At 44.2% G+C, this 61,476-nt stretch overlaps 2 protein-coding genes and 2 long non-coding RNA genes across 29 annotated transcripts; 3 read left to right on the top strand and 1 right to left on the bottom strand.

The window, feature by feature from the left end:
- Window positions 1–4,130: 4,130 nt before the first annotated feature.
- Window positions 4,131–47,318, bottom strand: LOC126992111 (uncharacterized). Of its 24 annotated transcripts, none has more exons than XM_050850829.1 (6): window positions 30,765–31,762; window positions 29,612–30,627; window positions 28,794–28,865; window positions 27,690–28,694; window positions 20,596–20,804; window positions 17,448–19,600 (listed from the first exon to the last, which is right to left on the bottom strand). In XM_050850829.1, the coding sequence occupies exons 5-6, from the start codon at window positions 20,769–20,771 to the stop codon at window positions 18,736–18,738; spliced, it is 1,041 nt and encodes a 346-aa protein (XP_050706786.1). In that variant the 5' UTR covers window positions 20,772–20,804; window positions 27,690–28,694; window positions 28,794–28,865; window positions 29,612–30,627; window positions 30,765–31,762; the 3' UTR covers window positions 17,448–18,735. The 24 variants fall into 24 exon arrangements, with proteins under 24 accessions (XP_050706837.1, XP_050706836.1, XP_050706786.1 ...); XM_050850842.1 differs by having other exon boundaries at window positions 27,690–28,484; XM_050850848.1 differs by having other exon boundaries at window positions 27,690–28,062.
- On the top strand, window positions 8,494–17,170 carry LOC126992233 (uncharacterized). 3 transcript variants are annotated; one of them, XM_050850912.1, is made up of 4 exons: window positions 8,494–10,006; window positions 14,378–14,731; window positions 14,893–15,014; window positions 15,491–17,170. In XM_050850912.1, coding segments are annotated over exons 1-4 (555 nt in total). In that variant the 5' UTR covers window positions 8,494–9,928; the 3' UTR covers window positions 15,492–17,170. The 3 variants fall into 3 exon arrangements, with proteins under 3 accessions (XP_050706869.1, XP_050706853.1, XP_050706858.1); XM_050850896.1 differs by having other exon boundaries at window positions 14,893–17,170; XM_050850901.1 differs by having other exon boundaries at window positions 14,378–17,170.
- A 4,194-nt stretch (window positions 47,319–51,512) lies between the features above and the next one.
- On the top strand, window positions 51,513–52,714 carry LOC126991413 (uncharacterized). Its single transcript, XR_007745508.1, has 3 exons — window positions 51,513–51,682; window positions 52,235–52,360; window positions 52,403–52,714. It is a non-coding gene; the product is annotated as an uncharacterized LOC126991413 (long non-coding RNA).
- A 4,019-nt stretch (window positions 52,715–56,733) lies between these two features.
- Window positions 56,734–57,629, top strand: LOC126991406 (uncharacterized). The gene is made up of 3 exons (XR_007745503.1): window positions 56,734–56,960; window positions 57,184–57,234; window positions 57,598–57,629. It is a non-coding gene; the product is annotated as an uncharacterized LOC126991406 (long non-coding RNA).
- The last annotated feature ends 3,847 nt before the right edge of the window (window positions 57,630–61,476 follow it).

Raw genomic sequence — 61,476 nt, 5'->3', positions numbered from 1 at the left:
CCTTGTCCTCCTCTTCCTCCCCACCTCAAAGGTTTGTTACTACTTATTTTTGTTGTCTTTCTGTTTGCTGTTTCTCCTCTCCTCCTCCTCCTCCTCCTCCTCCATTCTCTGCTAAGAAGGCTTCATTCATATTACTTTTGTTGTTTTTTATCTCAGTGTTAGCCCACTTCTCCTCCTCTTTCCACTCTGCTTTCTTCCACTCCCTCCTCCTCCCTCTCTTTCCTCTTGTGAATGTAACTCATTATATTTTTCCTTCTCTTCCTGTTGTGACATTTTAAAGCCTGTTATTCCTGATCTACCTCCTCCTGCTTTCCTTAACTACTCCTTCCTTTCCCACTTGACACCCACACTAACTCCAGTCTCCTCCTCCTTCCCCACTCATCTTACCTCACACACCATCTCTTCCCCATAATCTCATTCTCCTCCTCCTTCCTCCCACTCACCACAATGACACCACAGCCTTTCTCCTCCCCACTAACTCGCCAACCCGCCACCTGTGGTGCCTCCCGATTTGCAGCAATAAGGTGCTCACTCTGTGTGGCCCATTAAGGGCAGCTGGGCGCTTGAACGCCGCCTCCCTCAGGTGTCCGAATGTATGAGATTGGACATGTTGAAGGAACTTCAATGCAGAAGGGCAGAAGGTGGTGGGGCAAGGGTGTGGTGGTGACTGAACTGGAGAGAGAGAGAGATGGATGGTTAGGTGGTGGTGGCGGGATGACCTGCACTGGGAGAGAGAGAGAGAGAGAGATTTACATAGATTTACATAGAAAAATCAGACCACAGACCCCATGGTCCAGACTAGGTGGCCTGGGTCCTAAACCTAGATTTTACATCAATCAGATGACTCCAAACGTTGCTTTTCTACTCTAGTTAATATTAAGTTCAAGGAAGTGGCGGTCGAGCTTGTTTTAAAGAGTCAATCGTGTTACACTGGACCCACTGATGGTGGGGCTTATTCCATTCTCACACTACAACGTTGGTGAAGAAAAATTTGGTGGTCTGAATTTCACTTGGTTCTACATTTGAGTTTTGTGCCATTGTTCCTCGTTCGCAAAGTGTCATCGATCATAAACAAATTTTGATCTGTCTACATTCGTGAAACCAAATAAAGTATTCCAAAACATTCGATCAGTTTTCCTCGGAGGCGACGTTTCTCAAGAGAACACGTTAAGGTGGAAAGCCTTTCTTCGTAGGATTTGTTGCGCAAAGGAAGGATCATTTTGTTGTTGCTCGACGCTGAACACCTTCTAGTTTAGTATGTCCTTGCATGCAGTGGGAGACCAAACTGTACCGCATATTCCAAGTGGGGTCTGACTAAACTATTGCAGAGTGAAATGTACATCTTTATTTTTGAATAAAAAGTTTCTTTTAATGAAGCCCAACATTCTGTTCGCTTTATTTGCTGCATCGATGCATTGATGTGATAATTTGAGGTTTGATGCGATTTTAATCCCCAGATCCTTAACGCATTGAACACTTGTGAGTTTAACGCCACGTATTTCGTAATCGAACTTCTTATTTTTTGTTCCAACTTGAAGGACCTGGCACTTGTCTACGTTAAAGGGCATCTCCCATTTATCCGACCAAGCTGAAATTTTGTGCAAATCCTCTTGGAGGCTTTGCCTGTCTTCGTCAGTGAGAACCGAGTTACCAATCTTTGTGTCGTCTGCAAATTTACTAATGCGATTATTGAGTCCAACATCCACGTCGTTGATGTAAATTATGAAGAGCACTGGGCCAAGAACCGAGCCCTGAGGGACGCCACTAGTGACCGGCGCCCACTCTGAGTTAAATACGTCAATCACTACTCTTTGTTGTCTGTTGCTCAACCAATCGCGATCCATTGGTTTACTTGACCGTCAATGCCTATTTGATTTAATTTATAAAGTAATTTATGAGGTGGGGCTTTATCAAACGCTTTCTGGAAATCAAGATAGACTACGTCCACTGATTTGGTTACGTCATAAATTGAGAAGAGATCGTTATAAAAGGTCAGTAGGTTTGACAGGCAGGATCTTTAGTTACGGAAGCCATGTTGTGAATCCCCAATTAATGAGTGGCTTTCGAGGTAACTCTAATTTTGTCTTAATTATGCTCTCGAGTAGCTTACCAACAATTGAAGTTAGACTAATGGGTGTGTAGTTACCTGGTATTTTTTTGTCTCCTTTCTTAAAAATCGGTGTCACGTTAGCCTTTTTCCAATCCGAAGGGACGATGCCTTGTCGCAAGGACATATTGAATACGGTAGTGAGGGTGGAGAGTATTTCGCTCTTTTTTCCTTTAAGCAGTATAGGATATACTTTGTCGGGTCCAGGACTTTTATTTGTTTTAAGTGAATGGAGAGCTTTAAGGACTTCATCGGTTGTTATTTCAAAATTAGGCAATGCATATCGAGATTTACAATAGTACTGGTGTTGTTGGTAGCGAGAGGAAGACTGTTGATATTAAACACCGAGGAAAAAGTAATTGTTTAAGAGTTTGCAATGTGTTGGCTAGCTGTCAGCCACTAGTGCACTGTCGCTGTTTGTTAAAGGTCCAATACCACTTTTGATCGCCTTTCTGTTGTTTATAACTGAAGAAAGATTTCGTTATTTTTACAGTTGGCTGCAATATTTTCTTCATATCTACGCTTTGCCTGACCTACTAGTCTTTTTACTCGTCGCCTGGCATCATTATAAAGTCTAATGTTCTCAGGCGTGCTTTTGTTCTTTCCTTAACCTGTAAAACAATATTCTCTTATTGACTGATTGTTTAATTTCGCTATTAAACCACGGTGGGCTTTTATTAGTGTTAATTGCTTCTCACTTTTCAAAGGGGACGAATGTGTTCTGCTGAGTGAGTAAAGTGATTTTAAGGCAACCAGGCTTCCTCTACGTTGCCGTCATCTCTGATAGTTGTTATTTCTGTTAGTTTTGTCGGTGGATTTCTCAAGAAGGCTCTTTTGAAATTGGGCACCTTTACTTTTTTTTCAGTCACTGATGATTGAGCTTTAATGTCGACACGCACTAATTTATGGCGAGATCGCAAGAACCGAGGTGTTTCTCCTACCGTGACACTACTGACAGGTTATCTTCAGTCGTTATAACAAGGTCGAGTATATTCATTTGTCGAGTTGGCTCAGAAACCATTTGGCTTAGATAATTTCTTCTAGAAATCGCTGATCATTCTATGTGACTCGCCTTCTGTACCTGACAGTGTCGCCCAGTCGATATGGGGAGGTTAAAGTCTCTAATATCAGTGAGTCGCTGTTATTAGCAGTGACTGCCTTAAGACGCTGTACATTTCAAGGTCGTCATCGAGTGATTGCCCGGGAGGAGGTCTGTAGGTGACAGATATATTTAAATTGACTTTTGCAATGTTTACTCGCACGCACGCAAGGAGAGAGAGAGAGAGAGAGAGAGAGAGAGAGAGAGAGAGAGAGAGAGAGAGAGAGAGAGAGAGATGGGTGTTGAAACAAAGAGGCCCGTTGTGTCCCATATCTCCCCTACAATCTGTAATGTCAACAAAATTTCAAAGTTGTCAGGGGTCAAACCAGGGGTATCGTTGCCGAAAGTGATCAATCTGCTTTCTTTCAATTGTTGCGGAGAACGTTAGTTATCTGTAATTGAAATAAAATACCAGTGACTTTATATTGATATTGGAGGTCTACCCAGGAAATCTCAGGTCTCAAGCAGACCTAACTTACGAATACTTTTGTCACTCTGTGACGTCACACCAAAGCATTTTGGGATCGAGACACACTGTTCTCCCTCGCCCTAGGCTGTGGGAGCGAGCTCATTCTCACGCGAGTCATCGCCCGTTTCAGGTGAGGAAAGAGCAGTTCACGCTGTCCAACACACTGGCTATAACACTATAACTGAGACGGATTCTCACGCGAGTCATCGCCCGTTTCAGGTGCGCCAAGGGCAAGCCTGACTGATGTGAGGCTGGGCGTCCCCAAGACCAAGTCAAGCATGCAGCCGTAAACATTTTTTGAAGCTGCGTTGTGGGGATTGCTTGTGGCAGGGTGTGTGAAGAGATGAAGGAAGGAGAGGAGAATGTGTGTCATTCTCAGGGGTAACAATGGATAAGCGCAAACACTCACTAGTTTTGGTTAGGGCTTAATTAAGGTGTGGTATGGTGGAGTCTGTTTCCCCGTGTGGGTGGAAACAATTATGATGTCAGTGCTACTTATTCCCATGTGTGCATGTTAGTTTAAGGTGTTAATGGTAACCTGTGTTCATGGTATTTACAAGTGTCATTAGTGATGTAAGATACGTAAGCTAACCTCTAATAAGTGGACCCTGTCCCATGACCCTTAAAATTAGTTCACCATCAGAATCTCTTAACAATATATTTACCTCAAGTAACATTCGTAAAGTCACGCTTCCTGTATTATTTGGCAGGTGATGATCCTGTGTGTGATAATGGTGCCTCATAAGACTGGGTGAATGAACTACTAATTTTGCTCTGTGGTGTGAGACTCTGGAACATTCCACGCGGTAACGGATTCTGGCGGCACTTATATTTCCTTACAATACTTAACCTACTTTTTCCTCCTTAATTTCAATTTTTCAGTCCTTAATTAAATACTGGCATTGCAACCTCTCTTCTGGCCACTCATCTATGCTCTCTTTTATAGGAGCAGTGATTAGCGGGCTATTTTTGGGAGTCTTTGTTATTGGTTTGGAGGCTTACTAACCCATCATGGCGAACTGTGAAAGTGACCCCAACACTGTAACACTAACACCACACACCAATAACACTACTAACACTAACACTGATGCGGTGGCTGCGTGGTTAGCGTGCGGGTCTCGCGTTCGCCGCGTTCTGGACGATCCGGGTTCAAATCCGCCGCTACCACCTGGGATTTTCCATCACCGCCGAGTGGTCTAAGACTATCCACATGCTGTCCTGAAGACCACCCATCAACCCGGACTCTAGAGGAACTGTCCAAGTGAATCAAGAATGAGCTCCGGGGGGCAGCATGAGCCACAAAGAGGTGGCGTCACTATAAACACTTGCCTGCGCATGGGGGGGCTTGGGCCGACCACCATCTAGGCCCATGGAGAAAGCCTACCGCCGCTATAGGCCAGAAGGTAAAAAGAAAACTTGCTATTTCATCACCAACGCCTTATCAACATCACCCTGTAAGTGTCCGTCACCCCAAAACCTTGCACATCATGAACTCCCCGCCACTCAGTCTTGGAAGGCGCCGCCCCTGTCCCGCCCCCTGTCTCCAGCCACTTACCCTTCGTGAAGATGTCGAAATACGTGGGCCTGTTGATCATGACGCCCTCAGGCTCCAGGTTGGGCCCCGAGGCGGTCACCTTGGACGGGTCGCCGGCGTAGCCCGACACGTTGACGCGGAATGGTGACTTGGGGATCTCGCGGCCGCTGAACCTGTGATGGAGGAAGGTGGGGATGAGGTGAGGAGAGAGGCAGGAGGACGGCGCTGTGGCAGGCCATGGTCTTAACACTCCGGGCCTAAAGACACTCACATCTGACACGGTTTTCGTAGGAGTTCTGGGCGTTTCCAGGGGTAGTTTAATGACCCTGGTGGTAGTTTGACCGTTCTTCTGTACCATGAACCTAAAAGATAAAAAAAAAAAAAAACTCATTAGGCCGTGATTGATCTCCTTCTTGGCCTTTGGAAATAGTTGATGTGAGAGGCAGATGTGTTTGAGAAGACCAACCTTTGGTAGATGCGCCCTTGCAACGGGAGCGCAATGATCACGGGTAAGAAAAAGGAAGAGAGGAGGAGGAGGAGGAGGAGGAGGAGGAGGAGGAGGAGGAATAATTGAGGTAGAGGATGTAAACTATCCCAAGCTTGTCAAGTGGACGGCGTATCACAAAGAGAGCGGCGACATTTTTTTTTTTTTTTTTTTTTGCCGCCGCGCAGATTAGAAAAAATATCTGACTATAAATACGTAACGCCAATCCGCGCGTGGCCTCGGTACTCACCTCCATCCCGTTGGCCCTTCCGATAGGTAAGAGCCCATCACCCCGGCACACAGGGCCAGGGGGACACATGGTTTGCCAGTGTGCCTTCCCCAGGTGTCCCCAGGTACACACACATTTATCCCCCAGCCCGAAAGGGAGGATGAACAGCTGGGTGGCCTGCACGCCGACTGCCCGGGCAGAGATTCAATCCCAGGGCCCACGGATTCGAAGCTAAGCACGCTAACCACTGCACCGTGGAGAAGGATGACGAAAATATGATCTCAATATGGCAACGATTACGGCCGCGTCGCTCTTTTGGGCTATGTTGTAATGGCGCGCGCACACACACACACACAGGCCCTAGCTGTAGGTACCCAGAGATCGACTATAATGAGATTGCTAGCGACGAGAAGTCCAGCACGTGATCAGGCCGTGGTGAATCTCACACACACACACACACACACACACACACACACACAGGAACAAGGAAAGAGAGGGCATGTAAGGGCTGTCGTATGAGGAAGGTTGGGCCAAAAAAACATCTATGGGCCAATGAATATAATTACGGGTTTGTTTTACTGAAGGAAATCTTGGCCGATTAATACAGTTGGTGCCATAACGCTGACGGTGGTGGCGGCGTGCACTCATTTTCGTGTGTGTGTGTGTGTGTGTGTGTTCGTGTGTGTGTGTAATTCACCACGGCCTGATCACGAGTTGAACTCGCTTTCGCCAGCAGATACCATCACGATGTGAGTAAGTGCTCATTATTGTCGATCTCTGGGTACTGCCAGGACCTCACACACCACACACCCCATCCCCCTTGCTCATGGCGGAACAGTTACCTTTTCTAGTCAACGGAAAGAGTCCGGCTTGAGCGGGGCTCGAACCGCCACCTGTTTGGCCGTGCAGCCTTGCAGCGCGGCGCTCTAACCGATTGAGCTACCGGAGCGGTTGTGTGTGTATTTACCTAGTTGTGACATGCGGGAAGAGAGCTATGCTCGCGCTGTCCTATCTCCATATCCGCTCTTATCCAACTTTTCCTTCAAATCATGAATGTTTCTTGCACAAACCACCTCCTCCTCCAGTCTATTCCACAGCTCAGTGCTTCTGTTTGGGAAGCTAAACTTTTTCATATCTCTTATACATGTGGTCGGCCTCAACTTCTCTCCATGTCCTCTCATTTCTCCCACGTTCCACACACACAGGTCCTCTCTGTCCAAATACTCCACTCCGTTCGCCACCTTGTAGGCTACACCGCTATCAGGTCTCGTTCTCTTCTCTCCAGGGTTGTGACTTGTGAGCCCCATGCTATTGAGTCTCTCCTCACAAATCCGATCTCGAAGTTCCGGTACCATCTTAGTTGCCACTCTCTGGACTCTTTCCAGCTTCCTTATGTTCTTCTTTTCGTGAGGAGACCAGACCACTGTTGCATACTCCAACCTTGGCCTTATCATTGTAACTAATATTTTCTTTATCATCTCATCCAAGTACACAAATGCCGTCCTTATGTTCCTCAGCAAATTCAGAGTTTGTCCCGTTACCCTGTTGATGCGTTTGTCCGGTGACATGTTCTCTGAGACAGTCACTCCCAAATCTTTTTCCTCCACTCCTCTGCATATTATCTCACTTCCCATCTTATAATCATATTCACATCTTCTACCACTCCTACCAAACTCCATTTTTTTACATTTCCTAAGGTTGAACTCCATCTGCCATGTACCACTCCACTCCCAAATTCTATCCAGGTCCCCTTGCAATGCCTCACAGTCCTTCACATTATTCACTCGTCTCAATAGCTTTGCATCATCTGCAAACAAACTCACATAGCTGGACACACCGTCCACCATTTCATTTATATAAACAGCAAACATTATTGGTGCCAGCACTGAACCTTGCGGGACCCCACTCATCACTGGGCACCAGTTGGAAACCCTGTCCCTGATTATCGTCCTCATATCCCTGTTAGTTAGGAAGTCATCCGGCCACTTAATCAGTCCATCACCCACTCCACCCCTATTTTTAATTTTCCAAATTACTCTTCTGTGCGGTACTTTGTCAAATGCCTTTTTCAAATCCAGGTACACTCCATCCCCCCAGCCTTCTCTCTCCTGTATTAACTCTGTTACCCTTGAGTAGTAACACAACAAGTTGGTGACGCAAGATCTCCTTCTCCTGACTCCAAACTGGCAATCCAAGATAATTTTCTCACTTTCTTAGAAGTCCGACCACCTGTTTATAACCAATCTCTCACATATCTTCACAACCACACTAGTGAGTGATACCGGTCTGTAATTTAATGGGTCCTCTTTCTTGCCAACCTTAAAAATCGGTACTATGTTCGCTCTCTTCCAATCTTGTGGTACCTTTCCTTCACTCGGAGGCGCTCATTATGGAGTGCAGTTTCTCTGCAAGTTGCTCACTACATTCTTTCAGGATCCACCCTGATACTCCATCCGGCCCCGTCGCCTTTCTTACATCCTTCTTGTTCAAGCTTTCCTTGACCTCCTGCACTGTTAACTGTATCTCCTGCATAACCCTTCCTTTTTCCTGGCCCCGTGGTTGTATAAATTCGTCTTCTTTTGTAAAAACTCTTTGGAAGCTGTTATTTATCACCTCTGCCACCTCTGCTGGGTCCTCATATGTAGTTTCATCCATTTTCAGTTTATTGATTGTTTCTCTATTCTTTAATTTGCCGTTCACATGTCTATAGAATAGTTTGGGTTGGTCTTTGTATTTGTCAATTATATCTTTTTTTCATATATCCTTTTTTCTTCTCTTCTAATTTTTGTATATTCATTCCTTGCTTGTTTGAAATTGTTCCACGCGTTGATTCTTCTTCGTCTCCTCCATCCCTTCCAAGCTTCCTCCTTTCTCTTTCTAACTGCCTCGCATCTCTTGTTAAACCACTCCTTTTCATCAACATCCCTTTTGGTTACCTTAGGGACATATCTGTTTTCGGCTTCCTTGTATAGCTTTAAAAACTCCTCCCACTTATCCTGTGTACTCTCGGCCTTGTACAGCCCACTCAAATTAGCATTTTCAAAAAAAATTCTCATGCTAACAAAGTCTGCCTTACAGTAATTGCTTCTCCCAATTTTGTGATCCTCTTTTCAGTCAATCGTTCTCTTTTTTATACTTCAAATTCCACAACCGCATGGTCACTCTTCGCTATTGGACAATCTATTTTAAGATTTTCTATTATTTCCGACTCCTTAATAAATACCAGGTCTAGTCTTGATGCCTCGCCTTCATTCCCGAATCTGATATGTTCCTTAATCCACTGAGTCAGCACATGTGTGTGCGTGTGTGTGTGTGTGTGTGTGTGTGTAATTCACCTCTTGCTGTGCTGCGGGTCTTTCTCGAGACAGCCAGCCGTTCCCCTACGGAAGGAGCTCGGAGCTCAGTGACCGATCTTTGGGGAGGACTGAGACCACTCACACACAACACACCGCGACAACGAGGTCACAACTCCTCACCTTACGTCGCGTACCTACTCACTGCTAGGTGAACAGGAGCTACACGTAAAAGAAGATAAACCCAACTTATCTTCACCCTGTCGGGGAATCGAACCCCGGTCCTTCTGGTTGTGAGGAAGACGCTCTAACCACTGAGCTACCGTGTGTGTGTGTGTGTGTGTGTGTGTGTGTGTGTGTGTGTATTTCTCTGTAGCCTACGTCTCTGTATTATTCTCTATCCTTACAGCTCTCTGTGCATCTATCTCTTTGTCTGTGTACGCCTCACTGTATTTCCGTAAGTCTTTATCTGCGTCATATTCTTAAACATTTAATCGCCCAGACACACATTTGACAAGGCTTTCGTAGGAGTTTCGGGCATTTCCCGGGGTACTTTCATGACACTGCCATGGTGGTAGTCCGACCCTTCTTTTGTACCATGAACCTAGAAAGATATTCCTAAGAGCCCGATTGATCTCCTTTTCAGCCTTTCGGAATAGTTGATGTGAGAGGCGGAAGCGTCTGAGAACACCGGCCTAGGAGCTCCCGTGGCCATGAGGGGCAGAGGGCTGTTCCTTAGCGGCATCGTTGCAGCTGTGCTTCTGCTGATACTCGCACTCCTACACGGCGGGGTGAGTGGTGGTGTGTTAGGGGTCACAGTATGAAACATTTCGGTGCCCGAGCAAATATTTGACAAGGGTTTCGTTGGCGTTTTGGGCATTTCCATGGGAAGTTTTATGACGCTTGTGGGTGTTTGTCAAGGCCTCTGTACCATGGTATAAAAAAAAACTCATGAAAACGCGTTACACCTCGGTTTTTGGTCCTTAGAAATAACTGATGTGGGAGTCGGTAGCATTCCTGGCTGCGACCCTAAATATATACAGTCTTTCCCTGGCCTGGCGACCCTAGACCCATGAACATGTAGTATTTATCAGCAATCGTTTTTATATGTTATACTTTCAGATATTTATGATAGTATGCCAGGCCACACAGCCGGGCCGCACAGCCAGTCCACAAATCCAGGCTACACAGCCAGGCCAGACAGCCAGGCCAGACAGCCAGGCTACTCAGCCAGGCTACTCAGCCAGGCCACACAGCCAGGAACAGGCTGCTCAGAATATATATATATATATATATATATATATATATATATATATATATATATATATATATATATATATGTGTATATATATATATATATATATATATATATATATATATATATATATATATATATGATATATATATATATATATATATATATATATATATATATTTATATATATATATATATATATATATATATATATATATATATATATATATATATATATATATATATATATATATATATATATATATATATATATATATATATATATATATATATATATATATATATATATATATATATATATATATATATATATATATATATATATATATATATATATATATATATATATATATATATATATATATATATATATATATATATATATATATATATATATATATATATATATATATATATATATATATATTATATATGTGTATATATATATATATATATATATATATATATATATATATATATATATATATATATATATATATATATATATATATATATATTTTTTTTTTTTTACAACAAAGGAGGCAGATCAAGGGCACAGAAAAAAAAAACAATAATAAAAAAAGCCCGCTAATCGCTGCTCCCATGAAAGAACCAGAAGAGGTGGCCAAAAGCAAGGTCAAATTCAGGTGGAGAGGTGTCCTGATACCCTCCTCTTGAAAGAGTTCAAGTCGTAGGCAGGAGGAAATACAGATGAAGGAAGATTGTTCCAGAGTTTACCAGTGTGAGGGATGAAAGAGTGAAGATGCTGGTTAACTCTTGCATAAGGGGTTTGGACAGTATAGGGATGAGCATGAGTAGAAAGTCGTGTGCACCGGGGCCGTGAGAGGGGGGGGGAGGCATGCAGTTAACAAGTTCAGAAGAGCAGTTAGCGTGGAAATATCGATAGAAGATAGAAAGAGAGGCAACATCGCGGCGGAATTTAAGAGGTAGAAGACTATCAGTAGGAGGAGGAGAGCTGATGAGACGAAGAGCCTTAGCCTCCACTCTGTCCAGAAGAGCTGTGTGGGTGGAGCCCCCCCACACGTGAGATGCATACTCCATACGAGGGCGGACAAGGCCCCTGTATATGGATAGCAACTGCGTGGGGGAGAAGAACTGGTGGAGACGATACAGAACGCCCAACCTTGAGGAAGCTGATTTAGTGAGAGAGGAGATGTGAAGTTTCCAGTTGAGATTTTGAGTTAAGGATAGACCGAGTATGTTTAGTGTTGAAGAAGGTGACAGCTGAGTGTTGTCGAAGAATAGGGGATAGGTGTTTGGAAGATTGTGTCGAGTTGATAGGTGGAGAAATTGAGTTTTTGAGGCATTGAAGGACATAAGGTTCCTTCTGTCCCAATCGGAAATGATAGCAAGGTCTGAGGTTAAGCGTTCTGCAGCCTCCAGTGTGGAGTCATGTACTTCCTGTTTTGATGGTCTTCTATTGAAAGAAGTTTAATAATGCAGAGTGGAGTCATCGGCGCATGAGTGGACAGGACAGTTTGTTATGGAAAGATCATTGATGAATAACAGGAAGAGAGTGGGTGATAGGACAGAGCCCTGTGGAACGCCACTGTTGATAGGTTTAGGGGAAGAGCAGTGACCGTCTACCACCGCAGAGATAGAACGGCCAGAAAGGAAACTGGAGATAAAGGAACAGAGAGAGGGATAGAATCCGAAAGAGGGCAGTTTAGAAAGCAAAGACTGGTGCCAGACTCTATCGAAGGCTTTCGATATGTCTAGCGCAACAGAGAAAGTTTCACCAAAACTGCTAAGAGAGGATGACCAAGAGTCAGTTAAGAGAGCAAGAAGATCGCCAGTAGAACGCCCCTTACGGAATCCATACTGGCGATCAGATAGAAGATTAGAAGTGGAAAGGTGCTTTTGAATCTTCCGGTTAAGGATTGATTCAAAAGCTTTAGATAGACATGAAAGTAAAGCTATTGGGCGGTAGTTTGAGGGATTGGAGCGGTCACCCTTCTTGGGCACAGGCTGTACAAAGGCATACTTCCAGCAGGAAGGAAAGGTAGATGTTGATAGGCAGAGACGAAAGAGTTTGACCAGGCAGGGTGTCAGCACAGAAGCACAGTTTTTAAGGACAATAGGAGGCACTCCATCAGGTCCATAAGCCTTCTGAGAGTTGAGGCCAGAGAGGGCATAGAAAACATCATTAGGAAGAATCTTAATAACAGGCATAAAGGAGTCAGAGGGGGGATGAGTAGGAGGAATATGCCCAGAATCGTCCAAAGTGGAGTTCTTACAGAAATATATATATATATATATATATATATATATATATATATATATATATATATATATATATATATATATATATATATATATATATATTCCAAAATAGATAACGTACAGACTAACAGTGAGACAGATCGTCGCCACAGGTCATCGGTAGATCTGTAAACAATGGAGGTTTCCCCAGGCCAAGCCACCGGGCTCAAGTTAGAGTGGATGGACTACAGCAGCCTGAATGCTGGCTGGCCTCACTGATTTTGTTGGCGTGACCAGCCTTGCCACTCCTTGGCTTTTTTTTACTAGATCTTGGCTTTTGGGCTGAGACTTTGGCACCTTGTCTTTTTTTTCCCTTGAAAACAGGCTAATCTAGGTTTTTCTTTTAATTCTCTCCTGCTTGGCTGTTCCCTTCGCTCATGTCCCTGCCCTCTCACCCCCTCATTCCCCACTCAACCTCTCATTCAGTCTTGGTCTCTGGCTCCCTACCCCTCTCCTACCCAACAACTCCCCTCCGGGCCTTCCCCACCATTGCCCATCCACTCCTAGCCCTCTCCCCTTACCCATCGTCTTCCACGCCACCTCCCCTGGACCCCAACCCAATAGAGTTCCCCCACCCTCCCGGCACACCGCAGCCACTCCATGTTTCCCCTCTCCCTGCCCAACAGCGAAATGGTGTCGCTCGTATGTGGGTCTTCACTTTATTGTAGCTTGTAATTGCTAATTACCCAATGACCTGCAATTTATGTAAGAAGTGTTTTGATTACAACTCTATCCGGAAGGTTACAGTATATACACAACATAATCAGTGTTATCAGTGTGTAGAATATATTAATTACTATGCGTATTCACATTGCAGGCAATACGAGGCCCTCATCACACATTGCCCATGTAATGTGGCCCTGCCAGCCAAAAAGGTTGAGCACCACTGCTCTGCATAGAAGGCTGTACATGCTTCTACATTAAAAGTGAGGCCATGGTCAATATATAATGAACACACATTAAACAGAGGAAGTGTGAGGGATCAAGGCGAGTGTGGAACATTTCTTCTCAGCTTCTACGGAATAAAGACAAGGAAATGCTGGTGTTTTTCTATGAAAACCTGTACATACATTCTTAGTGCATATACTGAAGCAGTTGAATTACTAAAAACATGAAATGTGGAAGAAATAAGGCAGACAAGTTCATTTACTCCGACGAGCAGGGAGCGAGAAACGCAATGTTTTGGGTGGAATTGCTGACTCCGGCCACCGGCTAAGCTCCGCCCACCCCTACCCCCCATGCTTCACCTCAGTGTGAAGAGCGGCCCGCTGAGGGCCACTCCATGTATTATTTCTCCAAGGTTTTGCTGCGTGTGTGTGTGTGGGGGGGGGGGGAGGGGGGGGCGGGCTGTCGCTGCACATCAGTGTGTTGGTTTGCGACGCACGGAGGACAATGAGCTGAATATCTTATTTTTAGGTAGTTAAAGCGAAGCTACATTACTACATTATCGATAAGTGTGGGGCTGATTTCACTATTCATGAATACCGTAAGGCTTTGGTGGTGTGGCCTCTAAACACTTTATGCTTTACTTTTTTACTCGTACTGTGTCGCCTGCTATGGATCTTCTCCACGGCAATGGCAAAAGCAAATGTAATATTTTCAGACTCTGCCAAGCGCGTGGCGGCCCGGGAGCAGCCGGACGAGGTCGCCGGTGCCGCCTCAGGCTCGGCGGGGCCGAGTCGAGGTCGCGCCGCTACGTCCTGGCATGGCCCTAGTTGCCGCAGGGAGGTCCACTAAGGCCGGTGCCGCGCCACACGGTAATTGTTCCGCCAGCGCCGCAGGGTGGCACACGGCTCAGACTCACCGCGGGCTGGAGGAAGAGTTTGAGCGTCGGCGCCGCGCCTTGTTGCGTGCGTGTGCCCTGCACGACGCACGGGCCGCCTACCCGGACATGGCCTGGCGGCAGAATTACAGACACATGTTGGCGGGGACGTTGACGCTCTTCAAGGTGCCCAAGGTAGGTCGCTTGTGTCTTGTAAGAATGCATTCAAGGAACTAAGTCTCTTCACTTTGGGAGTATATATTCCTGATACAAAACTAGATTTTTTTTTGTGATTTAGCATTTTTCTATTTATCGTCTGTGTCAAAGGTTTGAGGCCTAAAACATGGTTCCTGCAGGCCGGGTCCTCGGCAGTGAAGGGCTTCGTGTCTCGGATGGCGCAGCAGACTTGGGCGACGCCGCGGCCGCTGAGCGCAGTGGTGGTGCGGCACCCGCTGGCCAGGCTGGCCTCCGCTTACTGGTTACCTTGACAGCCCTTCTGTTCCCTCAGGGCATGACCAACGCTTGTGACATACAAGGCTGCGGGCGACACCCACTTGCGTGTTCAGAAAGCCTGGCATCTTGATGGTGGTTTAGATCTTAACTCAAAATGGATGCGTCCAGGATGCAATGAGCCACTTCATGCCTCCAAGGAATGACACACCTGAAAACTTTGTATTTTCTAAATTCATTAAAATCTGGTCGAGCTAAGGACCTAAGGAGAATGTGACCTATGAAATTATTTAATTACAGATTATCTCTTAGTTTTGAAGTAATCTCAGTCTAGCGGAGGCACCCGCTCTTTTTCCAATTTTGACACAACACGTAAGGCTTCGTGTCTGATTCTCATTAACGACGAAAAGTGGGGAAAAGATACTGACGGGAATGGTGAATGTTTTCCTCGTGTCTTGATAATTTCCGATCTCAAGCCTTGCACGTGTCCTTCCTTCCCTGCAGAGACAAGTACCTGGGCGGCGCGCCGCTCTTCCAGTACGACACTGCGTGGCGCAAGGCGACGCAAGGCATCGAGACGTGGGACTGGCGGTTCGCCAAGTACTGGCTGCCGGCGCTCGTGTCCACCGGGGCTCTGAAGCCAACTCGTGAGTTTAATGAAACATTGGACAGGATTAGAAGAGCGTACAAGATTTACGTGAACCATTACGCCAGTCAGACAGGAGCTCTCTTGGCCAAGCCATCACGAACGGAAAAACTATTTTATGGTGTGACAGAAATGAACACCGTCCACCAGATGTTGTCGTCTGGCACTTCTGAGGCCTTCGTCACGACGTTCGGGAGGGGCTATGACCTGCGGGACCTGGTGATGCGGTTCCGGAACACGTTCTTCACCTTCAACCAGTTCCTGTGGCACGTGGTCTGGACGCACGATGCGGGCGTGGCAGACGAGCACTGGATGACCTACACCGAGGCGTGCGATCCGTGCCGGGTGAAGTTCGACTACATCCTGAAGCTGGAGACGATCCAGGAGGAGATCCAGTACCTGTTCTGCGGGGTGCTAGGCTTCCAGGGCGAGGCCACTTTCCCGGTGAGGCATCGCAGCCACGGCCACGCCCTCGCCCGCTCAGACCGGGAGTACTACGCCAACTTGAGCACGGAGCTGATGCGCCGACTGCTGGGCATCTACAGGCACGACTTCGCCATCTTTGACTACAGCCAAGGCCAGTAGTGCGTGAGGCTGAAAGCGAATGGACTGGGACTCGCTTTGTCAAATGTTTGGGGCTCTTGTTGGGAACGTTTGGGAGGCCACAGAGGAGACACGGTTGTCACGAGTGTTCTTCCCGTTCACGGCGCAGAAGCCTTCCCAAATAACCACCAGGCTCAAGAAATCACCCATGGAAACCCTGACAACTTGTGGGAGGGTCTTTTGAAGTAGGTGTACCAAGGCTTCGAAGAGTTTGAGAAAATGGGACTGGGGCTCTCACAAGTTACTGGCAGGGAGGGAGGGAAAGCGGCACCTAGGGGGGGGAGGGTTGGCAGACTTGGCGTGATACGAAGTGAATGTAACACAAGGACACACAGCTATATAAGGAGACCCCAAGAGGCCCAGAAAGACAGACGGCCTACACATGGCAGCTCCTGAAGATGGGCTGTTCATAACGTCCCATCCATAAATACGTACCTGCAACCTTCATTTAAAGCTTTCAATTGTGTTTACCTCAACTACACGCCTGGTCAGTTTGTTCCACTCACCCACCAGCCTGTTCGTGAGCCGGTTCTTGCCTATTTCCTTCCTGAACCTGAATTTGTCTCACTCATACCCGTTGCTGCGTGTCCAATCATCTGTTTTTAATGTACGTACTTCATCTACATCGCTTTTGTTAATCCCTTTCAACCATTTCAAACCTCACCTAACTCACAATACAATACAATACAATACAATACGTGTGTGTGTGTGTGTGTGTGTGTGTGTTTTATAACGACTCTTCAAGGCGTACGCTCGAGGGTTGTTTCGGGGTGCTTGTCCCACTTCACAACCACCATCTCCATCCTAATAACGAGCCCCAACCATCAGCACTAATACACCAACACTTCAAGACCTCAACACCTCAATTCCAGCTGCTGTGTCGACAATGACGCTTCAACACCTCAACACCTTGACTGAAACAAGCCGGGCTTCATCGGAGGATATATATATATGTATATGTATATATATATATATATATATATATATATATATATATATATATATATATATATATATATTTATATATATATATATATATATATATATATATATATATATATATATATATATATATATATATATATATATATGTATATATATATATATATATATATATACATATATATATATATATATATATATATATACATATATATATATATATATATATATATATATATATATATATATACATACACATATATATTACATAACAAAGGATACAGCTCAAGGGTACAAAAAAGAAAACAATAATAAAATATAAAAAGGCTGCTACTCGCTGCTCCCATAAAGAATCTAAAGAGGTGGCCGAAAGAGAGGTCAATTTCGGGAGGAGAGGTGTCCTGATACCCTTCTCTTGAAAGAGTTCAAGTCGTAGGCAGGAGGAAATACAGAAGAAGGAAGATTGTTCCGGAGTTTACCAGCGTGAGGGATGAAAGAGTGAAGATGCTGGTTAACTCTTGCATAAGGGGTTTGGACAGTATAGGGATGAGCATGAGTAGAAAGTCGCATGCAGCGGGGCCGAGGGAGGGGGGGAGGCATTGTTGTTGTTGTTGTTTGATAAATTTATTGCGCAATAGCGTCAGACAAGACAATTTTTAGCAAATGCATCGGGTTTAACTATAGACAATGGACACACACACACACACACACACACACACACGCTAAAACAGAAAGCAAGTTGATGTAATATACAGATAAGTCAGAAAAATTTAGAGGGACTAGTGCCACGTAGGGCACATAACATTAGGAGAATCCACCAAAACGAGGGTGGCGCACCAGGATTGCGTCGAGGAAGTCGTGGTTCAGGAGGTGGCGGCAGACAGCATCCAACGGCTGTCCCTGGGGTAGCAAACCATGAACAGTGGGACAGGCCAGGCAGTAATGTTCAATGGTGTTCAACATCGGTGAGCGGCACAGGTGACATACCACAAATACAGGCTCCCCCTCCACCCCGGCGACCTGCCACGGTGGACGGTAGCCCAGCTGCAGACGTGCGGAGACAACATTATATCTCCGGACCATGAGGCCCCGGCGTCGGTAGGAGTATTTGTGGCGGCAGACAGAGTCGTAGTGGTTGATGGTGACACTGTGAGGCCTCTCTGCATCCCTACGATGCCGTGCAGGAAGGAAGGCGGCGGAGCAGACTCTGGAGAGAGGGCAGGGCAGGGAGAGGGGGCGTCCATCACCACGTGGAGGCAGACGGCACGCTTCCTTCACTACGCGGTAATCTGTGGCATTGTGATACAGACCCACGAGATGGCACCCATAAAAATTTGACACACAACTGACAATCATTCATTAAAGATAGAAAGGACAGGATCTGTTGAACGACTTGAGGGTGGGTGGGCTGAACAGCAGACAGGGACTGAAGGGCAGGCTTAGAATCACAAATAATGGCAGCATTTACTCCCCTTTGACAAACGAGGCTGACGGCATCTAGTATGGCACATAGCTCACACAATGTGGAGCTGGAGTGGTCACGGAGGCGACGGCCAACTCATCCCCCAGGAGGAGGCTCCAAGTCAGGAGAGAAGAGTGCACAACCAGCCGCACCGTCCGATTGCAGTGACCCGTCAGTGTAGAGGCAGTGTGGAGCTGTGATGGAGGACGTCACTGTTGCTACGTGTTCCAGGGCCAACTGCAGCTGTAAGGGAGGCGGGTCCGACTTGGATGCAGGAGTTAGGCTTACCTCTGGCATTGGCAACAGCCATGGGGGCGGGCCTGGGGGAACGTCAGCAACAGGAATATCCAAATCAAGACTGCGCATCAAGGAAGAGACAGACCGAATAAGGGCGCGACCAGCGGGCAATATAGGAGGAACAGGTCGAGCGGGTCCAAGCGACATCCTGATCAGCTGCGAGTAGTGGGGCGAGAGATGTGGGAAATGGAGGCACTTAACAGTGAGGCGAGTGACATTAGAATAAATTATCTCGACCAAGGGTGGAAGACGTAGCTCGCATTGCATATTTTCAATCCTGGTAGACATGGGACACCTGAGAATGACTCTCATCGCTCTCTTCTGAACAATTTCTAAGGGCTCTAAAGTAGTTCGGGGAAGTTGTACCAAGGCAGGGGAGAGGTAATCAACAACAGAGCGAATGAAAGTAATATATATGGTCCTGGCCACAGGAATGGAGATGCCCGAAGAGTTGTTAGTGAGCCACTGGAGAGGTTGAAGCCGTCTCTGGAGGCAATCCAACAAGTCATGGGTGGGAGGATGGGTCTGACGCCCGGCGGGGAAGACTGTTGAGATCTTGACAGGTGCGCCAAGGTAAGAGTACTGGGTACACAAGGGAATGACAGTCCCTCCAACGGTGAAGTCTGGCAGAGCGGCAGGAGGGCGGCAGGAAAATATCCTGCTCCTATCAGGAGAGACAATGACACCACAGTTAGAGGAGGACATGGAGAGGAGGCAAGAAACAGCTGAAGATCCCTTGGTGAAGTGGAATGAACACATATATCATCAGCGTAACATGTAATCGTAATACCAGGAATGTCAGGTAGAGAAGTGAGTAGCCGATGCATCAAAATATTAAACAAAAACAGACTTAGAACACCCCCTTGAGGCGTGCCAAGGAGAAAACTTCTTGAATGACTGCTCCTCACTCCTCAGCCACTGCCGTCGTCTGTTTGTTTACACGCAGCCGTTCGGTACCCACGTACCCACACTCGTACTCACAACCGTTTTCCATTCATACGGATAACCAACAACTCGCTCCCGGTTGGGCATACGGGCAACAGCGGTTGCCCATAGCCCCAATGGTTGGACACCGCCTTTTAAGGCAGCATGCATGACGCTGACGGTAGGTAGACGTGACCCGTATGTCAAAGCAGCACAAAACTCGTGGCGGTAATGCGCGAAAGTCGGGATGGTAAGAATTTAGGACTAAGCGCTATACTCGAGGATCACTAAACTCAGATAGTGCGAAACTCAAGAGGGTACTGAATTACTAATAGCACTGGCTGTAAGCCATAGCTCAATGAGTTCCTGTAGCTTATGTGGGAGGCGGAACATCTCAGAATACCGAGTTCAACTGCACCAACAAGACTCTTGGTACCAAACGCCTTTCCTCCACCTTGACGAGGGCAAAGACACGGATCGCAGAGGAAGGGGTGGCAAGTCTCAAGTGTTCATTTCTTATTCAAGCAGCCTAACAAGTGTCACTAGCACTGGTCACAAAGAATGGCGCATCCACGCCACTTGTAAACAAAACACAAAATGTTGAAGGTCACGGCAAGATCAAAAGTTCAGGACCAGATCAAAAGGTTCAAGTCACTCTTCCTTCAGCGCAAGAGGACGCACAACACCACACTACACTTCACTGCTCTACACTGCACCAACGCCATACAGACTTACACGTCACTACAACACTTGGGAATCTTTGGCGTGGCGCTGTGTCTACGATAACCCGGCCAGCCCAACACAGGCAGTACGTACACCGGCGGCTGGCGGCTGTGGCTCTGCTCCCCGATGGCTGCTGGGTTACTGACGCCGGTGGGGGCACGCTGCAGCATCGCCCGGTGTGCCTTCATCTCCTCCAGCCTCTCGCGCCTGAAGAACCCTTTCTGTGCGGAGGGGAGGCTGTGTTAGTACATGTGTTTGTTACGACTGATGCAGCTGGACCTAAATTTCTGCATGGCGAGGGGAGACTTTGTTGGTACAGTCACATCTCGATAAACATGAGTTTAAATAACGCGTTTTTGATTTAACAAAAGTTGATATTTAACCCCTTCACTACGGCCGGGCCAAAACAGTGCCCCGCGCCGTATGCAAGGTCGCTGCGCGCGCCAAATTTCAAATGTCTCTGCTGAATATAACAACTTTTTAGCCATAAACTCTTCATAATCATCATGTATTATATATGAAAACATGCAGAATTAAATGGTGCACATGAAGAAACATAAATTAATTGATAATTTTGAGATGTAAGCATAAATACAGATAAAATAGCTCCTATATTGGCTAAAGCGACCCAGGACGCAGTATGCGCGTCCTCGGATATGGTACGGGGCACGCAAGGACGCAGTATACTCGTCCTCGTGTTGAAGGGATTAAGGAGATACGTTTAACCCGTGGGCTTCGGCTATGGGAACTCCGAGAAGTGGCCAAGAAACGACAAAATTACGCTGCATTTTGAGACTAAGAAAAGAGCATGGAATGAACATCAGAGTACTCCTCTCATAACCAAAAAGCCGTTAAAAATATTTACTTTTACTCAAACTCCATTATTTTTGGGTGGTGTTTGTTACAAAATAAACAGTCTCGTGACGCGTGGCATCTAGCCAATAGTCGCTTGTTGTCTACTGTAGAGAATTTGACAAGTGATTACTATATGGATAGCTAATTGAGTATGCCATGACTTTACAGCACCACCTATGACAAAAAAGCCCACCTGAAGATCACTCACCCACCACAATGACCTCGGGCATTCATGGTGGGTTGTGCTATGCCACCACTGCCTACAATTAGCTCAAATTAGGTGTTTTATGGCGAGCCCTTTTTAGGGTCCACCGTACCACAGCCACGACTCGTGAAAGCCCTGAAAAAGGTCTGCCATCATTCTCGGGTTAACTAACACGATATGATCGATTTAACACCCCCTGGAGGTGGAAGGACGGGGTGAGGAGGGAGGAGGTTATCTTTGTCACCAATAGCATGGGTAGTCAAAGGAAGAGGAAGGAGGCAAGTGAGCCGGAGTGAAGGAGGTGAAGGGAGCGCGAGGTGAGAAGGGACAGTGGCCAAGGCATAGAGTATGGTACGGTATGGTACAAAATTACGGTACGGTACAAATCTGAGGACGGCAAAAGTACGGTACGATATTACAGTACGATACTTTTCTAATAGTACGGTACGGTACGAAAGTTCGATATTTTTTTGTACCCTTTTTCATACCAGGATATAGACGAAAACCTGCATCTGTGATCAGGTCATTCAGGTGAATGAAGTGAGTGAGGTCATGTGCCGCACTCCCGCAGGACCTGGAGTGGAATGGCAAGGTCATTAATGTCAGGTCAGTGAGGTCTCAGCCTTCCCAGGGGATTAAGGGTGGAGTGGCAGGCAGTAGCTAAGTAAGTAATTTGCTCTGACCTCAAGGCATGTGACGGGTCAGCACAGCAGTTCTTACCAGACCTCCACACAAGACATGTCGAGACTCGAGACTCCTGAGTTAAGGCCAGGGTCATAAGGGTTGTGTCTTCTCTTCCTGGTGTTCTTCACTCAAAGATACATCTTCTATAGTCGGTTCACCCGAGTCTGAAGTGAGCATTATCGCGCCGCGGCAGCCTGCAGCCACACGGCGTGTCCGATTTTGTGGATACTGTGTGCTAGCCTACGCATGGTAAACAGTCGTGTGTCAATAATGTGCAGGCAGCTATAACAAATACCGTCTATTATAATCGATTTTGAGTTAAAATATATTAGTAATGTCGCAAACAGCTGTTTTTATTAATATAAAGCCAGCTAATTTCATCAGTGGCGGACAGCTTCAAGGCTGTTTAATAATCACAGTCAGCGATCTTGTAAATTAACAAAACAGCTATTTGTGACATTACTAATATTTTTAACTCAAAATCGACTGTAATAGACAGTATTTGTTATTGCTGCCTGCATGTCATTGACACTGACGACTGTTTGCCATGCGTAGGCCAGCACACAGAAGCCACAAAATGGGACACGCCGTGCGGCTGCAGGTTGCCGTTGTGCGACAATGCACACCTCAGACTCAGGTGAACCGACTATAGTCTCCTGTTTATAAGGTAGGATGCTATATATATTTTTTTCTTTTTTTTTCCATGCCTAAGTTTGTATGTTGGTGAATGTTGAATAATGGATGACTTGTTGCATCAGGGTGATGACTCAGCTTGGGCCAAAGCAGCCACTAATATGCATGAAGTCTCAAGTTGTTGAGAGCTTCAACAACACTCCACGGGTGGGGAGAAGTGAGAATATTTGTCATTGGTGGCACTGTCATCCTCACTCTGAACTAATAAAATAAAATAAAATGCTGGTGGCAGTCGGGCTTCCTGTGACGCAAACCAGCGTTGAAAGGACCTTCTCGGGCTTGCGCTTCATACTGAATGAGCGATGTCTATATCTAAAGGCAGACATAATTGATGCAATAATGTTGCTGCGTTGCAACACATCATGCATCTGTAAATAGGTTTAATTGTATTTCTAAAGTAATACAATTTTCCTAGTTTATTGATATCCATAGTACAGTCGTCCCTCAAATAGTACGGTTTCTCATAGTACGTTTTCGGTTTTATAGGGATTGTCATGGAAGAATGTTTTTAGGATTTTTAAGTTTCCCGCTCGTCGCACCAAGTAGCCATGGCATGAGTGGCAACACTGTTCTACAAAAACACCTGCTGAAAGCACCCCAAAGAAAGGTGTTCACTTTGCAGAAGAATTCAGATTTAGAAGTTACGTTTTGGAATGAGCTACGTTGCAGTAGGGACAGCATACCACGTGAATGAGAGCAGTGTTCGCTGTATCTATCACAGTGTAAAAGAAATTCTTGCCGCAGTAACTGCCAGTGCCCCAGGAGTGCTGCTAGAGTGGAGATAAAGACCGTCCTTTTACTAAGCCTCATCGTTGCTATGGTAATGGTGTCTCACTCGCAGTAAAATGGCGTACGCTGATCTTCCTGGCGACGTTTAACATGCATTACTAGCTGTCCTGGTTGATGAACTCCTTACAACAGAAGATGAAAAGGAAGCTGCAGTGGTTATGGGGGCACAGAGAGGTGAAATGCAATGGAAATACTTATATGTGTTTGTTTGGGCCACCATATTTGCTGATGACGTCATCACAGATAAAAAAAGCTCCGCCTCTCAAAGCTGGGAGCCAGAAGACGTGCCGAGTTGGCAATTCGTGCTGCCGCGTCACATTTTGAGAGCACTCAGGACATTCCAAGAGTCCCGATTCCCTCTCTTAAACGCATCCCAGGAGTATCTCTAGGGGGGCTCACTAATTTTATACGGATTTCCGAATAGTACAGGGGCCCTGAGTCCCTAACCCTCGTACTGTTTGAGGGACGACTGTATATTGAATGAAATGAAATATAACCTGTTATAGAAATAATGTAGTGTATACTGCTATACTATATGTGTATGATTTATCATATCAGTGTCATGTATGCATGGTACGAAATAAGGTACGAAATTACGGTATGATATTTTAGCATACCAGTACAGTACAAGTGTGATTTACTGGTACGGTACTAAATTACGGTACTGCATTTTTTCTTTGTTGCGAATTACGATAAATCAATCGTACCATACAGTAATACATGCCTTGACAGTGGCCGACGCAGGTGAAGAACAAATTTAAATAAAATGAAAATGTGTGTTTTTGTTGTTTCCGTGACCTACTAATGTATTAATAATGTTTTTTTAAGGTTAGAGTAACAAAATCCCCAAAATAGGCAGACTTTCCCAGTGTCCAGGAACGTAACCTGCCCTATTACCATTGTTTCCTTTGGGGAAATTATGTTTAAATAATGCAATTTTAAATAACACGACATCTCCAGGAAAGTAACCCTCGCGTTAATCGAGAGATGACTGTATGTATATTACTGATGATGCAGCTGGCCCTGAAACTTTGGTGTGGAGAGGGGAGACTTTGCTAGGGGATAACTAGTGACATAGGTAAATTTGCAGATGACACCAAAATAGGACGCACTATTAGGACAGGGGAGGATGCAAGAGCACTGCAGGAGGATCTCAACAAACTGTCAGCTTGGTCAGAGAAATGGCAGATGAATTTTAACATCACCAAGTGTAGCGTACTTACTGTAGGAACATGCAACCCATTACACGGGTATAGTTTAGACTCCACAGCGATAGAGATAGAGTGATAGAGTGTGAAAGGGATTTGGGAGTGTTAGTGAACTCTGACCTAAAACTAAGGAAGCAATGTATTAGTGCGAGGAATAGGGCTAACAGGGTATTAGGCTTTATTAACAGGACGGTGACCAACAGGATAGGGTAGGCGGTGGCTGAATGGATAGCACGACGGCCCCGCATTCAGAAGGACGCGAATTCAATCCCCACCCAGTGCCACCAAGCTGGGATTTTTCAGCCGCCGCCGAGTGGCTTAAAACTACCCACATGCTGTCTAGAAGACCACCTATGAACCCAGACTCTAGATTCTAGGATTAAAGATGAGCTCTGGGAGGGCAACATGAGTCAATGCAAGATGGCGCCACTCTTGTAGACTCCTGCGTTCTTATGTTCTTATGTTATGTTCTATAAACACTCGCCTGCGCCAGAACAGGCTGGGCCGACCATCAGGACCCACCGGGAAGAAGCCTTGGACCGACCATCAGGATCCACCGGGAAGAAGCCTACCGGCGCAATAGGCCACAACGTAAAAAAATAAATAAATAAATAAATAAATAAATAAATAAAGTCATCCTCAGACTCTATTTAGCGTTAGTTAGGCCACATTTAGATTATGCTGTCCAGTTTTGGTGCCCACACTACAGAATGGATATCAACTTGCTAGAATCAGTTCAGAGGAGGATGACCAAGATGATTCAGGGGCTGAGGAACCTCCCATATCAAAATAGGCTGAAACATCTAAACATACATTCACTAGAAAGCCGAAGTGCGGGGAGATCTGATAAAAGTATTCAAATGGGTCAAGGGTTACAACAAAGGCGATATAAGTAAAGTACTGAGAATTAGCCAGAAGGATAGAACACGCAGTAATGGATTTAAATTAGAAAAGTATAGATTTAGGAGAGACATGGGCAAGCATTGGTTTAGCAATAGGGTGGTGGGGGAATGGAATAGACTCAGCAATCACATAGTTAGTGCAGGGACGATAGCTTGTTTTAAGAGTAGACTGGATAGCTACATGGACGAGGACGACAGGTGGCAGTGAGGTGTGGGTGCAGTAGGGAGACAGGGTGCTGGAGCGTAAGCCCGTACTGAAGGTAAACGAGGATCAAGCCTCTACCTGTAACCCCTGAAACTACACCTCACTCATCTTGAGTAGTGGGGGGATTCTGGAGCTGCCCTGTGTAGGCCACCCAGCCTCTTGGAGTTTCCCTATGTTCTTATGTTTCTTTGCAAAACTAAAGACACTATCCCAATCTTTGCAAAACAAGACACTATCCCAATCTTTGCAAAACAAGACACTATCCCAATCTTTACAAAACAAGACACTATCCCAATCTTTGCAAAACAAGACACTATCCCAATCTTTGCAAAACAAGACACTATCCCAATCTTTGCAAAACAAGACACTATCCCAATCTTTGCAAAACAAGACACTATCCCAATCTTTGCAAAACAAGACACTATCCCAATCTTTGCAAAACAAGACACTATCCCAATCTTTACAAAACAAGACACTATCCCAATCTTTGCAAAACAAGACACTATCCCAATCTTTACAAAACAAGACACTATCCCAATCTTTACAAAACAAGACACTATCCCAATCTTTGCAAAACAAGACACTATCCCAATCTTTTAAAAACAAGACACTATCCCAATCTTTTCAAAACAAGACACTATCCCAATCTTTACAAAACAAGACACTATCCCAATCTTTGCAAAAAAAGACACTATCCCAATCTTTGCAAAACAAGACACTATCCCAATCTTTTCAAAACAAGACACTATCCCAATCTTTACAAAACAAGACACTATCCCAATCTTTACAAAACAAGACACTATCCCAATCTTTATAAAACTAGACACTATTCCCAATCTTTGCAAAACACAGACACAGTTCTAGTAATCCTGTTCATCCCTAGCCGGCAGGAAAGGATGCTGCTGATTGGCTAGTGGTGGGCGGAGTGTCTCAGGTCTCCTCCAGCCAACAACTCGCGTAGGTTCATAAACTGTTCATGTTTCTTTGCACGGGTCACCTGTTGCACGAGAGGGAAGTTTTGTTGGCATCATTGAATCAAGCAGTGACTGTACAACTACGACACAATTTCCAAAACTGGATAGGGTAAAAAATAAAGTAATTGTGGTGAACACAACCAAGAAAACGTCATGTACTGTTTGTACCACTTGTTACAAAGCCTTCACTGCCTCCTCTTATACTGCACTCTTTATACGTAAAAGCAGAAGGCACCATCTTATGCAGGAGGATTGCAGGTACAAAAAAAATTTCTTCCAAAATTGATTCCATAATTAATGCAAATAATGGTGACAAGCAGTAAATGGTATAAATATAAAAAGTTATTTACTGAACTTGACACTCTAATTACTTTGTATTTTACCCATTCTAGCTTTGGAAACTGTGTTACAGTTGTGCAGTCACTGCTTAATCCAACCATGTCATCAAAACTTGCTTCTCCCGTGTAACAGGTGACCCACGCAATGAAATATGAACAGTTTCTGAACCTACGTGAGATGTGGGTGGAGGAGACCTGAGACACTCCGCCCGCCAACAACTGGAACCTGCAAGATGACTGGTCTCAAACTTACGTGAAGAACGTCAGGAAACTGTACTGCCACGGCCACTCCAAGTCAGTCCCGGCGGGAACAGGGGGCGAGGGAGGCACAGGCCAGCCTACCCTGCCTCCGACAGTGTGCAGCAGCGACAACCTTCCTCTTGTTGCCACCTCTGTCGCCTTGTATCACTTCATGGGCCGTCTGCTTCTGTCTGTCAGCATGGTGGCGGCAGGGGGGAGGGAGGCACAGGCCAGCACACCCTGCCTCCGATAGTGTGCAGCAGCGACAACCTTCCTCTTGTTGCCACATCTGTCGCCTTGTATCACTTCATGGGCCGTCTGCTTCTCTCTCAGTCCTTTCTCAGCATGGTGGCAGCAGGGGGGAGGGAGGCAAAGGCCAGCACACCCTGCCAACAACAAGGTCAGGGAGAGTTGAGGTGAGACTGTTGCTGTGGGATCCAAGTATTGCCTTGGCAGTGACACTTCTGGCATGTTGATATTTCTTTCCTATAATATTCATCTTTTCCTATGTTTCTTTTTTTTTTTTTTTCAATTTTTATTAAATAACAACTTTCCTGGCCAATTCCTGTCGTCCTTGATGGTTGCAGGCATTCAGAGCTGTTCAATCAGTCATTTAACTTTTTCACCACTTATTGGGGACACAGCCCAAGGGAGGGGGACAGAGCACCATTGTCAAGCAGCCCAGTGCATGCCAGTGCGTGCGCATCCCACCAACAGCTGCCGGGGAGAGGCGCAAACTGTCACCCCTCCGATCAGCAGCCTGGGCCCCTGACCGCCAGACCACTGCAGCCCCTCCACACTGGCCAACCTTCCAAAACACAAGACACGTTTTGAGGCTCGTCTAGGACACTTCTGAGGCAGGGCAGTACAATGGCCAGATAGGTGCTGGAAGCACTTGCCTCTGTGGTGCTCTTGGGTGAGGCACACCACTGTAAGGTATTGAATCTTTTGCTGCAGCAAGTGTTTATAAATACATATTCCAGCTGTTGTAGTGTTATGTGACATTCCCTTGACTCACCTTGCAGAGGAGCAAGTAGATCATGTAGGTGTGAGCCTCAAGTGTTTATAAGTACATATTCCAGCTGCTGTAGTGTTATGTGACATTCCCTTGACCCACCTTGCAGAGGATCAAGTAGTTCATGTAGTTGTGAGCCTCAATTGGGCTCCAGGCCCAGTGCAGCTGCCACAGCTGTGGAAAGTCAGCCATTAGTATTTCCCCTTCCACTTCTTCGTGTGGCTCCTCTCCTCCCATCACTTCACAGGCAAACCTTCTTTCTTCTTTATCTTACATGATCACTTTGACCTCTCCCTGTCAGGCTCAGCTGCTGCTAACAACCTGGTCTATATAATTAATGTAGACAGACACAGTTCAGAAGTGGGTCTTCATGTGACTGGCAATGTCACTCTTTGTCTTAAAGAGCTTTCCACAAACATCACACTTGAACTCCCTAATGTCATAGTGCCTGAAGACGTGTTCGTTAAGAGTCCACTTCAAACTGAATCTCTTCCGCACTCTTCACACTCATGACTTTTAACACCAGTGTGTGTAAGGGTGTGTTTATCAAGTGAACCCTTCTGAATGAATTTTTTCCCACATTCCTTACATTCATAGTTCTTTACACCAGTGTGTGTAAGGGTGTGTTTATTAAGGTTACTCTTCAGGCTGAATTGTTTCCCACATTCCTTACATTCATAGCTCTTTACACCAGTGTGTGTAAGGGTGTGTTTATTAAGGTTACTCTTCCAGCTGAATTGTTTCCCACATTCCTTACATTCATAGTTCTTTACACCAGTGTGTGTAAGGGTGTGTGCATCAAGGTTACTCTTCTGATTGAATTGTTTCCCACATTCCTTACATTCATAGTTCTTTACACCAGTGTGTGTAGGGTGTGTGTCTTAAGGTACTCTTCCGGCTGAATTTTTCCCATTCCTTACATTCATAGTTCTTTACACCAGTGTGTGTAAGGGTGTGATATCTGAGGCCTTGCCTTGAGGTGAATCCTTTTCCACACTCCAGACACACAAACTTCCTCTCTCCTTTGTTGCTGGAGTTGCCAGCAGCAAGTTGCTTCGCCTGATGACCACTGACCCTCCTGCTGCCTGCAGCAGTCTGCTCCTGCTTGTCCTGGCCACTCATGCTGCTGTCCAGCCCCGCAGGTGAGGCGGCCCCGACCTGTGCGGCGGCTCAGTGTGTTGTGTTGTCCTCGTTCTCTTTTCTCCACACCTGAAGGAAGCCGTTGTTGCTGTGCTGGACTTGGTCGTCAGTGCGGTGAACAGGAAGTGTAGTAGTAGTCACAATCGTAGTACCAGTGACGGCAGCAGGCAGTTTGGGGACAAGGATTCTTCTTCTTCAGTGTTTCGGGGGCTGGTTAGGCCATGGACCACAGCCTCTTCTTCTTCTTCAGTGTTTCAGGGGCTGGTTAGGCCATGGACCACAGCCTCTTCTTCAGTGTTTCAGGGGCTGGTTAGGCCATGGACCACAGCCTCTTCTTCTTCTTCAGTGTTTCGGGGGCTGGTTAGGCCATGGACCACAGCCTCTTCTTCTTCTTCAGTGTTTCAGGGGCTGGTTAGGCCATGGACCACAGGCTCTTCTTCTTCTTCAGTGTTTCAGGGGCTGGTTAGGCCATGGACCACAGCCTCTTCTTCTTCTTCAGTGTTTCAGGGGCTGGTTAGGCCATGGACCACAGCCTCTTCTTCTTCTTCAGTGTTTCAGGGGCTGGTTAGGCCATGGACCACAGGCTCTTCTTCTTCTTCAGTGTTTCAGGGGCTGGTTAGGCCATGGACCACAGGCTCTTCTTCTTCTTCTTCAGTGTTTCAGGGGCTGGTTAGGCCATGGACCATGGCATCTAAAGACCCAAATATACACTCAGCAGCGGCGCCTCAGTGGGTGTGCTCTTGCTCTTGCTGTTCAGGTGACCCGTTGGAGAGTCAGGCCTTCATATCGGCACCACCTGTAAAAAAATAAAAAAAAATAAAAAAAAAAAAATAAAAAAAAAGACAATCAGTATCTATCAATATCTTCTTATTCCCTATTTCTTGCACACCACATCTTTTCCAGAAAACTTCATGGCTTCTATAATTCTCTCACTTGCTTCAGCACTCAGTCCCAGCAGCAGCAGCAGCATCCATTCCCTCTCCGTTCTTGCAATCCTCCCATTCACATCCCAGCCCGTCTCACTCAGTACCACCCTCACCATCTCCGAGTATCACATGCGCCACAGTTTCATCCACCAAGACCAAGACCAAGACCTGGTACATGGTGAGGTTTGGAAGAGTGTGGCTGTCCCGAGCATTATGTATGGAATGGATGTGATGACATGGAACGATAGAGAGAAACTGGAAGTGGGGCAGAATAGGGAAGCAAGAATTTCACTGAATGCACCAAGGTTTGCAGCAGTAGAGGCTCTTACGCCAGTAGTACCGTCACCGACGTTTCCCTAACCTCGCAGATGTGCCAGAGCAAAACCTTCTGTGAAACACTTTTATCTGGTAACACTGCTTTCGGTTAATGTTATTAATTAAAATACAAGCCACGTATTTTCGTCAGACTGTGTTATTTTCAATAAAGCAGCCTGATCATTCAATAATCTTTAAAATAACGGCTACATGAGGTCACATTCGTTAACTTTAACCCTTTCCTTGCTAAACGATTGCAGCGAGCGTTAGGCGTATTTGCTGGTGGCGCTAAACGCTCGCTGCGACTTCCAGCCGCACTCAAATCTCCTGCGTATGAGTGTTCCAACACTAATTCTCACAACACAGGATTGCCAATTGAGTGGGTTCTTCACTAAATTTGGTGGAAAATCATGTCAGCCCAGCGTGGAAAATCTACGGACGAGCAACTGGTGGATGTTAATTGTTGACCAATATAGCGACATTTTTGCATAGCTTCACCTATCACATGACTGATATTTTGACCAAATAGTTGTAAATTTTGCAGCTGGCAATACTGCCAGCTTGATGATGGGGTGCTGGCCCTGCCAGCACCCCATCATCAAGAGATCTACAGTAGTTGCCTTACGGCTGACCGTCGCGCACATATAAATGTACGTCTTCACAGGCAACACCCCATGAACGTGCCTGTACTTTCGCAGGAGAGGCTTACATTACTGAATCATATAGATCTTGGCCTCCTCTTTCAAATGGTGTTTTTGTTTTTTAGCTGTGATGAATAGTTTTTGAGATACAGTGGTTAAAAGATCCCCTTCTCCAGCTGGGGTGCCCGAGCGTGCCTGAGGATAGTCTCGTTGCGAGCGCTTAGCAATGAAAGGGTTAATGCTGTCTGTAGTCACATATGGCCGTCTGCTGGTATGCAATGCAACAAGAAAAGTGATGTGAATATGTCTTAACTTTGTTGCTGAAGGTTTCCATGGCGAATATGATTATATTGAAAAGATATTTGCATGGAAAGATATTGTTGTGCCAAGTCTTTGTGTTCGTGGGAATTCCGTAAACAAACATGTGGGTAGTTCACGAGTCGTACAGCTGGTGGACGCAAAATGTTATTGTAAGGCCTTGTTACATTTGACGAGCATAGAAAACCACCTAAAAATTACGAGTTAAAACACTGCCATCACTTGCAGAATTGGAAGTCCAAACAATCTAAACTGATATCTCAAAGGAAGCCCACAGCCAAAGGATTACTTTAGGCATTTGGGTTTGAGTCTTGGTGCAAAGCCAGATTTATAAGAAATTTATTTAAAAAATTGTACGGGCCGTGAACACCTCGTGTACAAGCTGTGACCCCCTGCTCACAAGCCGTACAGCAATTGAAATAAAAATAAAACCTTCCTGTGGAGAAAAAATATTATATATATATATATATATATATATATATATATATATATATATATATATATATATATATATATATATATATATATATATATATATATATATATATATATATATATATATATATATATATATATATAGGGTGAGGTGGACACAACCTGTACTACTAGTGGGAAAATATTAATTAAAAATTTGTATTTGCTCTAACAGGCAAACCAAGGGGTGCATAATACTCCTCAGGAAATGGGCTTCCTCTATGAGTATCTGTTGAGCTTCCAAAGAATATTTTTTCTCCACAGGAAGGTTTTATTTTTATTTCAATTGCTGTTCGGCTTGTGAGCAGGGGGTCACAGCTCGTACACGAGGTGTTCACGGCCCGTACAATTTTGTAAATAAATTTCAGCACGAGAAAGAAGGGTAGCCCTGGAGTAGATTGAAACAACCTGTAGAAGTCCATGCAACTCTGTTTAAACTTTACCTTTCTTACCAGCAATGCTTTTAGCGTTGCAATTTTAAGTTGTGTTTTTTTCCAGATGCCCACAACTTGTTCATGAAAGAAGAGACACGTTCAGTGGAAGCATTAGTTCCAGGATGGCACATCATGAACTGAACTGTATCTGACATGCGTTGATGGTTGTTTTTGTCTTTGACATGGGAGAATACTTCTACCCACCGCTGTTACGTATATCATATGAGCATTACTGTTTAGTAATTAGTGGATAGAAAGCTTAAACAAGTGGCACTCAAATCACTCTGTTAATATTATGGTGATTTCTGGTATCTCAGTGTCTCCCTTCCTCTCTATCCCTCCCTTGCGGGGGTCCTGTCCTGCTCCCCCCAGCAGAGCTGAGGTGGTTGGGGTGATCACACTCTCACCAACCCTGCCGAGATTACCGGGTTGCTCAGTGCGAAATTCGTCGGACCCAACTGTAACGTTGGTTGTTTGAGTGTGTGTACGCAACGCGGGACGGAGTGGGGCAACGACAGCCACTACGCTGGGCATCTAATGACACGCCCGACACTTGTCAACAGACCAGCTGCGGCGGCTGCTAGGTTATATTGGAACAGGTTACAAGAGTATGTGTTAGGGACTTTCCTTACTATCGAGACTAGGGAATTTCCCCTAATTTAGAGATTTTTCTAGGGAAATTTTGGAAGCCCATTTTTCAGTGATTTGGGCTTCCCCCCCAAAAAACAACACTTCTGCACAGGTCCCCAGGTTTGTTTTGGGGGGTAGGGGGGTCTGGGGTGGTGGAGGGGCTGGAGTGGTAATTCTTAAGATTTACGCCGTAAGTTATTTCTCGACACCGCATGCGCGAGCTATTTTCCAGACTTCATACGAAATACCTCCCTGGGAGCTGGTTCTTGACCATGACCACGTTCTCGCAACACTGGTCCGGTCCGAGTTGGCAATGGTCTGAGTAGGCAATGGTGCAAATTACCTAGACATCTTACCTAGACAGGTTCCACGAGAAGGGAACCCCACAAGTGCCAACACGCCAGCAGGATGTATATTTGCGTAATTACTCTTAGCACTAAAACTATTAAGCCTCTGCTGGAAGGTGTGTTGATTGCACTAAGTAAAGACTAGTCATAAAATATATTTACTCATATTAACCTTCTCATGCACGCAAGTTTCCAATAAGTTTCTGTTCCACTCATCATACATTTCTCAGGCCTTTTTTTTGCCGCCGCGATACTCTACATTCCCGGACGTATTTTACCCTCACAGATATATTGTACCCTCATAAATTTGGTATCAATGGTTTCATAAAGACTTGTACTAGAGCATGCACAAATAAAATAGAGGAAAATATATATATATATATATATATATATATATATATATATATATATATATATATATATATATATATATATATATATATATATATATATATATATGTAAACAATACAAACTTGTTTCAAGTCTCCGTAAAGAGTATTGTAGACAATAAATCCAAAGTACCAACTCTTCCCCACTCGCTAGCTCAAAATTTTGTGGGCCAACTCTTTTAGACGCATGTGTTTCAAAGCGGAATTTAGTGAGGATTCTTAACCCCTTCGGGACACAAAAAATAATCTCCTGTGGTGGCCAGAACGCAAAAAAATGCCGATTTTCACGTGTGTATTTCATAAAAATTCATTTGTCAAAAGTTTTAGAATTCTTCAAGTGCTTTCTGATGTATACTCAGGATTTCAATTATTTCTACACTTCGCCTAGAAATCAAGGAAAACCGATAAAAATGACCTTTTTTTTCATCTGACAAAAAATAACTGAACAAAAGTTGTAGAAATGAGGAAATCAAACACAGAAATGCAAAGTAATTTGGAAAAAAAAAAAAAAAAAATGCAACTACAGGAGGTCTAGAAGTCAGAGGTTGGAGCGAATTTCTGGCGGTCATGTGTACATGCGCTCGGCTTCCTTTGTCACAAGGCAGACGACAGGAGAGGAAGTTTACAGAAGACACAGGTCATGTCAGGCGTGGTGGTGGGGATGAGGGGAAGGGAGGGGGGCAGAGTGCATACCAGGGAGAAGGGTCACTGGAAAATTCCAGCCCGCCCGCCCCTCAGCCACTCCCTGTTTCCCACGTGACTCAAGGGCTCGCCTGACATCACCACTAGTGTTTAATGTTTTTTTTTTTTTTTTTCTCTCTTCCTGACAACACGACATGGATGAGCGCCGGTGGAAGTGGATGGCTGGGGAGAGGGTGGAGTCTCCCTCCCACCTCATGGTGCAGGTGTGTGTGACTGTGTGGCTCGCGTATTTTTGTATGTCTACTGTGTGGGTTGCCAGAGTGTTTATCTGAGTAGGGAGGCGGTCAAGGACACTGAGAAAGCGAAGGAAATTTAAAGAAAATGGGCGTCCATGATGGACGGCGTCTGCGACGGTAAATCACCGTTTGGATGGGCAGACGTCCCTAAGGTTAAGGTATCCTCAAAATCCTCAAACGCCTATTAGTTCCCAAGTTACACCGAGAAAACTGTATTTTTCCTCTCCCGTCAGAGTAGGCAAACAAATAAAAATAGCTCAAAGCTCCTCATCTACACTCCTTAGAAAGGTTGCCGTATGTTACCATTAAGAAACTTATCCCAACAAATGACGCTCCCAAATTTGATGCACTTTCACCCAAAACTTAATTTTTAATAAATTTTTAAAAAATTTGTGACGCATTTCCGTCATCGTGCCAGGACCTTTTACCCTTTGATGACACGTAAACAGCGTCATCGATGTGAGAGGGTTAATATAAGTGAAATAAGTATTTATATTTATATTTCTGTAAGTAAAATAAAGTAATTTAGAGTTGATATGTTTTGTGACAAGAAGTGTTTAGGAACTATAGTTAAAAATGAGATCATAAGAATTATATATGAAAATACATTGGTATTAGTGTGTAAGGGTTAATATTCATATAGTCTTAGACTGAGGTACTCTGCTAGTTTTCTCTTAAATACAGTTAAGGATGTTGACAGGATAACTGTGTCTGGCAGGCTATTCCACAAAGCAATCACTCGGACTGAGAAGTATCGCCTATGTATTTCTGTGTTGCTGTGGGGTAGAAATATTTTGTGTGAATTTCCATGGGTGTTAGAGGATGTCTGGAGGGAAATAACTCAGAGGGTTGCACAGGAGAGGGGGCCATTAAAAATCTTCCAGACCTTAATTATATACGTCAGCTCTAAGCAGTCTGCCATGCACAGAGAAGAGACCCAAGGCATCCAGTCAGGAGGCATAGTCAAGATGCATAAGTCCAACAATCTCCTTGGTCCATCGTCGTTGGACTCTCTCAAGCACGTCAGTATCACCTACATACCCCGTGTGCCATACAACTGAGCAAAATTCCAGCACAGGACGGATATGAGAGGTGAGAAGAGATTTCATAAACTCAGGCTCACGGTTAACTGTGCTCTTAAGTAAATTTGACGAAATTCCTGCAGATGTATTTGCAAGCGAGCATACGTGGAGATGAAACTTCAACGAAGTATCCGCTTGAACCCCTAAATCTGATGCAGACTGCACAAACTGTAAAGGATTTCCTCTAATATAGTGGTCCGAGTACGGGCCAAGATTTGGAGCAGATCCTCGGCAGAACCTAGGAACATGAGTCTTGTCTGAGGTGAGCCTGAGCCCCCACGATTCCGCACGTGACACCAGTAGGTCTACATCTCTCTGCACAGAAGCAATGTCTAACAATGTAAGAGAAGGCGTAGTCTTATTTATCTTTGGTATATTTTCAGATCAGCGAAAATTTTGTATTTACAGGTCAGACTGTGAGCCACAAAGTAAATATAAATGAGAAAAAAGGTTGGTCCAAGGACAGACCCTTGGGGAACTCCACTAGTTACATGCGTAGAATCACTCTCAGAACCCCCAACCACAACCCTCATTACTCTTCCGTTCAGAAACCCACGTATCCAAGAGAGTAAGGGATCCCCTATACCAGTGGTATTCATTCTGACTCATGAGCTGGCAGCTCGCAATGACTCAATTCACGGCTCTCGAAAAATATATAAATTAATTAATAAAAAAAATACATAGAAAAATAATTTAATAATTTATCAAGAAAGATATATATTTTCATGAGGTGAGATGGAAGCCAAAGTCACAGTAAGCGATAACATTCTAACATCCCTGCCCTAGTCGTACAGAAATCATACGTGTCTACTACGGAAAACTGATCAGCGACACGTCTCACGTAGTTCTAGGCCAGCGAAATCATCGTGTCTAATACGGAAACATCAGCGACACGTCTAGCTCTAGGCGGCGTCGGTGGTCTCCCGAATCAGTTGAGTTAAACCTTCGGGAGACTGGACGTGCTACTCTTACTCCTGGAGATTTGTGTTTGAAATTAGGCAACAGATATTTGAGACTGCGGCAACATATATGAAAGTAAGGGCTTAACTGTTGCTGCTTGTGGAAGGTAGCTGCGATGGGCTAGTTTTACTTGAAACCAAGTGCAGTCAAGTAGTGTCCGTTATGATGGATCGATTTGTGGTTAAACAAAAACGCAAATGTGATGAACAACCATCCCAGACCCGACCAGTAGAGAAGGAGTATGAAGGAGAATCGAGTGGTCAACAAGGAGACTGTGAGGGACAGGTAACCAAAAAGAGAAAGGGACGAGCGATTCAAGATGAACATAGAAAATTTCAAGAAAAATGGACGGAAGAGTTTGCCTTCGTACCTCATGACATAAATTCACTATGTTTGATCTGTCAAAAGGTGTGCTCTGGTTTCAAACGTGGAAATTTAGAACGTCATCTCAAAACAACACATCCAAATTTCAATAAGACGTACCCGCCTGGGAGTAGCTTGAGAAAAAATAAAATTGAGCAACTTACTACCTTGACTGTAGGACAGCAAAAACTGATTCACAGATCGACCTCTGCTGCTGAGAAATTGACAGAGGCGTCATTTGAAATTGCATGGATCTTGGCTAAGCATAAGAAGGCCTTTACAGACGCAGAGATAGTTAAAGAGTGTTTCTTGGCCTCGTCTGAAATAATGTACGCTGACTTTAATAACAAAGATGAAATCATAAAACAAATTAGAGGACTACAGCTATCAGACACAACAGTAATGAGGAGGGTAGAAGAACTTGGTAAGGACATTCGGGGCCAGTTGATTGCAGATTTATCAGCTGCACCATGCTTTAGCATTGCATTGGATGAAAGCACAGATCTGTGTGATGTTGCTCAAGTGTGTGTATGGGTCAGGTTTCCGAAAGAAGACTTTTCGGGAGGAACTATTGTGTTTGTTACCACTGCAGGGCCAAACGAGAGGAGATGATATATTAAAAGCTCTTCTATTCTTTTTCCATGAGAATAACCTGAACTGGTCAAATCTAGCATCTGTGTGCACTGACGGTGCTCCTAACATGAAAGGAAAGGAGAAGGGAGTTGTGGGTTTGATGAGGAAGAGGGAGGAGATACCCAACTTTGCCAGTTTTCATTGTATCATACACCAGGAAGCAATTGTGGCAAAACTAAAAAATTGTGAGTTGCAAAATGTGATGCAGGTGGTTGTGCGAGTGGTCAATTTTATTGTTTCACGAGCACTAAATCACCGCCAGTTTCGCGAACTGTTGGAGGAGTATGAAACAGAATATGGTGATTTAGTGCTGCATAACGAGGTGAGATGGTTGTCTCGTGGCAGAGTACTTGAACGATTTTCTAGTCTCCTCCCTCAAATCTGTGAGTTCCTCAAAAGTAAAGGAAAAAGCCAGCCAGAATTGGAGAATCCTGAATGGATAATGAAGTTGGCTCTTTTGACTGATATCACTTGTCATCTGAATTCACTGAATCTACAGTTGCAGGGGCAAAATAAACATCCAGGTAGTATGCTACGTGTAGTCACTGCATTCCAAAACAAGATCACAACACTATTCATACCAGACAGACAATTTGTTCACTTTCCAAGGCTCAGAACAACCATCACAAATGATCCAGAATATTTGCAATGTTTCAGCTATGATGCATTTGAGGAAGTACTGAGGGAGTTGAAGGAGGAATTTCAATCAAGATTTCAGGATGCAATGGAGTACAGGGATTTTTTTAGATTCATTGAAAACCCCTTCCTTGTACCAGTGTCATCCCTGACCTCAGTTATCACAGATCTTTGCCCTGATCGTGCTGCAGTGGAATGTGAGATTGTTGAGCTGCAAACAAATGACACCCTTAAAGCCCTGAATGCTAAGCACAAAGCAGATGTCTACCACTTCTGGAACTTGGTCCCTGACACAGACTATCCATCTTTGAAGCAGTGTGTGCAAAAGGTGATGTCCTTTTTTGTGAGTACATACACATGTGAATCAACATTTTCAACAATGAACATTGTGAAGAAAAAACAGAGAAACAAACTGACCAATGCACATCTGGATTGTCTTACAAGGATTGCAGTGACAAACTACAAGTATTCCATGACAAGAGTTAAGCAGCAGCTAGCACACTTCCGCTCATCACAGCATTAGGTAAGTGTGGTCTTTATTTTGCTATTAATAACAAGACATGTAGGCTAATATTACCATGTCAAATTTTTCTCATTTACTATATTGCACTTGCAGCCCAGTACTACTTAATTTAATTAGTTGAGTTACGCCAACTTGCAGTAGCTGCGGCTCTCTAAATCAATGTGTTTAACCAAAGTGGCTCTCTTGCAAAAATTAGTGAATAACACTGCCCTATACGGATGTGGGAGAGCTTGCTGATCATAATGTTATGATTAACCCCTTCACTACAGCCGGGCGAAAACAGCGCCCCGCGCCGTGTCCAGGATCGCCGTGCACGCCAAATTTCAAATGTCACTATTGAATATAACAAGTTTTCAGCCATAAACTCAACATAATCATCATGTATTATATATGAAAACATGCAGAATTAAATGGTGCACATAAAGAAGCATAAATTAATTGATAATTTTGAGATGTAAGCATAAATATAAGGATAAAATAACTCTTCTATTGGCCAAAGTGAGCCAGGATGCAGTATGTGCGTCCTCGGATATGGTGCAGAGACGCATAAGGACGCAGTATATGCGTCGTGTTGAAGGGTTAACAAGGTCAAACACTTTACTAAAGTCAAATAGTATTAGGTCGACCATATGCCTCTGATCAAGCCAGCAGGTGGTGTTATCGTATGTTAAAAGGAGTTGATCATCAACTGAGTGAGCCTTACGGAAGCCAAGCTGATTAGAATCTGATAAGTTATTATCCATGAGGAAAGATTGTTCACAATAATACACTCGAGACACTTGCAGGATACTGAAGTGAGACTTATTGGTCTGTAATTAAGAGGGGAAGAACACACACCTTTCTTAAAGATGGGGACTACTTGGGAAGACTTCCAGACTGATGGGAGTTCACCAGTTTGGACTGACTGATGGAAGAGCCAGAGAAGGGGGTATGAAAGGGATGAGGAGCAGTGTTTGAGCAAGCAAGGGTGGATACCATCAGGCCCCATATTGCTGGAAGGATTTAGATCACGCAGTGTATTGGCGACATCAGACAAATTAATAACTAAGTTACTCAAGTTACCTTCAAAGTGCTGGTGCTCTACTGGATTTTCAGGGGCACTGGTAGAATATACAGAAGAGAATGCCTTAGTAAACAAATCTGCCATTTCTGGGTTGGAAGAACAAATTTCACCCAAGGGTTGTTTAAGAGGTCCTATAGTGGGTCGTTCCATTTTCTTATTACGGATGTAAGCATGAAACAACTTAGGCTTAGCCTTTAGGTTAGAGATCAGGTGGGAATCATAGACTTTCTGGGACTGATGGGAATAGCTTCTATACTCGTAGTTTACATCTAGAAAGGAGGACAAGGCTATCTGGACAACATCTGAGATCCTACCCCATGACTGTCGCATTGCCTTATAATGAACCCACACATTGTGACGCCTCCTGACCAGCTCAGCCGGTGGTTTAGATTTCCAAGGGACTATAGGCAGTCACGGGCCACTCTGCTAGGAACGTACAGTCAAACCGTTGCTTGCAGTATTTCTAGAAGTCTATTAGGGGTGAACCCCGCAATCTGGGGTGCCTTGTCCTCCAGCTGGCCCTTGGGGGTCCGCACATTGTCAGTCTGGGCAGCCTTGTCCTCAGGTTGGCTTCCATCTATACGGTCCTGTCCTCCTTTGCTGACAGCTGCAGTATTAATCTACCCCATTCCCGTTCCCTGCCCATCCCTTTCTCTTGGCCATATACCGTAGTGTAAAGCCTCCCCATGTGGCTGGGGTTGCTTTACGCCACCCCGTGAGGGTGCGGATGGGGTGGGAAAAGTGTTGACTCCACGGGGTAGAGTGCAGGACATCTTCGGCCTTTCCTTCGTATATTTCATGAGTAAGTAGTGTTCTATTTGTTATTATAGAAGGACATATATTGAAAAGTATCAGAATATTTGTATGACTGATATTATATTGCAAACTTTGCTAAAGTTAATATATATTTTTTAGTTTGTAAAGACTCTGGTGTTTCCATTTGACTGTAAACGTACAGTTATTCCTGAATGTTCATTTATAATTGTCCCCAAGAATGGCAAAAGACAGCAGACTGAGGACTAAATATGGCATTATTATGGGAATACTTAACATATATACCATAAAAAATAGCATTTCTTGGCGACCACCTTGATTTAAGACAAAAATGCCATAAATAACACGACCTGGCAACCCCTATGTGGCTGCCCAGGCGTGTGACGAGTCATGGCTACCAACCTGTCTCATAAATTAACTTACCCGCGTTACTTGTTATTTTCTTGTAGATCAACAACGCTATTGTTTTGTTTTATGATATATAATGTATATGAATACAATGGTGTGTAAAAAATATATTATTTATTTTGTTTTCTGTAATTATTGATTTGAAAGTGCTGCCAACATTATTATGACCTGCGGATCGGTCCCTCATACCTGTCCCGGGGATGGGAAGGTGACAGGGCGGCTTGTCCATACCCCAGTCCCGTGTATGGGGATGGGGACGGGTAGGGAATGGGCAAGGCTAACACTATGGCCGCCAGTCCCGTGTATGGGGATGGGGACGGGTTGGGAATGGGCAAGGCTAACACTATGGCCACCAGTCCCGTGTATGGGGATGGGGACGGGTTGGGAATGGGCAAGGCTAACACTATGGCCGCCAGTCCCGTGTATGGGGATGGGGATGGGTTGGGAATGGGCAAGGCTAACACTATGGCCACCAGTCCCGTGTATGGGGATGGGGACGGGTTGGGAATGGGCAAGGCTAACACTATGGCCGCCAGTCCCGTGTATGGGGATGGGGACGGGTAGGGAATGGGCAAGGCTAACACTATGGCCGCCAGTCCCGTGTATGGGGATGGGGACGGGTAGGGAATGGGCAAGGCTAACACTATGGCCCACGCAGGGCTGGCGGGACCACACATTGCACTGGATCTGGGTCTGGATACATGATGCGCAGGGCACCCGTAAAGGTGCATAACACGCATAGTTGTTGGCTGTTGGGGGGACGGGGGAGCCGGGTGTGCAGGGGAGGGAAGTGAATCAAGTGTAATTGTTAGTGTTGGTGTGTTGTGGTGACAAGTGATTGTGTATTTGTTTTCTGAATGAGTCTATTGTATCGCAGTCTAAAATCTGATGAGGGAGGTTGTTCCAGTCACGTATGGTGCGTGGAAAGTATGAGTGTGTGTGAACTGATTCTAAATCTGAATTGTGGAGAGTGTAGGTGTGATGGATGAGGTTGTGCGCTCTGGTGAATCTTAATAGTTTGCATTTGTCTGGTCGGAAGTGCATCTGCCAGGTGCGCTCCCACCGCTCGAGGGCGTCCAAGTCGTTTGTAGTAGTCTGCAGTGGTGAGTAGTCTTTACTGCTCTAAACAGTAAACTATCGTCGGCAAATAGTCTAGTGGAAGAGTTAGGCGTTCACAGTGAAAGATCGTTAATGTACAGGAGGAAAAGGAGGGGACCTAGAACGGTGCCTTGTGGGACACCTGAAGAAACAGGGACAGTGTCAGATGAAGATCCGTCAAGAACAACACTGTAACGAGGGTAGAACAAACGCCAGGGTCCCGTAGTCTGTATAATGTTCCCAAACAGGCTTTGATCTGCAATCAGCGACTTAAGATACACAAATACCACAAATACATATACGCATAGAACTAAGAGTCAAACCATAGCTATTATTAATCCGAATCACAACACCACAAATGGATAATAAATGCCCAGGGGATATCGTTAATAACAATCAGCAACACAGGATTAAATGCACAGGGCTAACTGGCAAACCATAGAGCTATTATTAACCCAAATCACAACACAGTAAATCGATAATAAGTGCCCAGGGGAGAACGTTCATAACAGTCAGTAACACAGGATTAAGTGGGGAAATTACATTGTAAAGTTGGTACAATATTAAACAATTAATAATTAACACTAGGAACAAACACTGCATGGATATACTACTCACAACACTGGCTCCTCTTGTAAGTTTCTACCTTATAGGTACAATTGCATAACAACCGTGTAGGCCACCCGGTGGCCCACCCACCTGGTCCGCTCGGGGTGAACTCCGCTGTGTGAAACACACACCACCTGAATCCTGGGGCGGCTGCTCGTGAACTGAGCGGTTCACCCCGACACCTGACGTGGTAAGCTTCTCCACACACAAGAGACATACAGAATGCGCAATACAATTCCCAGAGTTTAAATACGTTAATAAAAGATATATCACATGGTGATACAAACACGTTGAGTCCTGTTAGTAAGAAATGCAGTGATCCAGTGAAGAATAGGTCCTGAAATACCGTAGTATTTCAATTTTAATGTCAGTCTTTTGTGCGGAACTTTGTCGAAGGCTTTGGCAAAATCTAAAACAATAGTGTCAACTTGTTTAATGTCACGTCGGTCAAGTAGCCACGTAATGTCGTGATATGTAGTAATGAGTTGCGATTCACATGAGCGTTTAGGTCGAAAGCCGTGTTGCGAGTTGGTAAGGATGTTGTTTGTGTCAAGGTGATTCATTATGTGTTTGTGTATTATGTGTTCAAAAATTTTACATGGAATCGATGTTAGTTAGATGGGGCGATAATTGGCTGGGTCAGTCCGGTCACCTGTCTTGAATAAAGGATTAATATTTGCCAAAAGCCAGTCAGAGGGTAATGAGGTGGATGATAGTGATTGGGTGAATATGGCCTGAAGGATGGGGGCAAAGGATTTAGGGATGAAGGCGGGAATGTTGTCGGGGCCAGTGGATTTGGTTGTGTCGAGTCCTTCTAGTAATTTCTGTATTCCGTTAGTCGTGATGTCAAGGGGGGGTATCGGGGGGAAAGGGCTGTGTGGCATGTTTGGTGTCAGGTTGTGTTCTTGTGTGTGCACCGATTGGAACTGTGTGTTGAGTATTTGTGCTTTGTGTTGTGGGCTGATTACTAATGTGTTAGTGTTGTCTTTAAGTGATGTAATTGTGTTAGTGTCATGTTTGAGCGTCTTAAAGAACCTGAAAAAGTTTCTTTTGTTATTTCTTACATTGTCTGCAAGATAAGTTGCTCTGTGTTTGCGTTCCGCTACTTTTATGTTTTTGGCAAATGTCTTTTGGTGGTTTTTGTAGGCGGTCCAATTATCTGTTGTGTTGTAAGTCTGCGCGCGTCTGTAGAGTCTTTGTTTCTTGCGATGTTGTCTGCGTAGATCCCTGGAAAACCAGGGGAGTGTGTACCTACTAGAAAGTGTATTTTGTGGTATGTGTCTGTTCATTGAGGCGTGTATGGTGTGTTTCAGGTTGTTCCAGTTGGTGGAAGGGAGTCTTTTGTGTGGGTCAGTCACAAAAAAGTCAGTGCTGAAGGCAGTTAGGTCTTGTTTGATCATGTCTGAGTCAGCCCTTGAAAAAAGGAAAATCTGTCTGGGTCTCTGTTTATGTCTAATCGGTCGGAGGTCAGCGTCAATAATATCTGCAAGGAGGTTCTGGAGGAAGGGGAGGTACCACAGGACTGGAAAAAGAGCAGGGTAACTCTGATACACAAAGGAGGGGGAAAGGATAAAGCAGAGATAGGAAATTATAGGCCAATAGCTATCATGAACACCATGGCAAAGGTGTTTGGAATAGTAATAAACGAAAAGCTTAAGAACTGGATAGAGATGCAAAAGATGCTTGGAGAGGAACAGAGTGGATTTAGGAAAGGCAGAGGAGGGCTGGAAAATATATTTACCTTAAAAGAGATTATTGAAAGGAACAAGTTGAAGAAGAAGGAGTTATACCTAGTATTCATAGATCTTGAAAAGGCGTACGACACAGTGAACAGAGAAAAGCTCATTAGACTGCTAGGACATGTAGGTGTAGATGACAAGATAGTAAATATAATACAGAGCCTATATGAGGGAAATGAGGTGCAGTTCACGTTAGGAGACGTCACTACTGGGTGGTTAGAAAATAATGTAGGAGTCAGGCAAGGCTGTGTGATGTCCCCGACACTTTTCAACATGTACCTCGAGGAGCTGATAGTGAGAATTAGGAAAGCCGGGAAAGGAGTAGAGATAGGAGGAGAGAAGTTAGGGTGCCTGGCTTACGCTGATGATGTAGTGTTGATGACGGAGAGGAAAGAGGAGGTGGAGGAGATCCTGCACATAGCTCAGGCATATGGGAGGGAGTGGGACCTGAAATTTAGTGAAAGAAAATGTAAGGTTATGGAGTTTGGTAGTGGAGGCAGTAACCAATGGGTACTAGGAAACGTGCTGGAGGTAGTCGATAAATATATGTACTTAGGAATGGAGGTTAGCAAGGAAGGCATAGGAGGGGAGAAACAGAGGAAAGTGAATGAAGGGAAGGCAAGGAGGATGTCAGGGATGATAATAAATGGAGGCAATAGAGTAGTAAACAAATATGATGTAGGGCGAAGTCTGTGGAAAGGAGTAGGTGTACCATATTGCCTCTATGGATCAGAGATAACGCACTACAGAGAAGGGGACATCGCACAGCTAGAAAAGGTTCAGAACACAGTAGGCCGGTGGGGATTAGGAGCCCCTAGGAGCACAGCGGTAGAGGCCGTCAGAGGAGATATGGGATGGAGTACATTCAAGGAAAGAATTGTAAAGTGCAAGTTAGGCTTCCTTAAGAAAATTGAAAAGAGTAGTGAGGAGAGATGGGCAAAGAAAATACTGCAAGAAAGTGGAAACAAGTCCACCTGGGGGAAAGAGTTAGAGAGGTGGAAAAGGAGAGAACACCTGAGGGAAGAGTGGAATGAAATGGAGATCAGGGATGTGAAGAAGGCAGTAGAAAGGAACGGACAAGTCAAATGGCAGGAAGGAATGAGTGGCAAGTCAACGCTAAAATGGTACAGCAGGAAACAGAAACCAGAGGGAGTACACTGGCATGTAGGAGACTGGGGAAGCAAACTATTGTTTAAAGCAAGAACAGGAACCCTGGAGGTAAACGGCAGGAACAGGGACGGGGGAAACCAGGACTGTAGCTGTAGGACGGGGCAGATGGAAACAGTAGAACACCTAATAGTGGAATGCAGCAACTATGAGCGGCAGAGAGGGGAGTTGGTGGCAGGAGTAGTGATGGTAATAGGCAGAGAGGAGTGGGCTAGGAGACTAGAGGAGGAAAGCAGGCGATCTGCACGGTGTTGGGGCTGTATGGAGACAAAAAGGAAACGGAAAGAAGAATGGTAAAGTTGGCAAAAGTGTTCCTCGCGCAGTGCTGGGAAAAAAGGGCACAAATGTCCGTATAAGTGAATATAAGTGGCTTTATTTCAGATTAGAAAATTACATAACGCTGAAAAGAAAGTTGTGTGAATAAGAAGGGAGGAACGAGAGGAGGAGGACCTAAGAAGCGATACAAAGCGTTACAGGTCAAAAGAAGAAGAAGAAGAAGAAGAAGAATGTCATGGTCACTAAGTCCTGGAACAACCTGAGTGTTTGTTATGTTAAGAATGTTGTTGGTGAGAAAAAGGTCGAGTGTGTGTGCTGTGGTCAGAGGGCCACCGTGGCCAGCGGGGCGTGTTACAGTATGTGTTCGTGTTGGCTGGAGTACTGTTTGTGAGAGAGGAAATGTATTTATGATGTCAATAAATGTGTCGTGTAGTTGGCGTCTGTTTGTGTGGGGAATAATGGGGTTGGGGGCGTCAGCGTCGGGAGGGTCAAATGGGGAAATTGCAGTCGTCACCTCTCACAACACACACCGTTGTCCGTCACTCCCTTCCCACACACACCACAGTCATCCACACCCGTCCCTGCAGAAGCTGTAAGGTGCTCACCAACAACACTGCAGCAGGGCAGACGGAGTTCCTAAACAATCTCGGAGCCGCTCACACACACGTCCGTTCTCTCTGCCCGCCCGTGGTCTTGATCTTGATGTCACAGGTGGCTTGAGATTTCTCCCGGCCAGGCCTTTGTATCGGCAGCTCCTGTGAAATGATTGATTGATAGTTTATTGTTGCAGGTAAACAACAAGGGAGAAGGGAGGAACATGCCATCCCAACCCCCAGGCAGGACAGAGTGTGATTATACAACTATTAATACATGTGTAGGTAGCACCATGAAACTAAAAAGATACAATGGTAGGAAGGAAAGCACAACAAGGGAGGGGGCGGTACCTCCCCCTGGACAATAAGAAAAAAACAAAACATACAGAAAATCGGTGTTCAGCTACTCGGGGCAAGGTGTCATTGCCTACATCTTGCACGCCACATGCTCTCCAGGAACCCTTTCATCGCCTCATTCACTCGTCCACTCGTCTCTCCACTACATGCTGCACAGTCTCGTCCACACCCCTGTCACACATCTGGCACAACTTGCTGCGGGACTCAGACCATCTATCCTTGTATTCACATCCAGACACTGCGCTCTAGCAAGGAAAAGATCACCTCCCAGGCTTCCCTCATACCACACCTCACACTTTGGGGCCTCTTTCTCCCTGTACCAGTCAAGGGTTTCCTTTCTTTTCATCTCATTCTTCCACCTGCTCAATCCCTCATCTTTAACTGCCATATCTGTCACATTCTTCCACTTTCTTACATCCCACTCAAACCCCTCTCCATTTCTGTTTGTTATTCTCCATTCAAACACATTCTGCCTATCTTCAAGGGGTCGGTACACCCACCTACTTAGCGCAACATTCCTGTCTATCATCGCAGTCGCCCACATTTATTCGCCCATTTGCCATCTCTTATATTCCACAAGTATACTTTTCTTGCTAATCTTGTATCCTCCATTCGCTCCAGTCTCACTTTATATCTCAAGGTTGCCTTCACTAATCCTTCCCTAAAAGTGCTCCATCCCATGTCACCCCAAACCCTAGAAAGGTAACCCTGTTTAGCGGTGGCTCTGAAGGTAACCCAACCGGACCCCCTCTGTAAATCACCAAAAATAACATATGCATACCTGTATCCTGTAGAGTTAATGCTATTCAATATTAAGAATATGATGTTAGGAATAGACTGAAACTATGTTTGAAGCAAAAATGTACTTTATTATTGTTATAAAAAATTTAAAATATATTATTTGTGAAAATTTACTACAAAAACGATAATTTGGTAAAAAGAATATATAAAAATAATTAAGTGTAGATCGATGGGCGTCGGGACATGGAAATCCTGGAAGTTGGTGTCTTCCTCTCTACAAACCACCCGACAGCTAGCATATCCACAGGCAACAATCAGAGGTGTGTTCTGCAAAAAATGAAAATGTGCAATTGCAAAATAAACAAAATATATACAAATATATTATAAACGTAACCTCTAACTTATCCAAACCTATTCTCACCTATAGAATGTCTTGGCAGCTCTCACACGCCATAGTCATGTGACGTGGACAGGTGTGATTCTTGCAGATGCCACAGACACTCCGGACCTTCGTCTGCGACCTTGAATAGGGGCATAGAGCACACCTCTTGTTCTTACGAGGGCCTTCCTCCTCCTCCTCTTCTGCTGGAGCTGGTGGCTGAAGGTCAAAGTACAGGCATATGGTGTTCCTCACAGCCGAAAGCATCACCAGTATCTTGTTGTTGGCGGTGGGAAGGCTGAGTTGGGGTGGTGGCATTGGGGGGGGCGACCACTCCCCTCGTTTTCCTCCAACTCGGCATCCGACGTTATTCCTGCCTCCTCCAGCTCACGGGGGAACCAGGAGGACTTCATAAGGCTACTCAGCTCACCATCACTATAACATCTAGCTCGTGACATGCTTGCACTGAAGAATATCTCAAGCAAAAGGAGAAAATAACCTAAATAGAATCATACTGCATTTACCACAACATGAAAATGTCCGCCAACCTTCTACCAACACAATGGACCCCAATACATCACCACAATTTTCTTACATCGCGTGATAAATATTTCTACATCTTCGTTTCCTCGTAACCTATTTGCTACATCAAAGGTAACCCCGGGTCCACGTGGACCCCACATTGCAATAATAAAGATAAATATGCGAGTTTCATCAACGACCTACCTGTTACCACGAAGCCTGTTGTCGAAATAGTGCTGGGACGGCTTTGTTTATCTTCTGGGCATTATGGAATTAATACTAACAGTCCTCCCACCACTATCACCAACACCAGTCCTAATGTAAATCCCGAGCATGCATTGCCTAACTTTGAAATAACAACCGATGAAGTCCTTAAAGCCCTCCAGTCACTTAAAACAAATAAAAGTCCAGGACCTGACAAAGTATATCCTCTACTCAAAGAAACAAAGAGCGAAATGCTCTCCCCTCTCAACCGTATTCAATATGTTCTTGCGACAAGGCATCGTCCCTTCGGATTGAAAAAGGGCTAACGTGACACCGATTTTTAAGAAAGGAAAAAGTACCAGGTAATTACAGGCCCATTAGTCTAACTTCGGTTGTAGGTAAGCTACTTGAGAGCATAATTAAAGACAAAATTGTGAGTTACCTTGAAAGCCACTCATTAATTGGGGACTCACAACATGGCTTCCGTGACAAAAGATCCTGCCTATCAAACCTATTAACCTTTTATAACGACCTCTTCACGGTTTATGACGTAACCAAATCACTGGACGTAGTCTATCTTGATTTCCAGAAAGCGTTTGATAAAGTCCCACATCATAAATTACTTTACAAATTAAAGCAAATAGGTATTGACGGTCAAGTACACCAATGGATCGCGAATTGGTTGAGCAACAGACAACAAAGAGTGGTGATTGACGGATTTAACTCAGAGTGGGCGCCGGTCACTAGTGGTGTCCCTCAGGGCTCGGTTCTTGGCCCAGTGCTCTTCATTATTTACATCAACGATGTGGATGTTGGACTCAATAATCGCATTAGTAAATTTCAGTGGTGGGCACCGATCACTTTTTAACTGTTCCGATCCCCGATCATCCGATCAGTTTAGGCAACTGATCCGATTCCGATCATCCGATCATTTTTTAAGTACTGCTGTTCCGATCCCCATTCCGATCATCCGATCATTAAAACTTTTAAAAAATACTATTGTTTTTTTAAATAATAATTACAAGAAACACTTATTTTATGCGTTCTTTAAGTAATTATTTCAAATAAGTAATAACTTTATTATTTGTTTATAAATATCTTTATTTTTACTCTTTCTTTTGGTATATAGGACATGGTAAAGAAAATATGTTATCTTAACTTCCTATTTTAGCCAATTATTTAAGTCTACCCTTTTTATTCATTTTATGAAAGTATGAAAAAGGAATTATGTTCGCTGTTTTAACTTTTGTATGAAGGTGATTTAGGTTTTTGACAAACATTTTTCAACTCTTTAATATTTTATCATCGATATCTAGGAAATATTTTTTACTTTTCTATAAAAAAACCGAGTGATAGTGATCATTAATCTCCTATCCTTCCTGATTAAATAGCTTTCTGAATAAAATATATTGCTCCATAAATAAATTAGTTACAAGAAGAACATAAGCAATAAGGTTTTGATTTTAAGTGAGCCAGTGTTGTGTCATCTACCATCCACGTATCCTAAGACATCCCATCCTGATCTGGGCATGCGCGGAACCTGATGTTTACAAACACAGTGTTGATATCGTAGTTTGTCCTGGCAAGATGGCGGCAAGACAGCATGGCAGCTTTTGTGGGAAAATGGCCAATTTCAAGAATGACATGGACCCATAATCTTATTTTTCACATTTACTGACATACAAGGGTAGGCGGTGGCTGAGTGATTAGGGTGCGGGGCCAGCACTCATCACGCCATGGACAATGTCGATTCGAATCCCCACGCTACCACCTGGGATTTTTTAGTCACCGCCGAGTGGCTTAAGACTACCCACAGGCTGTCCAGAAGACCACCTATCATCCCGGATTCTAAAAGAAACCATACAAGCGAATCAAAAATGAGTTCCAGGGGGCAGCATGAGCCAGGCATAACTAGCGCCACTATAAAAATTGCCTGCGCCATGACGGGCTTGGGCCGACCACCAGGCCCTTGAAGAAAGCCTACCGGCGCTATAGGCTGAGATGTAAACAAAAAAAAGTTACCTCATTTATCACATTTACCGACATACAAGGGGTGTAGGGTACCTCATTTATCACATTTACTGACATACAAGGGGTGTAGGGTACCTCATTTATCACATTTACTGACATACAAGGGGTGTAGGGTACCTCATTTATCACATTTACTGACATACAAGGGGTGTAGGGTATCTCATTTATCACATTTACTGACATACAAGGGGTGTAGGGTACCTCATTTATCACATTTACTGACATACAAGGGGTGTAGGGTACCTCATTTATCACATTTACCGACATACAAGGGGTGCAGGTTATCTCATTTATCACATTTACCGAAATGCAAGCGGTTCAGGTTATCTCATTTATCACATATACCGACATACAAGGGGTGAAAGTTATCTCATTTATCACATATACCGACATACAAGGGGTGCAGGTTATCTCATTTATCACATTTACCGACATACAAGGGGTGTAGGTTACCTCATTTATCACATATACCGACATACAAGGGGTGCAGGTTATCTCATTTATCACATTTACCGACATACAAGGGGTGTAGGTTACCTCATTTATCACATTTACCAACATACAAGGGGTGTAGGTTATCTCATTTATCACATATACCGACATACAAGGGGTGCAGGTTATCTCATTTATCACATATACCGTCATACAAGGGGTGTATAGGTTATCTCATTTATCACATTTACCGATATACAAGGGGTGCAGTTTATCTCATTTATCACATTTACCGAGATGCAATTCAGGGGTGTAGGTTATCTCATTTATCACATTTACCGACATACAAGGGGTGAAGATTATCTCATTTATCACATTTACTGACATACAAGGGGTGCAGGTTATCTCATTTATCACATTTACCGACATACAAGGGGTGTAGGTTATCTCATTTATCACATTTACCGACATACAAGGGGTGCAGGTTATCTCATTTATCACATTTACCGACATACAAGGGGTGTAGGTTATCTCATTTATCACATTTACCGACATACATGGGGTGTAGGTTATCTCATTTATCACATTTACCGACATACAAGGGGTGCAGGTTATCTCATTTATCACATTTACCGACATACAAGGGGTGTAGGTTATCTCATTTATCATATTTACCGACATACAAGGGGTGTAGGTTATCTCATTTATCACATTTACCGACATACAAGGGGTGCAGGTTATCTCATTTATCACATTTACCGACATACAAGGGGTGCAGGTTATCTCATTTATCACATTTACCGACATACAAGGGGTGTAGATTATCTCATTTATCACATTTACCGACATACAAGGGGTGAAGGTTATCTCATTTATCACATATACGGACATAGAAGGGGTGCAGGTTATCTCATTTATCACATTTACCGACATAGAAGGGGTGCAGGTTATCTCATTTATCACATTTACCGACATTTAAGGGGAGCAGGTTATCTCATTTATCACATTTACCAACATATCACATTTACTGACATACAAAGAGTGCAGGAAGAAACATTCTTATTTCAAGCAATTTTCAAATTCAAAACATACGTCAACATTTACTTTTAAAAAGATAAAAAAATAAAAAAACTCAGGTGGGACTTATCGCGATAGGCAGTCGACAAAGACACGGTACCGTGTCGCAATTCATCCACTCTTTGTTTGTAAACAAATCCCGCGCATGCGCAGATTGGATGGGATGTCTTAGGATACGTGGATGGCAGATGACACCACACCGGGTAAGACACGTAGCAATGGGTTTAAGTTGGATAAGTTCAGGTTCAACAGAGACATAGGCAAGAATTGGTTTACCAACAGTGGTGGATGAGTGGAACAGACGTAGAAGCCATGTGGTGAGCGCCAACACGATAGATACATTCAAGAAGAGGTTAGATAAGTTCTTGGATGGGAGGGGTATGGGGCGTTAGTTTGGTGCCGTGGTCTGGGCGGAATGTTGCACTGCCTCCCGAGACCTCCTTCCTCCTCCTCCTCCTCTTGTTGCGGGGGGAGCCCGACGGGTGGGTGGGTGGGGGCATGGAGGTATTATAACAGGAGGCGCCCTCCCGCGCCGTCCCCATACAGGCGAGTGAAGCCAGTGGGCGGAGCTTACAGAGTCTGTGGGCGGAGCTTACAATCGGCAGATAGACCCAAAACATTGCGATCTCCTGGGCGGAACTAAGGGAATTTACCACTTGTTTTTGCATCTAGACGAAAAATTAAAAAAAGAATTGATGGCTTGAGTTATGAAAAGTACATAAAATTTTCCTATATATTTAATGTAGATCTATTATCAATTTAAGGTCAAGGCAGTCCCGTGGCTTAAAAAAAAACAATGAAAGGGCCCCAGCATTCCATGACAGTGTTGCAGTGTGTGTCCCTCGGCCTGGCACACAGCGTGCAGCAGACACAGGGGGAGTTAATAACCTCCCAGTAGTACCTATAGCCTAGCCTAAGACGCATTGCTACCACATCCTGAGGTGCACTGTGTCACCCATAGGGTAAACAGTGGTGGGAGACACTTTCATAATGGAGTCTGCACGTACTACCATTTTCACAGCATTGTAAGAGTAGGGTAGCAATGATATTAAGGAAATAATCCTAATTATATTCTTAACATAGCTAAGCGTATAGTCAGTGTCAGGGTCCACTGTGTCATCCTGAAGGGCACGTCGAGCAAGGCAGTCTGCCTTTTCATTGTGCTGGATGGAAGGGCACCCAGGTGAAGTGGACCGTGGCACCTGCGGCCTCAAGGGCACGGAGGGCAGTCAGGCACTTAGTCACAAGATCACAGTCTGTAGGGGAGGAGGACACAGGTTCATGTAATGCAGCCTGGCTATCAACAAACAAGTATACATCTTTGCGGAAAGCTGCTACAGTGTGGCGAGCCTCAAGTATGGCATACAGCTCAGCCCGGGTCGAGGACAGGTACCCTGGCAGCCACCTGGTAATCTCAATGTCAGTGTACAACAGAACTGCAGATTTCTATCATATGTAGCCCTATCTGGTTATACAGTTCTCAACTCACCTGTGAAATGATGTAGAACCACTACGTTCCCTTTTCGTGCAGCCATATGAACATATGAACATAAGAACGTAGGAGTCTGCAAGAGGTCGGTAGGCCTGTACAAGGCAGCTCCTTTGAATCTAAGCTCCCGTGTATCTAACCCCACCTAATATCGCTGTCCATGAATTTATCTAATCTATTTATTAATGTGACAACTGTATTGGCAATCAGCACGTGACTGCAAACCTGTTCCACTCATCCACCAACCACTCTGTTAGTAAACCAATTTTTGCCTATGTCCCTGTTGAATCTGAATTTATCCAGTTTAAACCCATTACTTCGTGTCCTACCCGGTTCTCTTACCAACAAAACCTTATAATTATCCCCCTTATTAAAGCCCTTCATCCATTTATAAACCTCGATCATGTCTCCACGCACCCTTCGCCTTTCTAGAGAATGCAAGTTTAACTGTTTGAGTCTTTCCTCGTATGGCAAGTTTCTCAACCCCTGAATCATCTTCGTTATCCTCCTCTGCACCGATTCTAACACTTTGATATCCAGGTGACCAGAACTAAACCACATAGTCAAGATGAGGTCTAACTAATACTAAATATAGTTTGAGGAAGACTTCGGCGCTTCTATTGCTCCTTCTATTGGCTCCTTCAAATAAATCCAGGGCCGGTATCCACGAAAGTGTCTTAGGCCGATGCCGTCGTCCATAGCAAAATAAAATGGCGGCTATCGTGCCTAACTTGCCTGACGTCGTACATAAAATTTTTCGACGGCCCTAACATCGTGCTTAGCGGTAAAACAGGCTGGACCCTGTCTTACCAGCCCTTAAGGACGATGGATTTGAACGTAAACAATCAAGATGGCAGCGCCACAAGAGCAACAACCACATCAGCCAGGGAATAATTACCTTAGAAAGGACGTTCTAAATGAACTTAATGATGCTGAGCTCATCAAGAGGTACAGGTTAGACCGGGAAGGTATATTATTTGTTACCAACCTTGTAAGGGCAGCGCTGAAGAGTGATACCAACAGGTCTAACCCGCTCACCCCGGAGTTGAAGGTTCTCATAACCTTAAGATATCTTGCTACTGGCAAAATGCAACAATGTAGCAGTGATGACCTTGGCCCCTCACAGTCCAGCATCAGCAGAGCCATCAGTAAAACTATAGACGCCCTTGCAGATGTTAATGTCCTCAAGAGGTTCATAACTTTTCCTGTCACCCAAGACAGCGCTGACCGAAAGAAAGCAGAATTCTTTGCTATAGCCAATTTCCCTAACATCGTAGGTGCCATTGATGGCACACACATCCGAATTGTGGCACCGAGGGATCAAGAAGAAGTGTATGTGAACCGGAAGGGTATCACAGCATGAATGTCAAGTTGTATTTGATGCCAATTATCGAATATTGGACATTCTTGCCAAGTGGCCAGGTCAGTGCATGATGCACGTATCTTGAACAGCAGTGGATTGTCAAGATTGTTTGACGGAGGATATGTGCCAGCAGGAAGTCACTTGCTTGGAGACAGTGGGTACCCTGCAAGACATGGCTCCTTACACCTTATCTGCGTCCACTGCCTGGACCTCAGTCACGATATAATAGGTAAATACATTGTCTTATTATTATTATTATTATTATTATTGATAGCAGTAGCAGCAGCAGCAGTGGTATTAGTAGTAGTAGACAGTATTAGTAGTAGTTAGGTTAAATTTGGTTAGGTTGGATTAAGTTTCATTTCGGAAAGATAGTATTGGGCTTGGTAACATAAGTTATATATATATATATATATATATATATATATATATATATATATATATATATAAATATATATATATATATATATATATATATATATATATATATATATATATATATATGCACTAAAACATTTAAATATTTTTCTGGCAGGAGGTGAAATCAAGGTTACTTTGGTTTAGGACTTTGATATAACGTTTATAAGTAGTTTAGTCAGTGAGACTGGTAAGAACTAACACTGGGAATGGGGTGTATTTAGTACTAAATCTGACTCAACGCCCTATGCATTAAAAACCTTAACCTGTGCTCAAAGTTAAATTACTATTTGCCTGAGAATCGGCCACTGAGAGTTGAGTCCCAAATTTTGTCCTGTATATTTTTTGCTGAAACTTTGATAACCACTAACTCATCATATGAAGTGTAGACTAACTCAACAAGATTACCACTAGGACAACAACGTACAACAATTAATTACAATTAATTACCATTGTTATTCATCCAGGTCTCACAAAATTACACGCAGTATTGTTGACAGTGTAATTTGACAACTCAAACGCAGATTACATTTTTTGCATGGTGATGCGATTGAGGCCCCCCCTCAAGGTGTGCAAAATCATTCATGTGTGTGGAATGCTGCACAATATTTGCAAGGATAGGAATCTTCCTCTTCCTCTGGATGACGAGCAACCAATGGGTGCAGAGGCACAAGTCCCAGTGCCATTAAATGATGCTGCAGAAGAACCTGCCAATGCGCCCGGTGGTCACCGTAATGAGGGTCGTGCCTATCGGGATGCATTCTGCACCTTGCATTTCAGGTAAGTTGAATCTTTGCAAGAGAAACTGGTATTATGTTCTAATTTAATTAATTACTTATTGGAAGATCACTAATGAGATGAAGGTGGTAGTGGGGAGTGGGACGGATGGGTGAACAGGTGAGAGATGGAAAAATAGATATGATCGATAAAAATAGATAAATAATTATACTTGCTTCACATTGATTTTATACATTTCTCTTAATGTCATCATTTCTCTTCTCAGCAATGAGGACTGATGGAACGTCCTCCAACAGGGCCTCGTGTACCTACCTTGGTAATGTTTCCTACCTTTTAATGCATTATGATAAATTTAAATTCCCATTAGCATAGTCTCTCATCTCCTAACCACAATTTCTGATGACCTTCTTATGATTGTTTTCTAAAAAGGAGACTAGAAAGCTTCACCATAGTATATCTTTCCACAGTCAAAATTCTAATTGTATAGTCAGAAACTATGCAAAAAAAAAGCAGTGTCAGTATAAGTACAAATTACAATACATATGAGAACTAAGCTTATAATAGTTTAATAATGTTAGAAATAACAGAAGTAGTATTTGGTTGTATGTTTAATTATTTTCTAGTTTAAATTTATAGTATTTAGCTTTAAGCCTCATGGCCTCAATTTTCTCCTTGGCAGCCTGTTCCTTGGCCCGCATAGCTGCCTCCTTGGACCTCTCAGAGGACTCCTTGGCCCTCGCAGTGGACTCCTTGGACCTCGCGGACTCCTTGGCCCTGGCGGACTCCTGTGCTCGGGCAGCTGCCTCTTGGGCCCGTGCAGCGGATGCCACTGCCTGAGCAGCTGCCTTGTGTTCCTGCAGCAGACTCCACTGCCCTTACAGCTCCCATTTGTCCCGTGGTGGGATCTTCTGAGGGGGTGGATGAAGGGGGAAGCGCTTCTTCTGCAGATGCATCAACATATATTACAGTTGGTGCATCTGCAGATTCGTCAACTATTGAAACTGACCAACGGATCTGCTGTTGCTCCTCCTGCAGCAGGTCTCACGTCCTTTCTGCAAGCAATGGATTTAATCATTACATGGTGTACAAGCTTGGAAGATGCAAGGACACACCTGCCAGCATAGTGAAATCCCTCCTAGAATAGTATACTACATTATATAATCTATACACTATATTACCTTACATGAACACAATCTATCTTATATTCTTTACTAATTTTTGCTGTGCCTTTGGCCGGCGCCTTGTGTAAAAAAATTTCAATTAATGAATGATATAAACAACTGACTGACAGTAATTTCCTTTCTTTTTATTGAATGAAGCCTTAATCACAATGAATAGAAATATGAATATGGAAGTAATATTTTACCCAAAATGGTTATTTTAATAACATTGCTTTGATTGAAAAATAAGCATAAATTAGAATCTATGTTCTAGTATTTGGGGTAAAATTTAGTGAGGTTCAGAGAAATTAGGGAGTTGAGCAAAGAGGGTAAAGCTGCAGAATTTGAGTATAGAATGAAGGGAAGAAAGAGACAAAGAGGTAGGTGTCGTTGAGGTGGAGTGGAGTCAGTTTAAGGAAGCGGCCAAGGGTAGAGCAGGGAGTGATTCATATAAAATGAACACAGGAAAGAAATAACTACTCACATGTCAGCACGCAGGACATCCATCAGATCATCGACTTGAGGCTCACCCATTATTGTTTTGCTGTCTGGTCCCAGAATATCCTCAATTAGTTCGTCAATGGGATCCAGTGGAGGGGGAGGAGGACCACCACCTAAAAAATGGACACATGGTAATGTATACTGCATTTCTCTGAATACAAAGGTTGTAGAGGGACAGGTACGTCCTGAAAATCTATAGTTTTCAGCTGAGATAAAAAATGTAATAAGTTAATGGATGAATGAGAAAATCATGCAATTCCGTGAACTCAGTTAATTTCTCGATATGGAGGTGTACCATTTTAAGTTCGGTCTGTTAAGTGTATAACACCGTTAGATAAGATTTAAACAAAATTAGAAAATTAACTCACCTGTCCTATTCCGTTCCTCACGGAATCGCTGGATTTTTGCCGAGACCGGAACTTATGAAGAACCAGCGTTTCTTCACTTCAGCGAGGTCCTGTAGTTGTTGAATGAGTTATTCAACTCCTCGGCTATTTGTTCCCATATCTCATGTTTCTTCCTGTTAGAAACTCCGGCATCTTGAAGCTGGACTTCAAGGTTTGTACCTCATCCATGTACAGTTCTGCCAGGCGGAAAGTTTCTTTCTCCCCCCAGTTTGCCTTCCTAGTCCGTTTACTGGGTGGAGTGGCTTCCATCGTTGGACAACTGCAAGGATTTAAATATTCATAAAATTTGTACGATGGAAGAAATTAGAGCCAAATTAAGGCGCTGTAGCTCTGCTGAACCTTTACCATATATATATATATATATATATATATATATATATATAATATATACATATATATATATAATATATACATATATATATAATTAAAGATAGCCAGAATGAGCAGATCCACATGATGATGTAGGTTAGATGGATTACAGTAATTTCGCCCACATGTCAGTTTGCCCAAAAAAAGGTAAGTCATTTCACCCACACTCATGAGTTCTTTTGCCTGCAAGTAGTATTGACTACATAAATCATGTGGTAAAACGTTATTTGATTTATAAAAGTAAAACATATTGCAGCGAATACTCTTAAGAAATGCATGTCACTATAGGTTAGGTTAGGCTAAGGTCTAGGTTAGGTTAGTTAGGTTAAGTATCATTCACATATGTTAAATTTAACCAATGGTAAATATTAACATATACATCATATGTGCAGATAGCAATAGAAGCACTAATGGTTGTACTGTTATGCACACAACACAGAAATGTGACTGTTGTCTTGTGCAACGACTTAGAAACAGCACCCTAGGGAATTTCCCCAAGAGTGTTATTTCTGTTAAAATACAACCATTTGTGCATTTCTTATTGCTAAATATCACCTTCTTTAAGTATTGTAGCTAAACTCAAACCCCATCTTCAACCTCACAATCACGCACTCGTAACCGTTGGTAGCCCGCTGAACACGTGGAGTCATTTGCACAAAAAAGGGTATAGAAGAAGTGTCTGAAAAACATGTCTTATTTCAAGTGGTGCACTTCTTTTTCGTCTTAGGGCATATTACCGTAACTTAACAAAAACCAAAGGAATTAATCGAGAAAGGGTGAAGTGACTCAACCGAGTGGGCAAACTGACTCCACCATGTGAACGAATTGACTAACTTATACTGGAATGATCTTTTCAAGTTTTCCTATAAAATACCATTAAGCAATATTTTTAATACCTTCAAGCCTTACCTGGTATTGTAGGACAGGAGGAGATCTGGTAGAGTTGGAACACACAACGCCGAAGGCAGGTTGTACAGGGTGACTGAGCTGGTGATTGTTTGTTTACACAAATTCTCGTTTCCAACGGGAATGTATTTTAATATTTTTCTTTTCCAAGAAATACTGTCATTCACTCCGTGTTATTTGGTCAAAAATTGTATTGTAAAATTATTAAAATAAAAAACAAAGAAAATGTAAGTATAACTATGTTTTATTTAACATGATTCATGTCGAAATTTTGCTCGCTGTGCGTTCTAGCGAGACGAGCGACATCAACAGAGAATGGTCTAAGCACGATAAGTTACGACGGCCCTAACTCGTTGACCATAAGCTATGTATGATTTTGTGCTTAAGTAGCATCGGCCTTAGACACTTTCGTGGATATGGGCAGTACCCTATTTGCTCGATTTCTAGCATGAATGCATTGTGCCCTTGGACGGAGATCAGGAGCTCACTCAGACCCCTAAATCCCTCTCGCACCCAGACCTGCTTATGAAAGTGTCATTAAGCAATAGTTATGTGAGGGGTTGTTCCTACCTACACTCAGAAAAGGCAGGGATTGTATGCACTTTCAATGCGTCTACTGGATCAGCTGATATATGTTTTGAGTCTAAGGGGGGTGGGGAGACAGCGGACCAATAGCGCGTTGGCTTCGCGTTCGTGACGTCATGGCGGCTCCTCCCATAATACCTCCATGGGGGGGGGGGGTCGAGGGAAGGCAAAGCCCTCCCCCCGGTTAATAAGGGGTGGGGGGGGGGGGGTCGAGGCGGGGCAAGCCCCCTTTAACAGGTCTTGTTGCTTTCCCGAAAATTACTGACGCTGCCGCCATTAGAGGGTGGTAACACTGCAGCAGAAAATGCATAACTGACAACTGGGGCAGGCCACTCGTTTACTGGAGTGAGCGGCAGTGTTGCCAAACTAGCGCGAAATGCGCTAGTTCTAGCGCATTGGCATCACAAACAGCGCGTAAATTTCGTATTTGGCGCATAGCGCATTTTTTAGTGCATTTTTGTTCAATTTGGTGCATATTCTAGCGCATTTCTGGAAATTCATGGTTATTGGAAAGGTGTGTGTGTGTGTGTGTGTGTGTGATGAGTGGAGGTCAGGTCGCACCCAGTCTCTGAGGCCTAGGGATTAGAGAACGAGGGAAAGGGAGCGGTGCATACCGTCACACCCTCCTTA

The sequence above is a fragment of the Eriocheir sinensis genome, chromosome 7 (genome assembly GCF_024679095.1).
Source record: "Eriocheir sinensis breed Jianghai 21 chromosome 7, ASM2467909v1, whole genome shotgun sequence".
Classification (NCBI taxonomy): Eukaryota; Metazoa; Arthropoda; class Malacostraca; order Decapoda; family Varunidae; genus Eriocheir; species Eriocheir sinensis.
This window is presented reverse-complemented; position numbering and strand designations above follow the sequence as displayed.

Excerpts from the sequence above, each read along its gene's own strand:
- LOC126992111 (XM_050850782.1), bottom strand. The coding sequence starts at position 28,928 with ATGGGAGGAGAGGAGCCACACGAAGAAGTGGAAGGGGAAATACTAATG. Across the intron at positions 20,805-28,793 it reads ACTACTTGATCCTCTGCAAG|AAAGGGTTCTTCAGGCGCGA; the intron begins GTGGGTCAAGGG and ends CCCTCCGCACAG. Across the intron at positions 19,601-20,595 it reads CCCAAGTGTTGTAGTGACGT|GAGCAGGATATTTTCCTGCC; the intron begins GTAAGTCTGTAT and ends CTCTCCTGATAG.
- LOC126992233 (XM_050850896.1), top strand. The coding sequence starts at position 15,426 with ATGTTTTCCTCGTGTCTTGATAATTTCCGATCTCAAGCCTTGCACGTG.